We start from the raw sequence: 72,089 nt of genomic DNA, 5'->3' as shown, positions 1-72,089 counted from the left end.
ACCAACTGCCTTTTTTCTTCTCTCTAGCCTCCGAAAGCCTTTTCCAACTCCTTTTCAACCTCTGACAGCCTCAACCCAGCCCTCGCAGCCCCTCTCCTTCCTTGTCTTCACCTCGGCAGGTCTTCTTTATCCCTACTGAGGCTTTGGTTGCTGCCAACCAGACTTGGTTTTGGTCTTACGTACTTCGACTGCCTCTTTAGATGGTCCGTGGTTATTTTTTTCCCCTTTTTGTAGTGATTAGACTGATGTATTAAGCCCCATTGTCTATTCTTTTATTCTTTTGGGCTACCAGGTTTATTCGGTAGCATCTATTTAGATAAGTCGTTGAGTTTTTTCTAGCTTCTTATTCTTTTCTTGGACTGTGTTGCTATCTTTGTGTGTTTTTTAGCCTTTCTTTTTCCACCATGACTGATCCATCTTGACATATCCACCAAGCATGTTTCAATTAGTTCTGATTTTTGTCTCTCTCTTCACACTTCCTGTTCATCGTATTACGAGTGTGGTGTTGAATGGAAAACTTTTGTCGCCTAAAGCCAATCCCTTAAACCCTATTTAGGGGGTAAGGGAAAAGCTCATTGGCTTTTATTTTCCACTACCCAGCCTACTATAACAAATCCTACCCATGCACATGTGGGACCGACTTTGCTCCAGTCTTCCATTGACAAGCTGCGTTTGTTGAATATCTTCACATCAGCTTGAGGGGGAGTGTTGAATATAGAAATCAAAATATTATGTTTGAATATGGAATTTAGAATAAGAATTATTTTGATTATAGGAATCTTACCTTGTGTATATTGTTTTATAAATTGTATCATGAATATATTATATATACATGGCCTCTACCTTATTGATTGGTAAGCCAAATAATTCTTTTTATTCTTTTGGGTTTGGCATATGGGGAAGAATGAGAGAAAAAAGAGAAAAAGTGACAAGATTTGGCCCCAAAAAAAAAAGATTTTAAAGTGCTAACTTCGAATAGGCCGCTCAAGCAGTCAGAGCACCGCTCGAGCAGTGAAAGAAAGCTTCCAGAATCTTTATCCCACAAACAAACCGCTTGAGTAGTGAAAAGTTCACTTGAGCAAACTTGCATCTAACACAAATACGCAAATTTTAAATAGGGATAGCTCCCTCGTCTGGATTCCGTTTTAGGTCGTTCTTGTGTCTAAATCGAAGCCTCGGAAACAAGCTTTCCAATGGTTCTAGCTTTAAATCCAGATTCAAAGTGTGGAAAGAGAAAAAGGTCAAAGAGTGAATACTGCTCATAAGACAATTATCCGAACCAATGTTTTTGGTTCAATCCTACTTTACCATTATGATACCACCTCAATCAATACTCTAAAATCAATCAACGAGGCTCAAAGTACAAAAAGAAGAGAGTCGAGCAATCTCACTAGTCCAAGAAGTACGAAATGTTACAAATCATACTAAGCCACAAGCCCTTTTTTTTGTAAAAATGAAAAAGTAAATAAATTAAAAAATGCTAATCAAAACCATGTTTTAGGGAACAAAAAAGTAAACTAATTTCATATTAAATTTCGGAGTGGAAAACCTATTCCATAATTTGGACAACTAAGAAACCTCCTAGTTGGGTTTGCATGGGTCCATAAAGTTCGGATCTTTGCTCTCAATCCACAACTGCAACGAGTCGATTCACTCCACTTGTTTCCACCCCAGCTATTTCCTTCACTAATATTTCACAATCGCTGAAAATGGAGCTTCGTTCCCCTCTGGATTTGTTCTTCTTGTTGCTCTAATCGACGAAATCAAAGAATTTGAGGCAAAATTGAACCCTAATTGACGATCTGGGCTTTTTATATGTGGCTAAAGCAAAACGGCGCCAAAAATGGATGTCTCCGTTTCTTCATGAAACGGAGATGGACTGGGGGTTATATTGTGACATGAAAGAAACAGCGAGGTTTTAATTGCTAAAATTAAAACGCTGAAGTTTAAATTGAAAGACACGTGAAACTTTGAATTTTTTTAGTAATTTCCCCAAAATAATAATTTTTTTTATCCATATTAGAGAACACAACCAAATAGCAATTTTTTTAATGATATTGACTTTGTAAAATCTCGTGCATCGCACGAGTGACTGCGAGTAAGAGAATTGGATTCTTACTTAATTTGATAATGTGGTTCTTGTTGAAATAGATAATCAAGAAACACTTTTCTATTCCATTGTAATCCATTTCGGACACTAGAATCATAGTGATCCGGAATCACATTTCCATTTTCTCTCAAGATTATTGTTATTCAAACAGAGCCTAAGGTGGTGTTTAATAAAACAAAAAGCTGAAAATTAAAAATTAAATATTGAAAACTGAATGCTAAATTTTTAAAGTTGAAAAACTGTTTGATAGAAACTTAAATGCCAAACTAAAAATAAATTGTATGATATGTATAAAATCAAATTTAAAATTTATTTTAATATAAGATCAAATTAGATTATAGTTCCATCTTTATCGTTCCAAACCGAGTGAACCGTATTTAAATGGTTTGGTTCTGTTGAATTTTTGAAGTTGGAAAACTATTTGATAGAAATATAAATATTAAACTAAAAATAAATTGTATGATATGTATAAAATCAAATTTGAAATTTATTTTAATATAAGATCAAGTTAGATTGTAGTTCCATCTTTATAGTTTCAAACCGAGTGAATCATATTTAAATGGTTTCGTTTAGATTGGTTTTATGATTTAAATGGATTTGTTTGGTTCCAATTTTTATGCAACCATAAACAACGGATTGGTCTTGATTTTATTCCAAACTGAATCAATCCAAACCATGCTCACCCCTATAGTACAATGAAAAACGGAAATTAATAGAACATATTTTTCATGATCAACAAAAAAACAAGTCTATTTTGACATAAAAGATTTTTCACTTTTAAAAGGCAAAAAAGGATTTTCCTAAACTAAAATTTTACAAATGTCACTACACTACTATTGCTACTCTCACCTCCATCACTACACCACCATCATTATTGCCACTGCCACCATCACTATCACCATCACTATCGTCGCCACAACACCACCTCCACCTCCACTTCTAAATATAATAAATAAATAAATTTTAAAAATATTTTACGAAAGAAGTTTTCCATATTTCACTCAAACAAATCGAACGTTAAAGTAAAAAATTCAAATTAACTTACACGATTTTATATAAATTATCTATTTGTATGTCATTAAAATGTGTCTCAAATATGTTCCACATCCCTTCAAAATAGACAAGCCACAACCACTACCACTATGACAAATACAAACCATCACTAGGAGTGTAAAAATGGCCTGCCACTTGTGGGCGGCCCGAAACTAGCCCGCGGCCCGAGGTGGCCTGGCCTGATTAGGCCCGGTTAGGCCTGGGCTTGGGCCTAGGCCATCATTTTGAAGTTCAACTTAGCCCGCTCACAGCCCAGGCCAAGGCCCAGCCTACTCGAGGCTTGGTGTCATTTTTGTTAAAAAAATAGAAAAAAGTATTAAAAAAATGTTCAAGCCTTACCCAAACCTGGTCTAAGCCCGAGCCCAGACCTAGGCCCACCAACCTGGCCCACCGGTTTGCCCAAGGTTTGAATACCCCCTGAGCCTAATTTTCTGGCCCGTGGGCCGGCCTGGCCTGAATTTTGGCAGGAGCCCGCGATGCCCAACATAGGCCGGTCGGGCCAAATTTACACTCCTACCCATCACCTCCCCTAAAAAAAAAAAAACCATTTATATGCAAGTTTTAATTTATAAATTTATACTCCATTAAATCTTAATTAAGATTTTTTAGATCTTCTAGTCCTATTAAATTTTTAATAGTTAGAATTACCGTTCAAATAATGATTGTTTATCATTTATGATTATCTATAAAGGAATATGATAATTTGACATTTATTTTGATGTTTAAAACTTTAAAACATTAACATTCAAATTGAAAAAAATTTAAAAAAAATTATGTGTAAAAAATTACTTTCTTTTTTTGAAAAAATTAAATTATTTTTTGTGCAAAATTAAAAAAAATTTGTCTATAAAGGAGCATGATGATGAAACATTAATGTGCAAACTGAAAAAAATAAAAAAAAATAATAAAAACTCTAAAAATGAAAATACTGATAATATTCTTAGTTTTAAAACTGAAAAAAAAAAATTGATAATGTTATCGATTTTATTGGATAGTTGAATCAAACTAATAAATAGAAGGGCAAAAACATTTAATTTCATTCTCTGTTTTTTTTTCATCAATTAGTCAAACAATTATCTGAAACATTATTATACAAAATTGATAATATACTTAATTTTAAAAATTGGAAAAAAAACTGATAATATTCTCAGTTTTACTAAATAGGATTTATTGGTTCAAAAAATCTTAAGTAAGATCTGAGTTACCATAACATTTGTTAATATGACTTTTTAAGTAATTAACTTTAAAAAAAAAAAAAAAAAAAAACCAACTACTATAAATCTGTATAATAAGGAAAGAGGCTTTTTGAATTTATCTTAGAGACATTTGTCCTACTAGGACATTTGAACAGCTGAGATAACTTTTAATAACAACATCCAACGCTTAGAAATGTATGAACCAATCTAAGAATTTTAGATTCCCGCCCATAAACATCTTTCCCACATCCACGCTCTCTCTCTCAAAGCCATCTCTCTCTCTCTCTCAGATCGAAACCCTAGCTTTGCACAACAATTCACCCACGTTTCTCACCCACTTATATATTTATCTCTCTCCATATGTTTGTGTATATATACAAGCTTTAGTGATTCTTTACAAAAAGGGTCGATTTTTGGCGACTATTTTGGGATGCGTCACTGCTGCCGTAGTAGGTGGCATGAGCACTCTACCATGGCCCGCTGATGTAAACTTTGGGGATTCGAGCTTCCACCACCGCCGTGAGAGCCCAAACGAGGCTAGCAATGCAGAGAAAAACCCTCGCTGAAGCCATTTTCGCACAAAGAGAGAAAGTGTGGGTTTTTGATGATGATACAAATTGTGATTGATCTATAACTATATATATATATATATATATCTCTGCAAATGTGTGTGTATGTATGAGGAATTTGGGGATCCTAGACGAGAGAAAGAAGAAGAAAAATGAAAATCATGTGTCTCTGGAAATGTGTATGTCAATTGTGATTGATTTGTGTCTATATATATATATATATATCTCTGCAAATGTGTGTGTATATGTATGAGGAATTTGGAGATCCTAGAGGAGAGAAAGAAGAAGAAAAATTTGGGATTGATCTATATATATATATATATATATATATCTGCAAATGTGTGTGTATATGTATGAGGAATTTGGGGATCCTAGAGAAGAGAAAGAAGAAAAATGAAAACCATGTGTCTCTGGAAATGTGTATATATATATATATATATATGTATATGTATATATCGGTCGATCTATGTAATGGAGAGAAGTGAATTATAGAGTTGGGAAGAAAAAAGCAGACGAGATCTTGATCACAGTTGAACGTTTCAAATCTGGGACCAATTTGAAGGCTTCCCTGTGTTTCAGTTTGTGTTTGATTTCTTTTATTTTTTTATTAGTCTTGTGGAAGAAAAAAACTTCTCAATCTCATCTCTATTCTAATTCATACCCCAAAAAAATAAATAAATAAATAAATAAATTTTTACAATAATGCGGTAATATGATTATTATAAATAAATTTATTTTTTATATTATTTTATTTTGAAATAAGAAATTCACAATCAATTCTATTATTATATATAAATTTTTTTATTTGTATAACATTAGTCTTTTAAAAAAATATTTACAATATTGAATTATAGGAAAAATTTTGAAATTATGTATTTGCCATTTATTTTTGAGAAAATAACTTATGAGCGGAAATGAGGTAAAAAAAATTACTAACAAATGAATGAAAACATTTTTGGAATAACAACTCATATGAGAAAAATAAATATTAAAGAGCTGTTTGAGATATGCTTATTTATTTTTTATTTTTTTTATAAAAAAATGTGTAGAAAAATAGAAAAGGGATGAGACATAAATAAGTATACTCATCAAATAAGTGAAATTATTTAGATTATTCCTGAACAGGGGGTTTTTGAAACTTCAATATATTTTTGTCCTATTAGGACATTTGAACGACTCAAATCTGTTCAAATTACAAAACGGCTGTGATGTATCCTACGTGTACATTTTTCACTTTCCCATTTTTTTCTCTTACTTTTTCTTTTTCTCACCCACATTTCCCATGATCTCATAAATAATCCATGAATGATCCCATGATCCCACCTTCCTCATTTTCTTTTTTTTTTCTTTTTTTTATTTCCCCCTTTCCTTTTTTTCCTCCCTGTTTATTTATTTATTTATATTTTTTTATTCACTTATTTTTATTTACATCGTGCCTTCAGGCACAGACATACACTAATAAAGATACAAATTAATTGGCTTTTTGTGCATATAACACAATAGACTAATAATTACGCACAATAGACTAATAATTATGCATTTTAAAAACTTTAGTAACAAACTTCCAATTGTGCTTAGATTAAAAAATAATAAAAAACCATAAGAATTGGCTTATTGTGCATATAACCAAGCATCATAATCTAAAACGCCATAGACTAATAATTATGGAGAAACATATATACGTGTATACAACACAATACACCGTGCGGTTAACAAATTATTTGCTTAATGCTATTTGCTCGTGAGGACCCCGTTGGTTTGTCTCAAGTATTATTATTTTTTATTTTTTTGATAATTTGAATGTTTTACATTGTAACATTTGTCAAGGAGATCATCTAACAAAAATTTATATTGATTGAACATTTACAACTTCATAACTATAGCACATTTGTTTTAAAAATAAATAAATAAATAAATGATTAATATGATTTTAATAATTTTTTAAAAATATTTGAATATGATTATGGGATTACAAATATCTGATTAATTTACTTTTTTTTTTTTAATGAATGATATACTCAATTAATCTTATAATATAAATGATTCAAATTATCATACAAAAAAAACCTTGGAACAATTTCAAATACAAATAACTTGATGTTTGAAATAAAATACAAATAACTTCACAATTTCAACCTAATTACATCAACCTCCTTTTAAAGGAAAGATTAAAATTACTAAAATTAATATAAATAATATGAAAATATAAGAATAAATAAGAAATATACATTCAGTGTAAAAGTAATATTCACATTATTTTTATACATATAACTAATGAATTATTAATAAAAATAAGTTAAATAAATGTTATATAAATAAAAAAAATTTAAAATCAATATAATTATGTTAAGGTTATAAAATTTTATATATATATATTTTTTAAGAGCAATGGTGGGAATAAAAAAAAATCTTGTCAAATTTTTTATTAAACATTAAGGTCACATTTGTTTGACAGATTAGGTTAGATGAGATTGTTAGTGAGAGGATAGTTAGTGAAGAAATTGTTAATATGAGAATTGTTAGTGAGAGGATTAGGTAAAAGTGTGTTTGTTTTGATGATAATGTGGGAGATGGTTAGTGATGGGATTGTTAAATTATTTTTATATAAAATACATAAAAAATATTATTTCTATATTAAAAACAACTAAAACAAATATTAAAATAAACATGTGCACTTGATAAAATAAAATAAAATTAAAAAAATAAATTTTTTATGTACAATAGACTCAATCCACTCACTATTTTTCTAATCCTACCCAAAATAATCTCCTGACTTAAATCATTACCAAACAAAATGTAAGTGAGACCCACACCACACTAATCCAATTCAACCGTTACACCCACTAAACAAACATGGCCTAACATAAGTATGGAACTACACTTATACAAGTGTTTGAAAAAATAAGAATACTAATGTTGTATTTGGTCGGGAGATTTGAAAAGAGAAAGGAAAAATAAGAACATTAATTCTATTTATTGTCTAATGTTTTCCATCTTGTCACTAGCCACCCAAACTTAGTCTCATATCCTGTATGAGTCCTCGAGTGTAGGCGGTTTAAGGATAAGGTTTCCAGTTGGATATGAGTGAACACAAGGTACGTGAAAACATGATAAGTCTTGAAGAATTCAGCTATTTTAGGATTAGTGCATAAATCTTATAATCATGAGTCGATTATTCAGAAGTAATTCGTCAGTCAACTCTAAATCTACAGCATTAGCTCCCATACCTGATACAGTAGTAAATGAAGAAGAACATGAATTTCAAGATTTAAAAATAAATTTTGGATGGAACATACCAAAAATACCAATCAAAGAAATTTATAAAACAAGTTTTCTTAAATCCTCTTTCAATATTGATTTACAAGTAAAATTGTCGAAAAGGTTTATGCCTTAACAAAAGTACATGAAACATGTCAAATATTAACCAAAGAATCTATTAAAAATTATAGATCCTCTAGTCACAATTTTATTCATATAGGATTAGTACAAGTTGCAGTCAAACCACTATATATTAAAGGAATAAATTCATCAATATTATTATGTCTTAGGGATGCTAGATCCAGAAAATACCACACCAGTATGCTAGGTATGATGGAATCTGGTCTTCATCAAGGTCCAGTTCATTTTAATTATTTTCCTGATTTCACTTTGAGTCTTATTGATCCACATATTTTACAAGCTCTAACTTTAAATATTCAAACTTATGGTAAATTTACTGATATGTTAGATGGTGCTCATTCGATTGCTTTAATATATCGTATCTATTATAAATGCATAATAACCAATCTCAATGTACATGCTTTGGTCAAAAACCCCAAGGATAAAACATTGCTTATTCAAGGTAGTACTACTGATGTGAATATTGAAATACCAAAAACCATACTTTAGAAAGATATAACTCTTGTAAAGATCTGAAATTTTTCCCTCTGCTCGAGCAGAGGAGTTGACGCTCGAGCGAACTTGAGAGGTTCTCAGTATTTTTGCAGATGGTCCAAAATTCTAAGAGTTGTGAATTCCCGCTCGAGCGTAGGAGTGGTCGCTCGAGCGGACAGCTTTGTTGGTCCACGCGCTCGAGCGTGGAAAGCGACGCTCGAGCGTGGAAAATGAGATTGCCCTTGACATTTTTATTAGTGTATTTGGAACCTCCTTATTTTATTTTGGGGTATTGATCGAAGTGGTAGCATGATAGTAAAGTAAGAGTGAACCGAGAATTTAATTCGGATAACTTTTCCTACGAACAACCTTCACTCTTTTACCCTTTTCTTTTTCCACACTTTGAATTTAGATGTGAGGCTAGAGCCATTGGAGATATTATTTTCAGGGCTTCGATTTGGACACAAGAACGACCTAGAACGGAGTCCGGATGAGAGAGTTATATCTGTTTGAAGTTTTGGAATCTGTGCTGGAAGTAGGTCTGCTCGAGCGGGAAAAGAGGCGCTGGAGCGGACTGCACGAATTTAGCAGCTTAAAATGTGATTTTTTGGCTCATTCTTTGCATTTTCCTTTTCCTTCTTCATTCCTTTCACCCTAGGTCCGAAAACCCTAGGTTTTTGACCCCAAATACCTTCCATTCCTCTAAGATTTGGCTAAGATCCCTTGCCAAAAATTGAAGAAGGCTTGAAGCTCAACATTTTCTACCGATTAGAATTCGGATTTGTGAAGGAATCTTATCAAAGCTTTGCTTTTTGCTTGATTCTTGAGGTAGGGGTCCTAGTTCTTCTTCAATACTTGCATTAATAGATAGATTTGTGGTATCTTGATTATATAAATACAAAATCTCCATTTTTGAGCATATAGTGTTATATCATGGAATTTGGGGTTTAGGGTTTGAAATGTTGGGGGTTCAATTGTTGGGTTAATACGGTGGATTATGAACCTTAGGTGTGTAATCAGGGGAAAAATTAGAATTAAAAGTAGTGGTGAGAGAAGTTTTAATTTTTCTTGAAAGTCTTGATTTTTTCTTCAAAACCCTAGGTTGATTCATGATGATAATTAATGATTTTGCCCAAATTGAAAGTAGAATCATGAAATTGAAAGGTTGAATTGTATATATACAAATTTAATTAGATTTTGGATGTGTTTGAAAATTATGTTAAAAATTAGCAATTGAACCTTTGTTATGGATATTGTAAATTATGCTATAATGTGAAATGAAGATTGGGGAAATGACTTATTAATGATATGGATGACATGAGCATTGGGGTGAAATGATGAAATAAAGGTTTAAGAGTTCACCTTGAATTATGTTGAATAGTGTTAATTATGTTGAGTTGTGTTGAATAATGTTGAACCGAATTGTGTTGGACTATGATGAATTGTGTTTGAATCATGTTGAATTGTGTTGAGTTGAGTTGTGTTGGGTGTGTTGAGTTTGAGTTGTGTTGTGTTGGGTCATGTTGAGTTTGAGATAAGTTGTGTTGGATGGTGTTGTGTTGGTACCCGCGGGGGAGTTGAAAGATGATACAAAATTTGTGATAAGATGATGAAGTGAAGATTTAAGAATTTTATTGTGTAATTAGAAAGTGATTTTATACCTCAAAACTAAAAGCCCAACTTTATATTTAACTCTAGTTATGAAGTTTTATTTTGGAAAATGTGGATACTTCAATTAACATTAAATTTATGAAATTAAGTCTATGTTGGGTTAAGATGAGTGTGAATAATGATAAATGGGAGATTGTGAAATATGACGATATTATATGAAGGAGTTGTATCAAAGAAATTAAATGTTGGAGATTTAATTTATAAATGTGGGTAGTAATTGATAACCAATGTGTTTTAAAAATTGAATTTGAAGACTTGATAATAATATGGAAAAGTAAAGAAATAGTTTGAATCCAAGAATTGTGAACACTTTGAAGATGAATCTTTGCCTCTATGGATGTGTTGCTATATTGTTATGTGACAAAACAATGAATGGTTTAATGGAAAATGAAGAAGATCGTGGAACATATTTGTACTTGTTATGTGAATGAAATTTTAATATATGGTGGATGCATATTGAATTAATGTGTTATGGAAATAATGGAAGATGTGTTGGCATTGTCTACTAATTGTAATGATGGATGGTGATGTTATCTTGGGATCCATTTCCCGCCGTATTTTGAGCCGGCAAAGCGTGGCACTTGAGATAGGTTCCACCTTCCTTTCGGAGTAGCGCTCGGTAAAGCATGTGGTATGTTGAGGTTCTGCGTTCCTTCTGGCTTGTGATCGGTAAAGCGTGAGGTTCCGCATTCCTTCCAGCTTGTGACTGGTAAAGTGTGTGACTCATGGAGATGACTTGTTATTGGATCCGGTGTTTGATATGAAATTAATTGAAAGAATGGAAAATGAAATGGTAATTGGATTAGGGATTGGTGTTGATACACTCAATGGATTGCTTATGATTATAATGGAAGATTATGGATTTTGTTTTGTAAATAATAGAGAAATTGAATTAAAAAGGGATTGTTATTCTTGTGTTATGCTTGTATTCTATTTGGTAATGCAAACGTTAATGTGAGGTAATTGTTGGGCAAGTCGGAGTTGAGTATATGAGGGTTGTCTCTTTTTGAACATAAAGGAAATTGGATCTTGACATTATAGAGTTATAGTGATTGGAAATAGTATAAGGGAAAAATGAAAATGAAATGAGGAATATTTTGGGAATTGGTTAATAAATTTTTAAATGATGTTGTTTCTTAAACATGTTTGTTTCACAAGGATCTATGGTTTTCTAAAGTTAAGGGATGATTTTTAATGGCTGGAGGTTTTTCTTAAAAGTGTTTAAATAGTTTTGAGAAAAAGGTACTTTACTTATGATATTTTGAAATTAGAAGATGTCACCCTACTATATGGTATCACCCTGCATGCATGATCATTTCTGTCTGTGTGTAAGTTATTGATTTAAAATTATGAGATTCCTACTGGGCATTAGTGCTCACCCTTTGTTGTTTTATCTTTTTACAGGAAGAAAGTTTGGATTCTTTGATTGAAGAGTTAAGAAGTTCATGTATCTTTTATATGTAATTTCATTGTAGATGTGATAGATCATGTATTTGTATTTTATTCATTTGTAGCTTCACAGTAGGAGATTGACATGTATTGTTATCATTGTAATGTTCATTGAGAGAGAGAAAACATGTATCATTGTATTTCTATTACTCAAGGGTAATGGATGTTTGAAAGAAAAAAAAAATGGACCTAATTTTAAGGCTTTGGTAATGTTTCCGAGTAATTAAAAATGGGCCGTGACAACTCTTCCAAAAAAATGGCTTATTGTCAATGAAAACTATTCTCATAAAAATAAATATGATAACAATGATTTACATCATATCCAACAATATGACGATGGATTAGTCCAAATAAGTTTTGATCGTTTAAGTTGTAGTCAATCTTTAAGTCATAGTATATGTAGTCAACCCAATGAAGAAGATGAAATTTTTAATACACCTTTATTTATTAGAAAAGATAGAAACCTCCTAATTCATCAAAGTAAATTAAAAGGTATAGACACTTCTTCCTCCTCTCAAATTAGTAAGCCAGTTTATTCAACACAAACTCATATTTATGACAATGATAATACATCTCAAGGATCACCAACCCAAACTGATTTGAAGTCGTTTCCCCAGTTAATCCACAATTATTAACTATTAGTAAAGACTTTAAATATGATTTTAATAAATTATATAATGATTTTAAATCTAAAAAAAATAAGTCAAAAATACATGAATATAGGAATAATTACACTGAAAAAATAATAGCCAACAATACTTAAAAAATGGCATAACTTTATGAACCAAATCTGCATTAAAATTAAATTCTTTCATTATCTTGAAAATTATTACCAAAAAGTAAATACTATTACAAAAACTAAATAGAAAACATCCTCTAATACTCCAATTTCTTCAAGTCATCCTCCTCTAGAAACAATCCTGATTGAGCTTAAAGGATCAACAATTAATGTTTCTCCTTTTAAAATACCTGGTGATGAATCTAAAATAAAAAAGTTATTGAACAAAATAATTATACTAATCAATGTTTAAAAACTATAGGTAAATAGTTAGATAAAATTGAAACTGCCTTTAATGATTACTCAAATAGCCATATATCAACTAGTAAGGCTCTTGAAAAACTACTTATTAAGTGATAGGAATAAATTGAGTTTAGTCACCCAAAATACCCATACAGTTGATGTAATCGAACAAATATCTAACAAATTAATTACCAAACCTTCCAAAGAAAAAGGTATAGCAGTCATTACTCAACAACCTTCTTTAATTACTAATCACGAATTAGACACTTCCACTGATAATGAAATTAGTCACCTAGAATAATAATTCCAATCAAATAATCTTAATAGAATAGTACATCCCAAAATTAGTCCTATTACTCTTACCAAAAATTGGTACACTAAACCCACACCACCTGATCTTCAATTTGAAGAAACCAATATTAATAATCAATTTTCTATTTCTGCTAAAAAAATATATGAATGGAATATTGATGGTCTTAGTGAAAATCAAATCCTCCAAAAGTTAAATCACATGTCTATAGTAGCTAATAGCTATCTTAGTAATTATTCTGATTATACTTAGTGTAAGATAGTCTCTCTTATTACTTTTGGTTTTACTGGCATGCTTAAGTCATGGTGGGACAAATATCTCACTAATAATACGTGCGAAACCATTCAACATGCAATACAAGTTGATGAAAATGAATTTCCTATCTTCGATGAAGAAATAGGCATGAGTAAACCTGATGGAATTAATACTTTAATACTTACAATAATTAATCATTTCATAGGAACACCTACTAACGTTCATTCACGAATTTATGACCAACCTATTAATCTCACATGCCTAACACTAAGTGATTTTAGATGGTACAAAAATGTCTTTACATCTAGAGTCATGCTTCGAGATGATTGCACCAAGTCATTTTGAAAAGAAAAGTTTATTAATGGCCTACCTAATCTTGTTGCCCATAAATTTAGAGATGTCCTTAGCCAACCTATAGGAAACATCGAATATGACAATCTAACATATGGTGATATAATTAGTATCATACAAAAAGAAAGATTAAAAACGTGTATTGATATGAAACTTAGTCAAAAAATTGCTAAAGATAAACACAAAACTAAATATGAATTAGGTAATTTCTGCGAACAATATAGTCTACCTCCGATAGCACCATTGCGTCGAAAAAAATAATAAACATAGTAAAACAAAAACTTCAAATAAATCATATGGTAAATATCACAAAAAATATTCATTTAATAAAACACATGATAAATATTACAATAATCCCAAAAGGAAATATCATAAGAAATTTAAAAATAAGAACTTTAAAAAATCTACATCCACTCAAAATATCACTTGTTATAATTGTGGTAAAAAAAAGTCACTATTCTAACCAATGTAAAGTAAAAGAAAAACTTAATCAATTGCAAATCTCTGAAGAAAATCAAAGTAAAATATTTCAAATCTTTAAATTAGAAAATATTCAGGATCAACCTCATCAATCTAATAGCTCTTCTAATAACCCTTCTAGTAATTACCATAGTGATACCTCTGATTACCCTTCTCCTAGTAATGATACTGAGGATGATGAAATAGAATTAGGTTACAATGTTACTTGTTATAAACAAGTTAATATCTTTAGTAAATCACAGCAAGAAGAATATTCATTAATTGAATTAATTAATAGATTAGACAATCCAGAATTAAAAAGAAAATACACTAACAAATTAAAATCTTTATCAATCAACAAAGATAATAAACCTCATCAAGATAAACCAATTATTAGTTTATCTACCACTTTAGAAAGATTTAGAAAAGATAAACATAAAGAAGTAATTTTACAAGATTTACAAAAAGAAATTAACCAAATCAAACTAACTATTAAAGAAATAAAAAACAAAGATAAATCCTTAGAAGAAAAAATTGCAATATTAAAAATTAATAAGAATCTTAATGATTTTCAAAATAATAATGACACGTCCTCTGATAAATCTAGCACTAGTCATAATCCAAGCTGTGTCATCTTTGACAATAGATCTGATAAATCTAATAGTGAAGATGATAAGAAAGAAAGTAACCGATTAAATATAATTAACAGAATTAATATCCAAAAATGACATTCAAAAGTTTAATAATTATGAAATAGAAGTCATCGTCTTAATTGATACGGGCGCAAACCATAATTGTATTCAAGAAGGTTTGATCCCTACTAAATATTATCATAAAACTAATGAACAACTAAGTTTTGTTAATGGAAGTCAAATGCATATTAAATACAAATTACCCAAAGTTCATATTTGTCAAAACAATGTTTGTTTTAAAACATCATTTGTTCTAGTTAAAAACATGACAGACAAAGTCATTTTAGGAACTCCATTTATCTTTTTACTATACTCATTTACCACTAATCATGGCATAAAAACTCAAGCTTTTGGTCAAATAGTAACTTTCCAGTTTCTAACTCCTCTGAAATTAAAGAGTTAAATCAATTAAAATACTATTTCATATCTCAATCAATTAATAGATTAACTAACCAATTAAAATTCCTCAAAGAAGAAGTAAAATATAAAAGAATTGAATCTCAATTAACTAACCCAATTCTTATTTCAAAAATTAAAAAATTTGAAAGTCATTTAGAATAAATAGTTTGTTCTACTCTTCTTAGTGCTTTCTGGCATAGGAAAAAAATGTAGTCTCACTCCCTTATATTAAAAATTTTAGTGAACCACAAATCCCTACTAAATCTAAACCAATTCAAATGAATATTGAATTAATGGAACTGTGTAAAAAAGAAATCAATGATTTGCTTAAAAATAAAATCATTAGTAAAAGTAAATCACCAAGGTCATGTCCAGCTTTTTATGTTAACAAAGATGCTGAACTTGAATGTAGTGTTCCACGCCTAGTCATAAATTATAAACCACTAAATAAAGTTTTAAAATGGATAAGATATCCAATTGCTAATAAGAAAGATTTAATTAAAAACTTAATCAAGCAGTCATCTTTAGTAAATTCGATCTTAAAAGTGGATTTTAGCAAATCCAAATTATCCTAATGATCACTACAAAACTGCTTTCACTATACTTTTTGACCATTACAAATGGAATGTATGCCCTTTGGTTTAAAAAATGCACCTAGTGAATTCCAAAATATAACGAATGAAATATTCAATCCCCTTAGTCATTTTTCATAGTCTACATAGATGATATTCTCATTTTTTCCCAAATCAATTGAAGAACATTGGAAACATCTCCAATCATTCATCCTAACCATCCAATATAATGGCCTAGTTATCTCTACCTCCAAAATTACAGTAAGATTTTTAGGTTATAAAATTCACCAAAGTACTATTCTTCCTATAAGTCGATCTATTGAGTTTGCTTCTAAGTGTCCTGATGAAATCTTAGACAAAACCCAATTACAAAGATTTTTAGGATCCATTAATTACATTGCTGAATTTTATAAAGACTTTAGAAAAACTTGTCAACCTCTTTTTGATCGTTTAAGAGATGATCCTTGTGACGCCCCAATTTTTCTTTTGGAACATCATAAAATTTAAATAACAAATAACTTACTAAATAAAAATTTTAACAACTAATTAGGAAAATTTAGATTTTCACATAGTCAAAGCTTAACAACTAAATTACGAGTCCACATACAATATTACAACAACTTTATAACTGTCAAGCCCCCAAAATAATACAATAAAGATAACTCATATGTGGAATAAATATGAGAAACAACATACTTTCATATATCAGAGTTCATCGTTTAACAACTAGTTAAATACCATGTAGGCTTACATGTTTCCAAGTCATTGCTTGGTTACACAAATTGAGTCTCGCTCATTACATCTTAAGCCCTTGGCTTTACAAATAACAAACATACACACATAAAGCATAATTAAGAAGCTCTTGCTTCCCAAAACTCCATCCACGCTATTGCCTCGGAGGAAGCATCTCACCTGTACCTGAAAATGGTATTCCCATATAGGGTGAGCCAACAGCCTAGTAGAAATAATCTAACACAATTTATGAGGTTTAGCAAAGGTATAAATACCACGTACATAAACAATACCGATCATGAAACATCCACAAGACCTGTATATCCATATGCCACTAAGACCAACCTTAGTCCATTTTCATTTAATTTCATTTCCAGTTCATATATGTTCAATTCATGAGTTACATTCGTTATCTTTCAACAATCAAAATGAGACTACAACTCAATGATTTTCCAATTATGCAAAACTCACATAAACATTTCAAACCTGTCATTTTACGGATATTTCATCCGAAGGAATCGGCACCTATTTATATATATAATTTCGGATCTTTCACCTAAGACACTCCGACCAACTTGCTTTAAATGGAATCCATCCCCTTTATCCTCCCAAACAAATATACATATGCAATGTATTTATAAATATAATCACATATGGAGTACATCTAGGGATGGCAATTTAAACCCGGCCCGATGGGGACCCGATCCCCCGACCCCGATTGGAACGGTTTTTCCCCAAAAATTATCCTCATAGGGCCGGGGATGGTATTGAAAATTAAATCCCCGATGATTTTCAGGCCGGGGACGGGGATAGATTCCCCCAACCCCGGCCCCGGCCCGGCCCCGCCCCGTTTGATCCCCGACTGATCCCCGTATGTTATTATAATATATATATATATATATATTATATTATATGTTTAGGTACCGTATGTTGTTATAATATATATACATATATATATTATATTATATGTTTGGCTGGCCCTCACTCACATCACACAGTCACACACTCACTGTCTCTCATCTCTCTCTCTCAAACCTTCGCAGACGTCGATCGAGCTCTCTCCCTCATCCGCCGATCGCCCTTCTGTCTCTCCTCCACTGATCTCCCTCCTCTCCCTCGTCCGTCAATCGCCCTCCTCTCCCTCCTCCGTCGATCGCCCTCCTCTCCCTCCTCCGCTGATCTCCCTTCTCCGCCGATTGAGCCACCACAACTCACTACTGTTTGCGGCAGTCTTCCTCTCTCTCTCTCTCGATCGATTTGTTATATATATATATATTAGATTTGTTATATATATATATATGTTAGATCTGAATTTTTTTTTTTTGAGCTCATCAGATCTGTTGTGGTGATGAACAGATCTATTAGATCTGAAATTTTTTTTTATTTACATTTGAGCATCAGATTTCTCTCTCTATGTTGTTGTTGTTGATGATGAACGAATTTGTTGTATCTATTTTTTTTTTTTTTGGCCGGGGATTAATCGGGGTCGGGGAAACCTGATCCCTGTTAGGGGCGGGGATGGGGGCGAATATAGGTTCCCCGTCGGGGATCGGGGCCAGGGACGGGGGGATTTCCACCATCGGGGATCGGGGACGGGGACGGTGATCCCCGGCCTCGTCCCGCCCCGTTGCCATTCCTAAGTACATCCCCTTTCTCCTCCCAATAAACATACATATACAATGTATCTATAACATGGTCATATTCAATTACACCAACAATGGATTAGCATTAAATCGCCTAATTATCATGTAATTTCTACAACAATCATAGCTATCCTCCACCAATAACTCAATGCAATTATTTCTAAAGAGATGTTCAATATCAAAATACATAATTTATTCAAAACTTCCATAGGTGAGATAATACATATCCAATATCACTATTTATAATCACAACCTTCCAATTTCACGTTTTCAATGTTAATTCTAATTATTTATATGCAAAACAATAATTTAATCAAAATTAGGGCAAAATCCCCCTTTCACCAAATAGCAACCCAAACACCAAAATTAACTCTTTTGGCACAACATGATCTTATATTCAAGCATCATACTCGTTTACCTCATATTCATCAAAACCCCTTTTTTCATTTTACACCCAAATCCTAGATTTGTCCAAACCACAACCAAATCGCTTCATCTATACACAATAGTAAATAACTAAGCTAAAAACCATATTAGAGTGTAGAAAATCACTACCTCAAGTTTGAAGAAGAAATGAGTTGAAACCCTAAAATCAACGATGCCTAAACTCGATCTCCACCGCACACAACGTAGCCCTCGCCTAGATAACCAACTTTGATGAAGAACTTGGATCTAAATCCCAATGGATTTGGAGAAATCAAAGATCTTGTGAGGTTTTTGGTAGGAAATGTAAAGAGAAGAGAGAGGAAATATTTTTAGAGAGAGAGAGATATACAAAAAGTGACATTCAATCAGCCCAAAGAGAGAAGAAAAGGCAAAATTTCGGATCTACCTAACTTCCCACACCTCCAGCTGCACCTGCCTTTTTAGCAGTGTGCTTCAGCTCCCTGCCCTATTTTCCACACGTGCGGCCTCATTCCCGGCACGTGCGGCCCTCTCCCGCACTCCAGACTGACCGAGCGGATAAGCAACTTCGAATGCGTTTTTCATTTTGGTTTTGAGGGGCGTTGCCCCTCAACCCCGCCAAGGGACACTGCCCCCTAGACCCCCACGAACTGACCGGGCAGCTCAACTCTCCCCAGGGCACTGCCCTTGGACCCGCCAAGGGGAGCTGCCCCCTGGACCCCCGCAAGCTGACCGGGAAACTCAACCCCCGCCCGGGCGCTGCCCTTGGACTCGCCAAGGGAAGCTGCCCCCTGGACCCTCGCGAGCTGACTGGGCAGCTCAACCCCCGACCGGCCCAGTCGAAGTGGCAAAACATGAAAGAATGATCGAAACCGGGATCGCTACAATAACATTCGTGATTACTAATACTAAGGATAATAAAATTTTATTTCGATAAAGTCTTGACTTTTAAGTTAGCCAAGGTACAATATTAGCAGCAGCTCCAAATTCAGCCTCAATCCCTTCTTCGACATAATCTGGCATAAAACGCTAGGGCAACAAAATATATGCCATGAGTTTTGCAACACAGTAAGAAAACGTAACCAACCTACCATTCTTTTTAAGGGAAAATAATCAGATCATGACAATTAAAATAATAGTAAAATTCAATAGCATGATAATTGTAACAACCATTATAATAATTTTGACAATCTTAATAGTTTAGGTGACACTCAAAATCTCACCAAAGAGATTTTCTTACTAACCACTAAGCCATGGCCACGGTTAATTTGGAAACCCCCCTTGGTCAAATATTAAAGAATTACCAAAGATGTCCACACCCGGAGTTATATACCCAAATTCTGACATCCATGGTCTACCCCAAGGGAACGGTCTACCAGGGATATGTAACCTCCCTGCGTGCCACCCGCAAATTCACCCTTATTCCAAAAACCAAATACCGATAAGGGTTCAAATAAGTCTCATGCCATCTTAAGGTTTTGCGACACAATTTACGTAAAAATTATTAAAAACCAGGGATCATCCTGAACAACTGATATTAACCCTCAATTGTTAACTTTGTATATGTCGTTAATCACTTCAGTTAGTTTTGATATTAATCACAAATAATTCTAATTTTTAATTACAAGTAATATTATACCAACTCATTAAAATTCCCAACATAAAATATTACATTATGTCACACAATAATAAATAATTGTACAAAATTTAAATAAACAATTTATTTAAACCATGGTATGAAATAATAATTTAGATACCAATAAATCATAATTACACACATGCATGGATTTTTAATCTACAAGATTAGACTAGCACAATATTAAATTTTTTTAGTCCAAATAAACAATTGAAGAGATAATTTTTTATTCCTCCTTAAGTTGTCAAAATTTTCAGAATGCCTATCTTGCAAATAAAATTATAAATAAATTACTTATACAACTCTAAAATTCATATAAATCAACAGCATACTCAATAAACATGTTATGGTCATTTTTTAGAAAGAATTTTCCAAAAATAAATTATAAATAATTCTTAAAAACCCCAAAAAAAAATTTGACACAAATTTATCACATTTTCTTAAATTAATTCCATAATTAAATTTATAAATCAATTCTATAATCTAAAATTTTATTATGAAACTAGACTTCTCAAATTTCATTTTTTGCTTATAAATTAATAGATTTGGTTTAATATAAAATTTTTAATTATTTTTCAAACACATAGTAAAATCTACCTATAGATCCAGATTTGGTTAAAAATCTGTATAAATTCGTACAAAACTCCATAATTGTTACAAAAATGCATGAATGAAGTAGACATCATTCTAAACAACTTTGTGGAAGAAATCATCTTATTTTAGTCCAATTAAACAATTGAAGAGGTAATTTTTTTGATTCCTCCTGAATCTGCCAAAATTTTCAGAATATATATTTCCCAAATACAATTATAAATAAATTACTTATACAACTCTAAAATTCATAAAAATCTATATAATACTCAATAAACATGTTATGGTCATTTTTAAGAAATAATGTTTCAAAAATAAGTTATAAATAATTCTTAAAAATTCCAAGAAAGTTTATGACACAGATTTATCACATTTTCTTAAATTAATTCCATAATTAAATTTATAAATAAATTCCATAATCTAAAAATTTATTATGAAACTAGACTTCTCAAATTTCATATTTTAGTTAGAAATTACCAGATTTGACTTAACATAGAATTTTTAATAAATTTTCAAACATATAGTAAATCTGTCTTACAGTTTCAGATTTAATTAAAACATTTTATAAATTCTTAAAAAGCTCAATAATTGTTGCTAAAATTCCTGGATGAACTAGACATCATTATCAACAACTTTGTCGAAGAAATCATATTCAAATTTTGAGTATAAAATTATCTAAAAATTTGTACAAATTTTCTGGCAGATTTAAGGACCAAAGAAAAACTTCAATCCTATCTTTAATGGTATAAACTACACATGCAAGCCTATTTCCACAATAATACCATAACTTTAAGACTATCAATATCTTCAATATTTGATATACACATCACAAAATTTATATACATATATATAAAAATTTATATCTATAAATTAGTCATTTTATCACATGAGTATAATCTGAAAATTTCGACAACTAAAAAAAATGAGAGGGTTGAGAGGGTTTTCTTACTTAGTTGTAGGATTAAAATGGAATAGTAAAATGGTAGGAAAATATGCAACCTTAACCTCCTCCTCTTCTTCTACTAAGCTTGCTCACAGGAATTCCCTCTTCTTCTTCTTCTTCTTCTTCTTCTTCTTCTTCTTTTTTTTTTTTTTTACTCTCTCTCCGATTAGTTTCTTTGTCTGCATGTATGGATATATGTATATGTAGAGAGATTCCCTGAGGCTTCCTCTCTCTCTCTTTTAATCATTCCCTTTAGTCCTATCAAATCTTCTAGTTCCAAAGAGTATATTTGAGTTAATATGCATGCAATCCAAGTGTTGTTCTCCGCCAAAATATTCTTCTCTTTTTTTTCTTTTTTTTTTTTGTGGGGGTTTCTTAAATTTGATACACTAAGATTTTTAACTAAGCTATTTTAGTAAGAATAATTATCATGTTGGATCCTTATTAAAAAAAATTTATAAACAACAAATATTGAACACTCACAAAATTATTGTTCTTAATAATGTCTTTGTTAATGACTGAATTGGATTAATTTAAAATAACTTTTACACTAATATATATTTCAGATAAACTTTGGATAAAATTAATTAATTAATTTATTTTCTTTTAAGAATAATTAAATGTGGGTTTTCACAATCTACCCTTCTAAAAAAATTTCGTCCTCGAAATTAATTCGTACCTTTAGACTCGAAAAGCTGAGGGTAATTGGCACGTATCATGTCTTCTCGTTCCCATGTTGACTCTTCCGTCCCACGATGTCTCCAGAGAACTCGAACCAACGGTATAGTTTTACTTCATAATTTCTTCTCGCGACGATCTAAAATTTTGACAAGCTTCTCTTCAAATGTCACATCTTATCAAGATTAATTTCCTCCCAATTGATGTTGTGAGAAGGGTGTGGCTCGTATTTCCGTAGCATAGAGACGTGGAAAACATTATGCACTCCTGCCAGTTGAGGAGGTAGAGCCAAACGGTATGCCACCTCTCCTATTTTGTCCAAAATTTCGAAAGGCCCAATGAAGCGAGGTGATAACTTTCCCTTCTTTCCGAAACGAACAACTCCTCGACGAGATTGTATTTTCAGAAATACATGATCTCCAACTTGAAATGTTAAAGATCTTCTCCTTTGACCTACCTAACTTTTCTGCCTACTCTGAGCGGCCTCAAGTCTTTGTCTTATTAATTTCACCTTTTCGGTAGTTGCTTGAACCAACTCTGGCCCTAAAAGACGTGTTTCTCCGACTTCCGTCCAACATATTGGTGACCGGCAAGGCCGTCCGTACAAAGCTTCATACGGTGCCATACCAATACTTGTGTCACGACCCCATTCCGCCCCTAGTAGAATGGTGCCGTGATGGCCAGTAATCCGAGATTACCAAAGGCCAACTTACAAAAATTCACACACAATCAGAGTATACATATGGGGCTTACATGTGCGGAAGTAATAAATTGAATCTAATTAGTCCATAAAAGCTGTGCATAGATTAAATGAAATGACATACATCTTAACATGGTTTTACAGCTTGGATACAAATAAAATAAAGTACATATTACATCTTGATTAAAAGGCTTCTCAAGCCGACATATACAAAAGAAGTGGATTAAAACTAAGAAACATAATCTTCAAGATGATACAAAATATGAATCAAAACATCTTGCACATAACATCTTAGGCGTCACCGCCTTCTTGCTCGCCACCTACATATATATAAAGGGGAGGGTGAGTTTGGATGAGCTTGGATACTCAGTGAATAATATAATTAATAAAGGTTTGAATGAATGATATCCGAGATCTTTATCAAAACAATACATATCATAGCTTGTAACAAAACATGGGACGAATCAAGTTCATCAATCAAATCTTTCAAATCTTCTTGGGATGTTTAATAACATCTACATAATACATGGGGGATGACATTCCGGACAAAATAAGGGAATAATCGACCCGAAATCGATTAGACAAATCCACCCGCACAAGGCCGTCGGTGGGGTCATCCGTACAAGACAGTCAATGGCAGAAATCTCTCAAACATGGTGCTACATGGGCTTATAGTCCCCTAGCATGAAAGGACTTTCCAAGAATGTCATCAAAACAAGATAATACTTGATACAAAAATTAGAGATAATCATCCATGCTTGATCAAATATTTTTCCAAAACGAAGCAAAGCTTTATCAAAACTTTATAACATAACTTTATTAAAAATGCCACTCACTTAGCTCTTCGGGTGTAGGGATTAAGGCAAGGATCCAAGACCTACAAATACATAATAAAGTCTATTGAATGCATTTCAAGAAGACAAGAAGAGATGCTCAAAGATGGATATGAAATGTATTCTTAAAAACAAACTTTACATGAATGAAAATGATCCCGGCATTTCTTTCCAAAACCAAGTCAAGACAAAGCAAAACATGCTGGGAGTTAAATCATTGTTTTTCTTTTAGGGAAAACATGCTGGGTGTAAAAACAGTGTTTTTCATTTACGGAAAACATGTTGGGTGTAAAAACAGTGTTTTTTATCTAGGGAAAACATGCTGGGTACCAACCAGATCTTGGAATGGATGTACAGAAATGATCTAGGCAAAAATGACCTAGCTGGGTGAACTCAAGAGGTCTTGGCCGAGGTCCCACACCTCTTGGCCGAGGTGTGGTTACCTAGGCTTCCGTGTGCAGCTGCCTGCCGCGGTGTTACAAGGTGCCGGCAAGGGTGTACCATGGTCGGCCTAGGTGTGCATTGGTTAGCCTAGGTATGCAGAGGTTGGCCTAGGTGTGCATGCAAGATAGGCTAAGGTGCAAGTGATCATGCAAGGTAGGCCAAGGTGAGATACGATGCTTGGCCTAGGTGTGGGATGTAGGCAAGAGTGGTCTCGGTGATCACACCTAGGGAAGTGAGGTCTGGAAATCTAGGTTTCCCTCTTAATGAACATGAAGAACATGAAGGACATAAACATGAAGAACATGAATGCTAAAATCATAACTTCTTTATTCAAAATCTGAGATTTCATGAGATGAGTTCGAAAACATGGACTTGGGTACCCATACTTGAAGATTTCATGAAAACAAACACAAAAACATGGATCTTGATACAAACTTTCTGATCAAAACATGGTTTTCTTTCAAGAACACAAGAACATCATTTTTTCTTTTTAAAACAAGCTTTAAATCAATGCATGGCTCATGAATCATGCTAGATCATGCAATGTGATCGGATCAACATAAAGAACAACAAGAGTAGATCAAGATTCTAACCTCAAAGCACGAATCTAATGGTTCAAGGTGTGAAGATCAAGCTTGGAAATCTAGTTCTCTCTCTAAAAACTTCTTCTTCCCTCTTCCTAGAGCTTCTCTCTCTATAAAGGCAAAGATATGACAAATGATGTGGGTTTCTCTATTGCCAGCAGACTTAACCCTTTGTTGGGACACGTGGCACTACCAGATTGGGTTTCCTCAAAACGGTGACTGAATGACAAGACAAGAGCATGACAAAGGGTGTACAACAAACAAGGTGACATAGGCACTCCGGCAGGTAATGATCTCGGATTAGGACATAGGCTTCGGCAAGTAAGGCCTCAATGATCTCGGCTAGGAAGGATAACACTTGACCTAGCTGTGCCACACCTCGGCCTAGATGTGCCACACCTCGGTCTAGGTCATACAAGTCCAGGAACAAGATCACTAGGTGCAATGATCAAAGATCTAGGACACCTAGATGATAACATCTCGGCCTAGATGATACACATCTCGGCCTAGGTGATGCACACCTCGGCCTAGATGATGACATCTCAGCCAATATGCTAGGGTGAAGGTGGAGGTCAACCAAAGTGGTTCCAAGATGGTCCTAGGTGTTGGCATGACCTAGGCTTGACATGACCTAGGCTTGGCATGACCTAGGCTTAACATGACATAGGCTTGGCATGACCTAGTAAGGAACAAAGCATGCATATAACACTTAGGCAAAACATGATAGCATCAACACAAGACAAGAACCTTTACCTAGGCAAAACAAGTCTAAGTCTGCATGTACAAACTTAACAAGGCAAAATCATATAAATGCTCATGAACATGACTAAGACAAGAATGTGGGTTATTACAACTTGCTTGAAAACTGTTATTGTAAGAGAATTCGACTAGTGGTAAGTGTTTCTCCCAACTACCCTTAAAGTCCATCACACAAGCTCGAAGCATGTCTTCTAAAGTCTGAATTGTTTTTTCTGATTGACCGTCAGTTTGAGGGTGAAAAGCTGTACTAAAACACAACTCTGTACCCATAGCTTTCTGCAGACTTTGCCAGAATTGTGTCGTAAAACGAGAATCACGATCTAACACTACTGAGACTGGTACTCCATGCAACCTAATGATTTCTCGAATAAATAATCGACTTAATGATTCGAGTGTGTCTACTGGTCCTATTGGTAGGAAATGTGTCGTCTTAGTTAATCGATCAACCACCACCCAAATGGCATCATGGCTTTGTAGCGACCGGGGTAATCCCGTTACAAAATCCATTGTTATGTGTTCCCACTTCCACTCAGGTATTGGTAAAGGTTGGAGTTTCCCTGCCAGCTTCTGATGTTCTGCCTTCACTTGCTGACACGTCAAGCACTTAGATACAAATTGAGCAATGTCCTTCTTCATTCCACTCCACCAATAATGTCGCTTAAGATCCTGGTACATCTTGTTTCCTCCCGGATAAACCACAAAAACCGAATGGTGAAATTCTTTAAGTACTTCTTCTCTCAATTGTTCGTTGTGCGGCACAAAAATTCTACCTAAATACCTTAAACTACCATCTTGATAAAGCATCCAATCCGGTGAAAATTCCCCGAACACTAATTGTGCCTTGATAAAGTCGATCTCTTGATCAAGTCTTTGGGCTTCCAACACTTTAGTAAGAAGTTGGGGTGTTGTAACTATTGTAAACAACCTACCCTTTCCATTCTGAGTTTCTGATTGTAACTTAAACTCATTCACGGTGCTTACCATTTCCCATTCTTTAATTGATATGTTGGCTACAATCTCTCTTGTCTTTCGACTTGGTGCATCTGCTACAACATTAGCTTTCCCGGGATGATAAGACAAAGTGAATTGGTAATCTTCAAGGTACTCCATCCAGCGTCTCTGCCTCATGTTCAAATCTCTTTGTGTGAACAAGTACTTCAAGCTTTTGTGATCGATAAATATCTCAAACTTTTCTCCATAAAGGTAATGTCGCCAAGTCTTAAGTGCATAGACCACAGTCGCCAACTCCAGATTGTGAGTAGGATAATTTTTCTCATGATTCTTCAATTGTCTTGATCCATAGGCTACTACCTTCCCGTTTTGCATTAACACACTACCTAACCCTTCTTTAGAGGCATCACAATATACCGTGTAACCGATGTCACATTCGGGTATGATTAGTATAGGAGCGCTCGTCAGTCTCTTCTTGAGTTCTTGAAACGACTGCTCGTAAGTCTCGTTCCATTCAAACTTTACTCCTTTTTGTGTTAGGCGTGTCATTGGCTTGGCTAATTTGGAGAAATCTTGAATGAATCTTCTATAATAACCTGCTAAGCCCAAGAAATTACGAATCTCAAATGTATTCTTAGGTTGTTTCCATCCCATTACTGCTTCTACTTTAGCAGGATCCACTGATATTCCTGATTCAGACACAAGATGACCTAAGAATTTTATTTCCTTCAACCAAAATTCACATTTGCTAGCTTTAGCATACAATTGGTTCTCCCTTAGAACTTGCAAAACGGTTCTCTAATGTTGCTCGTGATCTTCCCCCGATCATGAGTATATCAAAATGTCGTCAATGAATACTACCACAAATTGGTCCAAATAAGGTGTAAAAATTTTATTCATTAAACTCATGAATACCCTGGCGCATTCGTCAAACCAAATGGCATTACCACGAACTCATAGTGGCCATAACGGGTTCGAAACGCAGTTTTGGATATATCTTCTTCTTTGACACGAAGTTGGTGATATCCCGACCTAAGGTCAATTTTGGAAAAACATTTTGAACCTCTTAATTAGTCGAACAAGTCATCGATCCTTGGTAGTGGATATCGATTTTTAATGGTGACTCGATTTAGTTGTCGATAATCGATGCACAATCTTAAAGTTCCATCTTTCTTCTTCGTGAATAATGCTGGCGCTCCCCAGGGAGACGTACTTGGTCTGATAAACTTCCTACTCAACAGTTCTTGCAACTGCTCCTTCAATTCTCGAAGTTCAACTGGCGCCATACAATGTGGTGCTATTGAAATTGGTGAAGTCTCATGTTGAAGCTCGATTGTGAAATCTACGTCTCATTTTGGGGGTAATCCCGGTAATTCATCAGGGAAAACGTCAGCGTATTCGCACACCACATGGGGTAATCCTGGATCCTTTCGATTTTCGTCTTCCAAAATTAAGCTTGCCAACCATCCAGTCAGTTGATTATGCCACCGTGACTTGTGATGCGTTAGAGTTAGCAAATCTTGTCTATCTCCTTTAAATTGAACTTTCGTGCCATTAAGGGAGGATGCTGTCACCGTCTTACAGTAACAATCAATAATGGCTCGATGAACCGACAACCAGTCCACTCTTAGGATGACGTCAAAATCAGACATCTCCATAACTCTTAGATCACAGATCACATATGAACTGGAGATTTCTAGTTCACAAGACTTACATACTGGATTTACTCGGGTTTGACCTCCTAAGGGTGAAGCAACACTTATAGCTATCTCTAACGTTTCGGGTTCCAAACCCAAACTTGACACACATTCGGTAGATAAAAAAGAATGCAAAGCTTCGGAATCAAACAATACCTTAACCTAAGAATTCATAAGGATTAACATACCTTGAATTACTAATGGGTTACCAACATCCTCTTCTCCTTGGAGAGCATACATTCTTCCTATTGCCTGTTGGTTAGTCCCTCCTGGTTTCTTTCCATTTCCAGCTCCTTGTGGTTGTGTTCTTGGTCAGCTTGCATTCCTAGAGGCTTGTGGTTGTCCCTTATTGGTCTGAGTATTTTGAGTAGGCTTAGAACCTTGCCTTGGCTGGCATTTGTTGTATTATTGTGCCCCTCGCTGATCCATAAAATACTTCCCACCTTGAGGACACTCACTTCGATGATGCATCTGCTGACCAGATCTGAAACATTTTCCTTTCCACTCATTTACAAAGTTTCCTCCCTGCTGGTTTCCTCTATTCTGCCTTTGTTGTTGCAGCAACCCTCCGGCATAAGGTGCTGGTGCAGGATGGTTTCTGGTGTTGCGAACTGGATGTCCTCCGCATGGTTGGTTGTTGTTCCTTGATCGCTGATTTCGAATGCGTTCGGAATCCGCTAACTTTCGTTCCACAATTAAAGCTAGATCAACCATTTGAGCATAGATGGAAAGCTGCACTGTAATCAATCTTTCCCTAATGTTTGTGTCCCAATCCCATTCAAATTGTCTAACTTTATCCTCTTCATTTGCTATTATAGCTGAAGCGTACCGTGAGAGGGCTTCAAAACGGTTCACATATTGAGTGACTGACATTTTTCCTTGTTTCAATTGAAGGAACTCTTGGATCATTTCTTGTCTTAGCGAGTTAGGAAAATACTTTTCCATTAATAAATCTTCGAATTGTCTCCAAGTTAATGTCTCTACTTGTCGAATACTTCTGATCATTTCCCACCAATGATCTGTTTCCCCTTCCATTTGAAATGCTACCATATTCACTTTATCTTGCTCATTTCGGATGTCAGAAGTATCTAGTAACTTCTTAATTTGTCTTAACCAAGCTTCAGCTTCATAGGGATTTGATCCACCAAGGAATTTGTGGGGATGTAGTTTTTTAAATTTTGCTATCATTTCAGATTTGCTTTCATCTTGGTTTTGGGGTGGTATATTGCCTACCCTATCAGCAATTGCTCGTATAATTCGAGCGATATCACCCTCAGACACTCCATCACCATTACCGTTGTTACTATTTCTTGTTCGTCCAGCCATTCTGCATGATGGGACTTTTAGTAATTTGTGATTTATTCATTTATTTATCATCATCATTATTATTATATTTATGTGCAAGGATAGTAAAAAAAAACTTCATTAGTTAGATTAGATAAGCTACAATCAGCAAAATACAAGTAAAACAAAGGAAAAGATAAAATAACATACTACGGGCAAAAGATAGCCCCTACAATCCAAGTTAACTCCTACACTCATAATTCTAAACTAGGCAATTTTACATGTAAGCATACAAAACAATCGGTTAGCCTAGTTTATAATTCCCTTAAGACCTCTTAAAATAGCCAAGGAAAGTCTCTCCTCACAAGGGCTTCCGGTTCCCATGTGGCTTGAAAAAGTCCCATGAATCGCGACAGCACCCTCATGATGACAGCAGTTTCATACACACAATGCCCTAGCAGCTGCACCGGCTCCTCCTGATAGGTCCTCCAGTCCTTGAAGGCCACTGACCCATCTCTTATCACAATTTTGCTTGGGTCGGGCATGATATACTGAACGCTCCAAATGTCAAAAAGGTTGCCCATCCTATCGGTGAAACCTTCCGGGAAAGGGCGTAGTTGATATAACCAGGGAGTTTCTTGCCTCAAAATTTGGATAGGTCCAATGTAGGTACCCACTCAACTCTCAAATTTCCAAGCACAACCTCCTAGGGGATAAATTCTGATATATACAAATGAGCCAATCTGCAGCCCATTTCGAGCATCCCAATTCTCAAACACGGCTCCTACCTCTCCAGTGCTCTCATCAGTATTGCCTTCTATAGACTCTTCTTCAGTGTCTGACTCAATCACAATTATCTCAATTGGGTTGTTTATTGGTGCAATCTCTTTAGGGTCAGATTCAGGCTCAGGCTCAGACTCAGGTTCAGGCTCAAGCTCAGGATCAGGTTCAGGCTCAAGCTTAGGCTCAGGTTCGTAGTCTTCTACTGGTGCAATCTCTTCAGGGTCGAACTTAGGCTCATAGTCCTCTACAAGCGACTCCAATTCCTCACTTTGGACAGATTTATAGTTTCCCATCAAACTTTCATCATTAGAGTTAATATCTAATGACCCTGGCATCCTACAATTAAAAAGGTTCTAACTTAGTTAAGTCACTAAAAATTATAAGTTAACGTAAGGCTTTCTTAAACGTGAAAAAATATAATTGCTACCCATGGCCCAAAGGTTCGAATCTAGGCTCTGATACCAAACTGTGACACCCTAATTTTTCTTTTGGAACATCATAAAATTTAAATAACAAATAACTTACTAAAAAAAAATTTAACAACTAATTAGGGAAATTTAGATTTTCACATAGTCAAAGCTTAACAACTAAATTACGAGTCCACATACAATATTACAACAACTTTATAACATTTGTGATTACTAATACTAAGGATATTAAAATTTTATTTCGATAGAGTCTTGATTTTAAGTTAGCCAAGGTTCAATATTAGCAGTAGCTCCAAATTCAGCCTCAATCCCTCCTTTGACATAATCTAGCATGAAACGTGTGATATCCCTGTTCCGTAATACGATTATTGGTTCTTAATATGAGTATGATTATGTGTTTAATATGATTTTGTATGCAATTATGTGAAAATATGTGGTTTTAAATTTTTATCTGTTCACCGTAGGAATATCTGTCTGATTATCTGCTTTGGAAATTAAATTGAAGGCCTTATCGGCCACAGAACCCGAAATTGATTGCGTCATTGTGATTGGCATAATTTTTAGAGCTTACGGTGAAGTTTAATTGAAAAATTGATTCGGACCAGATTAAGTTGATTAAATTGGTGAATTAGTGCCCAATTATTTCTTATTATTAAATTGTGGCTAGTGGGAGTTTATGTAAAAAGGCACAATACACTCAAATCCCTCTTTTATTTTCATTTGGCTGGTTTTGACTCCAAGAGATAGAGAGAGAGCCGAACTAGAGAGAGGGAGAGTGTAGGAGAATCAAAATTGGTCTTGAAGGCTTGGAAGTTTGAAGTCTAACTCAAGAATTAACCATAGATTGGGCTTCTAGGTAAGCAATTGATTCTTGAATTCATGAGTTTAATGTGTAATCTTGTGTGTTCAAGGTTTGTTTGTAACCAAGAGCATGAGTTGAGTTGGTTTTGTTGGAGTTAAAGCTTGATATGTGCATGCATGTAAAGCATACCTATGGAATCACAAAATCTAGCATGCAAATTGTAAATTATGAAAGATTGGAAGTGTAATCCCACATGTAAGCATGTTTTTGTTGAGTTTCATGGGAATGAGCACTAATTGCATCATTAGAAGTGAAAATGAAAGTCAAAATAGGCATGCATGTTGTTTATTAAAAATGGAAACCTTGAATGCATGAGTTTGAGTTAATTTGGGGCATGCATGTGATCAATTTGTGAAATTGAGCTTCATGTTGATGTATTTTAGTGTTGGTACCATGGTAGTACAAGTATATGTGAAATTGGAGCCATAGTATGCAAGGAATGTGGTTAGAATGTCGAATTTGAGCTCAAGAACATGTTCTGGATTTCCCAAAAATTTGATGTCCGCTCGAGCGGGGAAACCGCCGCTCGAGCGTGAATTTCGTGCTCCCAGTATTTTTTGCAGACCATGATGTCCGCTCGAGCGGGGAAGTTCACGCTCGAGCGGGGAGCTATGTAGGATGACCTTCCGCTCGAGCGTCCGAATTCACGCTTGAGCGTAAAAATGAAACATCCAGTACTTTTTGCAGACATGGTGTCCGCTCGAGCGGGGAAGTTCTCGAGCGGGGAGCCATGTAGAGAGGCCTTCCGCTCGAGCATCAGAATACACGCTCGAGCGTAAATTTGACATAACCAGTACTTTTGCAGGCCTTAAGGGTCTGCTCGAGCGGGGAAGTCCACGCTCGAGCGGGTACCCTGTTTTCTGAAATTTTGTTTATGCATTTTAAGATCCGTTTTCTGTTCTCTTTTACTTCCAAGTACTCTTAGGCATACATTGAGCATGGTAATTGAATTAAAGAGATAAGAATAAAGCCTAAAGAGGAAAATGTGAATTTAAGAACGGATCGAATTGTTTGTGACCTCTTTTTGTGTTCATGGAATGTGTAGGGTCAAGTTCCAGGGAAAATCCACAAGCCGATCACTGTGAGTAATATCTTAACAAGATATTTGAAATATACTGTTGTCCAATTGTTTACTTATACGTAAGTTTTGTAAGTTCATTAATCTGAATGGTGGACAACGATTGATATGAATGATTGGGCCGAAGGCCGATTGACATGAATGACTAGGCCGAAGGCCGATTGATATGAATGATTGGGCTGAAGGCCGATTGATATAAACGATTGGGCCGAAGGCCGATTGATATGAATGATTGGGCCGAGGGCCGATTGACATGAATGGTTGGGCCGAAGGCCGATTGACATGAATGACTGGGCCGAAGGCCAACTGACATAAACGTTTGAGCCAAAGGCCGATAGATATAAATGATTGGGCCAAAGGCCGATAGATATAAATGATTGGGCCAAAGGTTGTTTATTGTAACTGTTTCAATGATTGCGTATGTATCTTCCTCATTTGATATTATTCACTGGGCATTCGCTCACACTCATTCATGTACATGTAGGTGAGCCAAGGGACGTCCAAAACCAGTCCCGGTGAAATTGTGAGAAACAACCAGAGTATTGAGGAGTCAACCCAAACATCTCACGCACGAGACTGTCTTCGCTTTTGTCCTTTGTTTATAGTTTTGTTATGTTGGCGAAAGCATTGAACTACTTTTGTATATAAGTCTTGAGTTCGACTGACTTAAACTTGTATGATCTTGTATGTACAATGTTTTGTGTTAATACACATTTTGATGTGAGTTATTAATGTATAAATGTTTGGAATGTTATGGTGTGCATATAAGCACAGCTCTACGGACAAAGTTTTAATTTGTTTCCGTTTGGCCCCTTTACTCTGATGAGTTTTGTTTTAATTGATTTGAGGCCGTAGGTAATCTCGTGATTACTAGCCGCTTATGGCCTTAACCCATAGGAGCGGGTTCGAGTCGTGACAGAGTGGTATCAGAGCACGATTTACTAACTCACACACTTGTCCAAAAGAGCAATAAGCGTCTAGAAAAGATCTAGGATGCATTCATGTGATAAGTACGACCTTGGAAGCGTCGAGAATATGCTTAACTGTTCTGGTATGAATGACTATGTGTTATAAGTTTGTGAACTGCTTGCATTTCAAATTATTTGACTATGTATGCTCTTTAGTATATGCATACCTGCGTATCTTTTGTATAAAGTATAATGCAAGTTTAATCAGATGGTGAGAACAAGAGGTGATGAGATAGAGGAATCTTCTACTGCTAGACTGGATAGAATGGAAAGACTGATTCAGGAAATGGCAGAGACATTGAGGCAACAATAGGAATGGCAACAACAGTGGCAGCAACCACATCCTCCACCTCCACCTCCGGCACCTCCTGTGCCAGATAATCAGAACGATGACCGAACCATAGCTCTCACCAAAGAGTTCAAGAAAATGAAACAGCCGCAGTTCCATGGTGGCTTAGATCCGTTGAAAGCCGAAGCTTGGGTTCTCGGTATCGAGAAATTATTTGAAGTGTTCCCTTGCTCGGAGACCCAGAAGGTGCTTCTAGCCACTTTTATGCTAGAAGACGAAGCAAGAAGATGGTGGATGTTAATGCGTGAGAATTACAAAGATGCTGATTAGGCAAAATTTCTGGAAATTTTCTATGACAAGTACTTCCCACAGTGTGTCCGGGATAGGAAAGTAGCAGAGTTCATGGAACTTAAGCAAGACAGTATGACTGTAGCTGAGTATGAGGCCAAATTTACTGAATTGGCCAGGCTTGCACCACACGTGATTGATACAGACTATGAGAAGGCGAGACATTTTGAAGGCGGGCTTCGAAGCGACATTCTAGAGAGGGTGAATGTCTTAAAGCTGGAAACCTACATTGGAGTACTAAACAGGGCCATAATATCATAAGCTAATATAGCTAGACAAACTAAACCGACAACTAACTGGAAGGGTAGTAAAAGGCAGGGCTTCTTTTCAAAGAAGAAGTTTTCAAAGAAGCAAAACACGAGCTCCTCGAACACTTCTAATTCTTCCCGAGATACAACCCCGTTGTGTACCACTTGTGGTAATAGGCATCGTGGGGTTTGTTACCGTGTGACAGGAGCTTGTTTTAATTGTGGTAAACAGGGGCATATGGCCAGAGATTGCAAACAGAGCAGAGGAAAATTTGCTGCTAGTTCGACAGCATCAGTCCCAAAACCAGGAAATACTACGAGAACTACTCCTGTCGAAGATACTGTGAGACAAGGGAGAGCTTTTGCGCTTGTTCCGGGCGACACCCGGAATGCCAACGCAGTTGTCTCAGGTACCATTTCTATATGTAATCCGGATGCCTTTGTGTTAATTGACTCTGGATCAACACACTCATTTGTAACATGTGCATTTGCATCTAGACTGAGTAGACCTCTAGAATTATTGCCATATCTACTATGTGTGTCTGCTCTATCTGGGGAATCTGTATTGTGTAAAACTGTCTATCGTTTTTGTGATATGCGAATTGAAAATGCCATTCTATATGTGGACTTGTTACCCTTGACCTTTAGGCACTTTGACATAATTTTGGGCATAGACTGGTTAACTAAATATTGCGCCACCATTGACTGTGTGACCAAACGGGTTGTGTTTAGACCACCAGAACAAGAAGAAATTGTGTTTGTGGGTAACGAGGTAATACCTCCACCTTATTTGATATCTGCAATGAAAGCGTGTAAATTGATCAGGAAAGGGTGTCAGTGTTATTTGTGCTATGTGTTGTCTGAACAATCTGTAAATGCTGAATTGAATGATATCCCTATTGTTAGAGAATTTTCGGATGTGTTTCCAAATGAATTACTAGGGGAATTGGTAGATAGGGAGATAGAGTTTACTATTGAAACTGTGCCCGGCACCCAGCCCATTTCTAAAGCCCCTTACAGAATGGCCACTGCCGAAATGAAAGAATTGAAAGAACAGTTGCAAGACCTGCTTGACAAGGGGTTTATCTGACCTAACACTTCGCCTTGGGGTGCACCAATTTTGTTTGTGAAAAAGAAGGATGGAACTTTGCGTTTGTGCATCGATTATCGAGAATTGAACAAGGTAACAATAAAGAACAAATATCCCCTACCCCGTATTGATGACTTATTTGACCAGTTGCAGGAATCACAGGTGTTTTCTAAAATTGATTTGAGATCCGGGTATCATCAGTTGAAAGTTAAGGCAGAAGATATTGAGAAAACCGCATTCAGAATGAGGTATGGATATTTTGAGTTTCTTGTTATGCCATTTGGAGTGACTAATGCTCCGGCAGCATTTATGGACCTAATGAACCGAATTTTTAAAACCTACCTTGACGAATTTGTTGTGGTTTTTATTGATGATATTTTGATATATTCTAAAGATAGACTTGAACATGAACATCATTTGAGAATTGTCCTGCAAATACTTCGAGAAAGGAAATTATTTGCTAAACTAAAGAAATGTGAGTTTTGGTTAGATGAGGTTGTTTTCTTAGGGCACGTGATCAACAAGGAAGGAATTTCAGTGGACCCACAGAAAATAGAGACAATTGTGAATTGGCCTACACCGACAAATGTGATAGATGTTCGCAGTTTCATAGGCTTGGCTAGTTATTACAGAAGGTTTGTGAAAGACTTTTCGAAATTAGCTGTGCCACTTTCCCAATTGACACGAAAAGGGCAACCGTTTGAATGGAATGACGAAAGAGAAACTGCCTTTCATGAACTAAAAGCAAGATTGACCACTGCACCAATTTTGACACTACCTTCAAGTACGCAGAATTTTGTAATTTTCAGTGATGCGCCTTATAAAGGTTTGGGTTGTGTGTTAACGTAGAACGGAAAGGTTATTGCTTACGCCTCCCGACATTTGAGGCCACATGAGAAGAATTATCCAACACATGACCTAGAACTGGCCGCAGTTGTTTTTGCTTTGAAAATTTGGCGGCATTATCTGTATGGAGCAAAGTGTGAAGTCTACACGGATCACAAAAGTCTGAAATACTTCTTCACGCAGAAGGAGCTGAATATGCGACAGAGGAGATGGCTGGAACTGATAAAAGACTATGATCTAGAGATTCAGTATCACCCCGGGAAAGCTAACACAGTTGCGGATGCCTTAAGCAGAAAATCAACGGGGAGTATGGCTTGTTTGCTTACTGAACAGAAAGAGATCTTGTAAGACTTTGAGAAGTTTGAAATTGAAGTGGTAATGTGTGAACAGGGTGGATTGATAGCCGCTATTACAGCCGAACCGGCAATCATTGAAGGAATCAAGCAGAAACAGAAAGAGGATGAATTCCTCAGGAAAGTGATTGATGAATTTGAGACAAGTCCGAAAGCGGAGTTCAGTATTGAAAACGAAGTGTTGAAATTCCGAAACCGAATGTGTGTCCCTGATATCCCGAAACTAAAGAAGAGGGTTTTAGATGTAGCCCACAGATCCATATTTGCTATGCATCCGGGCAATAATAAAATGTATCGGGATTTGAAACAAACCTATTAATGGCCCAAGATGAAGAAAGAGATTGTAGAATATGTGTCCAAGTGTCTTCAGTGTCAGCAAGTCAAAGTTGAACATCAGAAACCAGGCGGTCTACTCCAACCTCTCCCTATTCCTGAATGGAAGTGGGAGCATGTGACTATGGATTTTGTTGTTGGCCTACCTCGGACTTCTCGAGGTATGGATTCTATTTGGGTTGTAGTTGATAGACTGACTAAATCTGCACATTTTCTGCCTGTCAAAACTACATTTACTGCTTATAGATTGGTTACTATTTATGTTGAAAAGTTTGCAGGAAGCTATGGGGACAGAACTAAGGTTCAGTACTGCATTCCACCCACAGACAGATGGGCAATCAGAACAAACAATACAGACTTTGGAAGATATGCTTCAGATGTGTGCTTTGGATTTTCAGGGGAGTTGGGAAGATTATCTGCCACTTGCGAAATTTGCTTATAATAATAGCTTCCACTCCAGCATCAGTATGGCACCATACGAGGCTTTGTATGGTAGAAGGTGTAGATCACCTATTTGTTGGACAGAAGTCGGGAATAGAGCTTTACTTGGGCCTGAAATTGTGCAAGACACTTCTGAGAAAATCAAGATTATTCGGCAAAGGCTCAAAACAGCTCAGGACCGACAAAAGAACTATGCAGATGTTCGGAGAAGATCTCTTGAGTATGAGGTTGGTGACCATGTGTTCATTCGTGTGTCCCCAATGAAAGGCCAAGCCAGGTTTAGAAAGAAAGGCAAGTTGTCGCCCCGTTACATCGAGCCATTTCAGATTTTGGAAAGGCTTGGTTCAGTTGCTTATAGAGTTGCTTTGCCACCGGGATTTGAGCAAATCCACAATGTATTTCATGTGTCGATGTTGAGGGGTTACCTCCGAGACCCGTTTCATGTGATTGATTATCACCGGGTAGCTGTTGACGAAAATATGGAGTACGCCGAATGGCCGAAACGAATCGTTGATCGGCAAGTGAAACAATTGAGAAGCAAGTCCATCCCCATGGTGAAAGTGGAATGGAAGGAACACTATGGGACGGATGCTACATGGGAAAAAGAGGAGGAAATGCGACTACGCTATCCACATTTGTTTCCCGACGAAGGTAAAATAAGTTTGGAGGACCAAACTTCCTAAAGGGGGGAAAACTGTGATATCCATGTTCCGTAATACGATTATTGGTCCTTAATATGAGTATGATTATGTGTTTAATATGATTTTGTATGCAATTATGTGAAAATATGTGGTTTTGAATTTCTATCTGTTCACCGTAGGAATATTTGTCTGATTATCTGCTTTGGAAATTAAATTGAAAGCCTTATCGGCCACAGAACCCGAAATTGATTGCGCCATTGTACTTGGCATAATTTTTAGAGCCTACGGTGAAGTTTAATTGAAAAATTGATTCGGACCAGATTAAGTTGATTAAATTGGTGAATTAGTGCCCAATTATTTCTTATTATTAAATTGTGGCTAGTGTGAGTTTATGCAAAAAGGCACAATACACTCAAATCCCTCTTTTATTTTCATTTGGCTGGTTTTGACTCCAAGAGATAGAGAGAGAACCGAACTAGAGAGAGGGAGAGTGTAGGAGAATCAAAATTGGTCTTGAAGGCTTGGAAGTTTGAAGTCTAACTCAAAAATTAACCATAGATTGGGCTTCTAGGTAAGCAATTGATTCTTGAATTCATGAGTTTAATGTGTAATTTTGTGTGTTCAAGGTTTGTTTGTAACCAAGAGCATGAGTTGAGTTGGTTTTGTTGGAATTAAAGCTTGATATGTGCATGCATGTAAAGAATACCTATGGAATCACAAAATCTAGCATGCAAATTGTAAATTATGAAAGATTGGAAGTGTAATCCCACATGTAAGCATGTTTTTGTTGAGTTTCATGGGAATGAGCACTAATTGCATCATTAGAAGTGAAAATGAAAGTCAAAATGGGCATGCATGTTGTTTATTAAAAATGGAAACCTTGAATGCATGAGTTTGAGTTAATTTGGGGCATGCATGTGATCAATTTGTGAAATTGAGCTCCATGTTGATGTATTTTAGTGTCGGTACCATGTTAGTACAAGTATATGTGAAATTGGAGCCATAGTATGCAAGGAATGTAGTTGGAATGTCGAATTTGAGCTCAAGAACATGTTTTGGATTTCCCAGAAATTTGATGTCCGCTCGAGCGGGGAAACCATCGCTCGAGCGTGAATTTCGTGCTCCCAATATTTTCTGCAGACCATGATGTCCGCACGAGCGGGAAAGTTCACGCTTGAGCGGGGAGCTATGTAAGATGAACTTCCGCTCGAGCGTCCGAATTCACACTCGAGCGTAAAAATGAAACATCCAGTACTTTTTGCAGACATGGTGTCCGCTCGAGCGGGGAGCCAGGTAGATAGGCCTTCCGCTCGAGTGCCAGAATGCATGCTCGAGCGTAAATTTGACATAACCAATACTTTTGCAGGCCTTAAGGGTCCGCTCGAGCAGGGAAGTCCACGCTCGAGCGGGTACCCTGTTTTCTGAAATTTTGTTTATGCATTCTGAGATCTGTTTTCTGTTCTTTTTCACTTCCAAGTACTCTTAGGCATACATTAAGCATGGTAATTGAATTAAAGAGATAAGAATAAAGCCTAAAGAGGAAAATGTGATTTTAAGAATGGATCGAATTGTTTGTGACCCCTTTTTGTGTTCATGGAATGTGTAGGGTCAAGCTCCAGGGCAAATCCACAAGCCAATCACTGTGAGTAATATCTTAACAAGATATTTGAAATATACTGTTGTCCAATTGTTTACTTATACGTAAGTTTTGTAAGTTCAATAATCTGAATGGTGGACAACGATTGATATGAATGATTGGGCTGAAGGCCGATTGATATGAATGATTGGGCCAAAGGCCGATTGACATGAATGATTGGGCCGAAGGTCGATTGATATGAATGATTAGACCGAAGGCCGATTGAAATGAATGATTGGGCCGAAGGCCGATTGATACGAATGATTGGGCCGAGGGCCGATTGACATGAATGGTTGGGCTGAAGGCCGATTGACATAAATAATTGGACCGAAGGCCGATTGATGTGAATGAATGGACTGAAGGCCGACTGACATAAACGTTTGAGCCAAAGGCCGATAGATATAAATGATTGGGCCAAAGGCCGATAGATATAAATGATTGGGCCAAAGGCCGTTTGCTGTAACTGTTTCAATAATTGCTTATGTATCTTCCTCATTTGGTATTATTCACTGGGCATTCACTCACGCTCATTCATGTACATGTAGGTGAGCCAAGGGACGTCCAAAACCAGCCTCGGTGAAATTGTGAGAAACAGTCAGAGTATTGAGGAGTCAACCCAAACGTCTCACGCACGTGACTGTCTTCGCTTTTGTCTTTTGTTTATAGTTTTGTTATGTTGGCGAAAGCATTGAACTACTTTTGTATATAAGTCTTGGGTTCGACTGACTTAAACTTGTATGATCCTGTATGTACAATGTTTTGTGTTAATGCACATTTTGATGTGAGTTATTAACGTATAAATGTTTGGAATGTTATGGTGTGCATATAAGCACAGCTCTACAGACAAAGTTTTAATTTTCTTCCGTTTGGCCCTTTTACTCTGATGAGTTTTGTTTTAATTGATTTGAGGCCGTAGGCAATCTTGCGATTACTAGCCACTTATGGCCTTAACCCATAGGGGCGGGTTCGGGTCGTGACAAAACACTAGGGCAAAAAAATATATGCCATGAGTTTTGCAACACAGTAAGAAAACGTAACCAACCTACCATTCTTTTTAAGAGAAAATAATCAAATCATGACAATTAAAATAATAGTAAAATTCAATAGCGTGATAAATGTAACAACCATTATAATAATTTTGACAATCTTAATAGTTTAGGTGACACTCAAAATCTCACCAAAGAGATTTTCTTACTAACCACTAAGCCATGGCCACAGTTAATTTGGAAACCCCCCTTAGTCAAATATTAAAGAACTACCAAAGATGCCCACACCCAGAGTTATATACCCAAACTGTGGCATCCATGGTCTGCCCCAAGGGAACGGTCTACCAGGGATATGTAACCTCCCTGCGTGCCACCCGTATATCCACCCTTATTCCAAAACCAAATACCGATAAGGGTTCAAATAAGTCCCGTGCCATCTTATGGTTTCGCGACACAATTTATGTAAAAATTATTAAAAACCAGGGCTCACCCTGAACAACCGGTATTAACCCTCAATTGTTAACTTTGTATATGTCGTTAATCACTTTAGTTAGTTTTGATATTAATCACAAATAATTCTAATTTTGAATTACAAGTAATGTTATACCAACTCATTAAAATTCCCAACATAAAATATTACATATATCACATAATAATAAATAATTGTACAAAATTTAAATAAACAATTTATTTAAACCATGGTATGAAATAATAATTTAGATACCAATAAATCATAATTATACACATGCATGGATTTTTAACCTACAAGATTAGACTAGCACAATATTTAATTTTTTAATCCAAATAAACAATTGAAGAGATAATTTTTTATTCCTCCTTAAGCTGTCAAAATTTTCAGAATGCATATCTTGCAAATAAAATTATAAATAAATTACTTATACAACTCTAAAATTTATATAAATCTACAGAATACTCAATAAACATGTTATGGTCATTTTTCAGAAAGCATTTTTCAAAAATAAATTATAAATAATTCTTAAAAATTCCAAGAATGTTTTTGACACAGATTTATCACATTTATGAAACTAGACTTCTCAAATTTCATTTTTTGCTTATAAATTAATAGATTTGGTTTAATATAAAATTTTTAATTATTTTTCAAACACATAGTAAAATCTGCCTGTAGATCCAGATTTGGTTAAAAATCTGTATAAATTCGTACAAAACTCCATAATTGTCGCAAAAATGCATGGATGAAGTAGACATCATTCTAAACAACTTTGTAGAAGAAATCATCTTATTTTAGTCCAATTAAACAATTGAAGAGGTAATTTTTTTGATTCCTCCTGAATCTGCCAAAATTTTCAGAATATATATTTCCCAAATAAAATTATAAATAAATTACTTGTACAACTCTAAAATTCATAAAAATCTACATAATACTCAATAAACATGTTATGGTCATTTTTAAGAAATCATTTTTCAAAAATAAATTATAAATAATTCTTAAAAATTCCAAGAAAGTTTATGACACAGATTTATCACATTTTCTTAAATTAATTCCATACTTAAATTTATAAATAAATTCCATAATTTAAAAATTTATTATGAAACTAGACTTCTCAAATTTCATCTTTTAGTTATAAATTACCAAATTTGACTTAATATAGAATTTTTAATAAATTTTCAAACATATAGTAAAACTGTCTTACAGTTTCAAATTTAATTAAAACATTTTATAAATTCGTACAAAGTTCAATAATTGTTGCTAAAATTCCTGGATGAACTAGACATCATTATCAACAACTTTTTAGAAGAAATCATCTTCAAATTTTGAGTATAAAATTGTCTAAAAATTCGTACAAATTTTCTGGCAGATTCAAGGACCAAAGAAAATCTTCAATCCTATCTTTAATGGTATAAACTACACATGGAAGTCTATTTCCACAATAATACCATAACTTTAAAACTATCAATATTTTCAATATTTGATATACACATCACAAAATTTATATACATATATATATAAATTTCTATCTATAAATTAGTTATTTTATCACATGACTATAATTTGAAAATTTCAACAACTAAAAAAAATGAGAGGGTTGAGAGAGTTTTCTTACTTAGTTGTAGGATTGAAATGGAATAGTGAAATGGTAGGAAAATATGCAACCTTAACCTCCTCTTCTTCTTCTACTAAGCTTGCTTACAGGAATTCCCTCGTCTTCTTCTTCTTTTTTTTTTTTTTTTTACTCTCTCTCCGATTAATTTCTTTGTCTGCATGTATGGATATATGTATATACAGAGAGATTCCCTGAGGCTCCCTCTCTCTCTTTTAATCATTCCCTTTAGTCCCATCAAATCTTCTAGTTCGAAGGAGTATATTCGAGTTAATATGCATGCAATCCAAGTGTTGTTCTCTGCCGAAATATTCTTCTCTTCTTTTTTTTTTTTTTTTTTTTTGGTGTATTTGTGTGGGTTTCTTAGATTTGATACACTAAAGATTTTTAACTAAGCTATTTTAGTAAGAATAATTATCATGTTGGATTCTTATGAAAAAAAAAATTATAAACAACAAATATTGAACACCCACAAAATTATTATTCTTAATAATGTCATTGTTAGTGACTGAATTGAGTTAATTTAAAACTAACTTTTACACTAATATATATTTCAGATAAACTCTGGATAAAATTAATTAATTAATTAATTTTCTTTTAAAAATAATTAAATGTGGGTTTTCACAATCCTCCTCCTTGTCTCCTAATCATACTACTATTGTTCAACAAGTCAAAAAATATGTCAAGAATTTACCTTGTCTTGGTATTCCTATTGAAGATTCATTCAAAATTGTTCAAATTGATGCCTCTAACATTGGTTATGGTGGGGTCCTCCTTCAGCAAGTCCATCTCAAGTCATCTGAACAAATTGTTCATTTTCACTTTGGTATCTGGAACAAAGTACAAAAAAAAATTATAGTACAATTAAAAAAAAATTATCTATTGTATTATGTATTAGTAAATTTCAAGATGATATTTTAAATCAATGATTTCTAGTACGCATTGATTGTAAAAGGGCAAAATATGTTTTAGAAAAAGATGTTCAAAACATTACTAATAAGCACATTTTTAAGCACATTTTTGCCCATTGGCAATCTATTTTAAGTATATTTGATTTCGATATTGAATATATTCCTGGTAGTCAAAACTCTATCCCTGATTTTCTTACCCTTGAATTTTTGCAAGGTGGATAGAGAAAGTCATAAGTGTATTTATATTACGAATTTCATAGTAAAAATGCCTACTCTATATTATTCTACCCACAGACTACAAATCACCCTCTATCACAAAATTATTTACCATTATAACTTTGAAATAGCCTACTTAAAGTCAATTGACCAAGATCCCTTCCTCCAATTTTACCAAATTGCTAGCTGACGCAATTTAATTGCTCATTACACAAATCTTCTCAATTTCCATACAGATAGGCTAGATGTCTTTAGTGGATGCTAATCTATTTTCTTTTTCTTAATAATAGATGTCAAGTTAAAAGCTTTCTCTAAACCACTTGCTATTATTCCAACCAGTCAACCCTTGGACTTATGATGGAAGAAGATATCTTTGTAGAAGGAAATTGACTTGTCTAGATAAGATGGAATGAAAGGCCAATTAGGAAGGAAATAGGTTTTGACTAGGTCAATTACATTATGACTGTTTTTGTGGACTGGTTTTTTGTAAGACAGTTTAGGTGATTGAGTTTTAAGAACATAATTTGTTCTTGATGTTGACCGGTATGGATAATTAGGAGGCATGGGTGTAATTGATTGGGAAGCAAAAGGGTCAGTGGCAAAAGCAAATGTGCGCACAACATTGTATCCCTTGATGAATGGGGTCTTCCTTTCTTGTTGCGAGATCTTCCTGATCATACAATACAATATAGTTATTTTGATTATATTGATACATGGTTCAAAGTCCTCTTGCATTAAAATGAAACATACAGTCACTCTTGGTTTTTCTCCCTTGATCACCAATTCAAGTCAAAAATTCCTTCATGGTTTCTGAGATGGTGGTTTCAATATAGTGCCATCCCAGAAATCATCCCTTCAAACTTTATGGATCAAGTCACTCATTTCTCCATAGTCTACAAATTGTGTTAACACAAGAGTCAGTTTCCAATATTGGTCCATTTCATGTCCAAATATAAAGTTCCTTGGATATTCAAATGGCAATATCATATTGAAGATAACATAGTCATTAGACAATATTTTGTCAAATTGTGGGATGCATTTAAAGCCCATTGCATTATTGATCAAGTTCAAAAAGAATTTCTAGTCAATATTTATGCTCCTACTCCAGTAATGGTCAAGTTCTCTCAGCAAAACCCAACTGCTTCAGTCACTCAAAGAAGCCCACTTCCTCTCACAACAGTTAGACTTAGAAGCCCAACAGCCAGCTCTGGACCTCCCAAATCCAAGTCATCCAAGTCAAAGCCCAAAACAAAGCCCAAGTTAGAAACAAACAATGAAGAACTCATCCAGATAACGAAATTATTATTGACCCAAGCCAAGTCACAAGATGAAGACAATATTTCAGATTGATTAGCCTCTTCTAAAGCCTCTACTAGTCATGATCCATATGACTCCCAATACCAAGATGCTCAGGACCCATATGCTTAACACAGTCATTAACATTGGATACCAATATATTCAAAAGCTTCAATCAATACTCTTCTTTCGAGAAAAGTTGCTTTTGAATATATTTGAATTCCCAATCAGTCACTATGAAAGTCATGCCCCTCCAACTTTTCAAAAAAAAAAAAAAGTAAAAAATGGTCTTTTCAGTCACTCACCACAAAAAGTACAAACAGAACCTGTGAACCTTCACAGCAGCAAAGTAGAGCCCATATAACTTCATAGTTCACATTTGGCTTTTTCTGGCCCATGAATTTTTTCCAAGGAGAAGAGAGAGGAATTGAAGTCACTTGCATCTCTATAAAGAAGGACCTCCTTAGTCATAAGAACTCATTCGAAATTCTGGGAGATTTCAAAAAACTCTCTCAAACTCTTTTCTTAAAATTCTCTATTTTATAATATATATTTTGAAGAACTTGTATTTTAAAGTAATGATTTCCAGTTTCCAGTAAACAATAAACAATTGTAAGTTACTCTTATTTCAGTCTATTGTAAGTTACTATTATTTCAGTTTATTTTAATCTGTATTTTGTTTTGATTAAAAATTTATTTAGTCTTTATGCTTTTCTGTTTATTTTAGTCTAGTCTTTATGCTCTTTTGTTTAAACAAAAATATTTGCTAGTTCACATTTCACCTATCTTTTCTATTTTCTTTTTCTAAATCTCTCTTCAAACCCCCCCAATCAAACACATCGTTAAGAAATTATATTTTGAAATTTAAATTCAAAGGTTGTAATGCCCCAACTTCAGGGCTGTTAATAAATCAAATTAACCTCAAATTTAAAATTTTAACTAATTAATAACCTCAAAAATACATGATTTTACAATCTATCTCTTTTAAACAAATTTTATCCTCGAAATTCATAATCTCTACTACTCCAAAATTTAATAACTACTAACTCCTTAAATGATAAGCTTTAATCTCAAATATCAATAATTTTTTTTACCTCAAATATTGAATCTAAATATTAATCACTCAACAGATCTTATGTAAGACTTAATCACTATACTCTGATACCATTCTGTAATATCGTAATCCCTATACTCTGATACCATTCTGTAATATCCTAACTTCTGAGCTGTTAGTAAATTAAATTAATCTCAAATTTAAAATTTTAACTAATTAATAACCTAAAAAATACAAGATTTCACAAAGGTAATAATTGCATATCCCTTAAAAAGAATATGAAGTTTGGAATGTTTAGCATTTTTATGTTTTTTTCAATAATACTAGGGACATTAAAGTTTTTTTAATTTTTCAATCACAACAAAAGTCAGCAATTTACTCTTGTAAATATTTGTTCTGAGATTGAGTTTAAGTTTGACTATCCTAAATAAGTACATATTTTTTATTTTTTTATCTTTTTTCTATCACATTATCTCTCTACTTTTCTACACATTTTTTTATAAAAGATAAAAAATACATTTATTTAAGTCATCTGCATGCTATGAAACATTTTTTTTTTCTTTCAAAAAAAAAAAAAAAAGAAAAGAAAAGAAAGAATAAAACTCAATGATTGCTTTACCAATATGTGTTGAAAACCTCAATTTTAACAAGGCCTCGTTTGGGAAGTGGTTATTTTAGTAGGTTATTTTAGTTTTTGGCTATTTTAAGTAGGCTAAAATTTTTGTGTTTGGGAAGATGATTGGATTTTTTTGTGGTTGGATGTGATGTTTGTGAGAGAAAAAGTGAAATGATTATGGATTTGATGTGATATTTTGTCTTATTAACTATTTTAGCCTATTTTGTTTTTTTGTGATTTTTAGCCTAAATTTGGCTATTTTTTTTCTTCCCAAACACCCCCAAGATGCCTATAAAATCCAATTTCCACATGGAATTTCCGACTAGGAAAATTGAGGGGACTTGGTGAGCGAAAATGGAGGGAAGGAGAGTGGTAGTCTCAGCTCTGCAATTCGCTTGCTCAGACGATGTTTCCACCAATGTTAACACTGCCGAAAGGTCTCTCCACTCTTCTTCTTCCTACCTTTAGTTTCATCAATTTTAGGTCACGAAACTCAAAAAACGCAACAATCAATCTCTGATTATGTTTAGGGTTTTGTCGTAATCAATACAACAGTTCACCGAAGTTCAATTACAACTTTTTTGAGCTAATTTTGATAATCTTGTTCTGTATGTATTTCTTTTATGGATCTGTGATATGTGTTAGATTGTATTTTTGTTAGACATCTTCATTTGCAATGAACCCATTCATTGTGCATATTTAAATCAGTTACTGGTTTTTTAATCAAAGATAAAATAAAAATCAGTTACTGGTTTGGTCTGACACTCCTAAAAATTATTATTTTTTGCTCACTTGCTAATAAAAAAACATAAAATCAGATTTAAGAGCAGAACATAAAATTTAAAGAAAACATGTATTTTGATGTATCCAATCCAAACAATTAGTGGGTCTGTTCGGTTACTTCGGTCTAAAATGCGTGTGTGCAAAGGCCAATTTGATTTGATGGAGAGATGAACCAGTGGCACTTTTCATTGTGGAAGCATCGCATTGAAAATAATGAATATCATGAGATTTGTCCGATGGTCCCTAGTCTAAACATATACGGGATGATATATATGGTTTGAATTTAGTCTCAATTCATGCTTTGAATTTTTATGATGTCCTTGATTCATCCCCTCGAACTTTTAGCTTCCTTCCTAGAAATGCTTAGACATTTTGTCTTCTGTTAATATGTCAAACACTATGCACACAGTATACTGGTTTCATCCCCTTTTATTATTGTTACTCTCTTCCTAGTCATTACATGTTGATTAATCAACTATTTGACCTAGTATTTTGGTCGATATATTAATCTATTTGCAATTTGGATGCTTGGAAGCTCTTCATTCATTTCTTAACTCCCACTCCCCCCACCCTGCCTTATTTTTTATTTTATTTTATTGTTATTATTATTATTATTATTATTATTGGTTTTTGGAGGGGGTCGGGCTGGTGCTCTCTGTAATCACGTAACTCTTCATTCTTTGCTTTTCAAATCTTGTAAATTGGATGCATTGAATGGAATTTAATAACTTATATATATATATAGATATACATTGTGGCATTCGATCTGGTATTCCTAAGTGATATTCTTCATGACAGGCTGGTAAGAGCTGCTCATGGGAAGGGAGCAAACATCATTCTTATTCAGGTAAATGCTCTAGATGATTTGAATGTGTAACCCTCTTGAAATTATCAAACTTGCTTGCTGTTCTTGCAGAAATATTTCTTCCGCACTTCAAATGTTTGTGCCCAATTTATCTTTATGCTATATTATGCCTTAAGATTATTTGTTTATATGAAGCTCTAGTATTTTTTTAACTTGCTGATTAATCTTAACGCCTAAAATGTTTTGTCCCTTTTGCAAATGCTGAATGATATGAATTTGAGAGTAATCAATGTTTATTTGTGCAATTGAAGACCTTGATATCCTTTTTCCTCAGCTCTAATAAGTTTAGAAATAAGCCTTACTGTTTAATCTTTTGGTTGACTACGAAGGTGTAGCATGGTGTTGCAACTTACAAGTGTCCTTTCTTCCTTGTGTTCTATAGTACAGTTTTTGTTCTTATCAGCAGTCTACTCTTCAACATTCAATATCCTCTTTGTTTCCTCTGTGAGGAGCTGATAGATGAAATAAAGGAAACTTCTATGAATAGCTCTCTACCATCTGTTGTTTATAGAATGAAATATTGGGTATCTCGGAAGAATCATGCCTGTAAATGATCCAAATTGAATTAATGATTTTTTTTCCATTGGATGATTGGTCACACAAGAAAGGATTAAAAAGCCAATGCTTATGTAAAGAAACTTGAATAGCATCAATTAAGGGGGGGGGAGTGAGGTGAAGTTAAAAATATCTCATCATGTGTGATGAAAGACCAAAAATTGCATGAGATGGAAGAAAGCTTTAAGAGGTAGGTGTTATGGGCATGGAAGACCCAATACAGAAAATGTGTCTTAATAGAAGACATGGACCTAAGAAAAGAAAGCGTCTCTAGTGGATAATTTAGAAAATATGATTGATCCATTTTTTTCTTGTAGCTCAGTTTGTATCATCTTTGAATTAGGACTCAATTAAACTTGTCTTGAATCAATCACTTGTCATTGCCATTCTCTATCATCGGTAAATTAAACTGTCAACTGCTGATAAAAGAATGGAAGTGGCTAATTTTGGGGGGAAGTTTTTATTTTCCAATTTTTGCTTGTGGACATTAAAAAATTGAATTTGTTGAAACACCAATAGTGATAAAGCATGACTTGAGGAAAATATATAAAGGCATTGTTGGATGCTCTTATGTGAGAATACAAATGAGGAAAAAGAAAGTTAAGAGCAAGCATAAAGATAAAAAAGAGATGGTTCATAGGCGTTTTGAAATGGGAAGCGCACACAGCAAGTTTGAGAAAAAAACAAGAACCGAGAATCTTTTTTCACTTAAATGGATTGAAATACAATAATTTTGGGAATAACAAGAAAGGAGAAAGGACATCATTGATAGGGTATATTTAGACACGTATATGCTTATAAATATATATATACACACATGTATATATTGTCACTTGGAAAGAAATCACTACAGTAAAGGATTACAGCTTTTGAAACAATATATGGTCCAGTTGATGCTATGTTAGCTTGGTTTCCGTTAATGCTTACAGAATTTTAATGGAAACATTTTGAAATTCTGCATAATGATGCTAATATTAAACGTAGTTTCAACATGCTTTCACTGAGTTTTTGTCACAGCTGATGGCAATGGTCTCTCTTTCTCTCTCTGATAGATTGTTATGACATGCTTTTATATGGTTCTTTATTTCTTTCTTTAATTGATGGAGAGTTAAACCTCACCTCCTCTTCCTTTCTTTAACCTGGTGATTAAGAGTTGATATTGTCTAAGCATTCATTTCTTATGCCCTTGTGGGTGCATGCAGGAACTGTTTGAAGGTTACTACTTTTGTCAAGCACAAAGGGAAGATTTCTTTCAGCGAGCTAAGCCTCATGAGGGCCACCCTACAATATTAAGGTAAATATCCCATGTTTTGGTAGGTTATAAACTTTGTTCAGCTAACTGACCCCTATGCTGTATGCTATGGAGGCCATGGGTATGGCATATCACAAGAACAAAAGAACATGCCTTGGCTTCCAACTGCATAGACATTTTAATCCAGTTGAACATTTATGATATGGCTATGTGCATGCTCTTTAGGATGCAAAAACTCGCAAAAGAGTTGGGGGTAGTGATACCAGTTAGCTTCTTTGAAGAAGCAAACAATGCCCATTACAATTCAGTAGCCATAATTGATGCTGATGGCACGGATCTTGGACTCTACAGAAAGTCCCATATTCCAGATGGACCAGGTACGTGGATCTGGCCGTGGGTTGCAACCTAACCTTTAATCTGCCATGTTTTTAAATTCAATTTGATTATGATGGATAGTTCTTCTTGTCAGGTTACCAGGAGAAGTTTTACTTTAATTCAGGAGACACTGGCTTTAAGGTATGTTTAATATTTCAATACACCAACTTTGATGGTGACTTGCTTTTATTTTATTTTATTTTTTTATGGAACTTCCATTTACCATTCTGGTATTTGTAAACAGGTTTTTCAAACTAAATTTGCAAAAATTGGAGTTGGTAAGAACTTTTTCTTTTTTGTTCCTTATTTTTTACTTTGTTTATTTAGTATTTTGAGCATGTTTGTAAATTTATTCCGATGATGCCAAATGCAGTTGGCTATATATACAAAGGATGTTTACAGAAATCATACCTTTAGATTGCTGTTTGTAATTTGGGCTTCAACTTTGCAATGTAAATATGTTACCAACAATCATGAAAAGCAGAAAAGAAGTAAAGATCTCTAATCGAACTGCTGTATATTCTTTGACAGCAATTTGCTGGGATCAGTGGTTTCCAGAGGCAGCCCGAGCTATGGTTCTCCAAGGTGCAGAAATATTATTTTATCCTACTGCTATTGGATCTGAACCTCAAGATACAGGACTTGATTCTCGTGATCACTGGACGCGAGTGATGCAAGGGCATGCTGGGGCCAATTTGGTAATTTTCATATTCTGATGACGAGAAACTCTAGTCTATTCTTAATTTTCATGTGCCTTATGTAAAGAGTTGATGATGAATAGGCTGATTTATTTTACAACCTATATTATTTATTTAGCCAATGAAAAGTAACATGGAACAAGTAAATGTGTCTCAAAGTAATATTGGTTCCCTGTTATCAATATTTGTGGTGACCAAAACCAAGGACTTGCTTTAATATTTTCATCATAATGTTGCATCATGAAATGATAAAAACAAAGTAATCAATTTAGATAAATTCAGGTACCTCTAGTTGCTTCAAACCGCATTGGGAAGGAGATCATCAAGACTGAGCATGGAAACAGTGAGATCACATTCTATGGCAACTCTTTTATAGCAGGTATTCCACCTTATTGACTTGTAGCATTTGTAGAGTTAAATGCTTGTTCATATATTGTAATTTTGGACTCGTACAGCTGACAGATATGGTTTAACATTTTTACCTTGATGAACAGGACCCACTGGAGAAATTGTTGCGTCTGCTGATGATAAAGACGAAGCTGTTCTTGTAGCCCAATTTGATCTTGACAAGATCAAATCCAAGAGACATAGTTGGGGAGTATTTCGTGATCGGCGTCCAGATTTATACAAGGTACTTCTGACATTAGATGGCAGCAATCCCAAACTTTGATCTTACATATCTTATCCTATCAGTATCTTTTTGTTGTGTTGCTGAATAGAATTACTTCTACAACACTTCCTATTCTCATGGGAAATAGGAAACATAGCACGTTGATTGTGTTCGTGTCAAATGCTACGTGTAGCATTTTAAAGATATGCCTGCTTTTGGACCGTCCAATATCAAATTTTTGTTTCCAGTAATAGATCAATATGTGGTGATCCAAAATATCAATCATTCATGTTTCCCTTTTGATATCTCAGCTATTACTTTGTTGACTCTTGGACCTTGTTCTTCTGCTGGCATGGTATTTATTAAATATATGAGGTGTTTTATTACAGTATTCACATTACTTATTTTTTTCTTTATGTTCTCCACTATATTCCTTGTTGGTTTGTTAGATATGTTTGAAATACGTATAATATTCAACTCTGATGTTAAATTGCTCAACTAAACAAATAGCACAAACACGGTATTAAGGACTTCAAAATTATCAATAGAAATCTTGTATATATGGCTGCAAATAATACTGTGGATAAACTTGGTGATGCATTTCCTTAATGTTTCACCATGTTTTTCTTGATCTTGGGCAATTGGTGCAGCTGCTTGGATGCACTTTGGCCTTATATTAAGTCTCCTTTAGTAAGCAACACACGTCTTTGTTGTTGTCCATATATTGCCCTGAGATGAAAAGGAAAAAATTGAGGTTTAGAAGACCTGGGATATATTCTGCCACGTGTCTGGTTTAGAAATTTGTTGTTGTTGTCCTTGATCGCTCTATGTTTCTTTAGTAAAAGAATCTATTTGAAAAAAGGAAAGAAAAGAGAGTATTCTTGACTAGAAAATAATTTGTTTTGTCTCTGTTCGTCTTGTTGTGCTCTCTCTTTTTATTTTAGCTTGGCGGATACCTATTCTCCAGTATGCTCACTCAAACAAAACATATAATAATGCTGGAGTGTGTTAGCAATAGGGGTGTAAAAGTCATAGGCTATTTAATCTTGGTTTGAAGTGTAACAATCAAACCAAACCAAACTAAGCTTTATGTCTCAATCAAGTGGGTCGGCTGCATGAATCATTTTTCTCCATTCAACTATGTCAAGACCTATCATTTAAATTAAATAAATTTGTATCTTTTTTCACTACCGCATCCCTGTCAACTTTGGTCTTCCCCTTCCGTTAGTTTCTCCACTTATGATGATCCTATCATTCGTTTTTACCGTTGCATCTATAGGTCTTCGTTGTACATGATTAAACCATCTTAAACTATTCTTTCTTAATTTATTTTCAATGGGTGCTGCTTCTACTATTTCACGAATATATTCATTTTTTATTATATATTTTGTAGTCTTACCACACATGCATCTAAGCATTATTTCTTAATTGTCCAACACTCTATCCCATAGAGCATCGCTTGTCTTATAGTTCTATGAAATTTTCCTTTCAATTTTGCTGATATTTACCGATCACTTAATATGCTGGACACATTCTTTCACTTAAGCCAACCTATTTTGATTATATTGATCACATCATCTCCAATCTCACCATCCTTATTAATAAACTTACGTACCGAAACTGTTCATTATTTTTTATACCCTGGTTTTCAATTTTCACTTCTCCATTATTTCCACTTCTATTGTTGTTAAATTTACATTCCATGTATTCAGTTTTATTCCTACTAATTTTAAATCCTATTTAGCAAAGGTCTTTAGTTTTTATGTTGGTTCAAGGGTGTCTAGTGAAGCTCCTAGATTAGAACTTACTTTAGGTGTTTGTATGAATTTCTATTTAGTTTTTACCCATTTAATGATTGTTAAATTGGTTTTTAGTACCTGTTTTGTGCTGGGTGATTAAGAACAGCTAGGCCAGGACCACCCTGTTCATTTCAAATCTTTACTCGTGGCAGGAAAAAAAGTCTAAACTAGGTGTGCTTTTTTTGGGGTCACATGTCATGGACCAAATGCACAATACCTACCTATGGTTCTTTGTAGTCTAAAAAGGTGCTGAATGTTTCATTTCGTATTATGATTTGTAAATTTGCATATTTTCTCATTTATCTCCAACTTTTCTGGAATCTTTTATCTCAATGTTGCAAAGAATAAAGTTTACTTTGATGTCTGTTCTTCCCACAACTTTTATTTAGGTTTTGTTTGAATTTTTTTATTTGTGAAAGGAAAAGGGGAAAAAAAAGTTTCTACCTTCGTTTATCTTTTTCCTTTTTATTTTCTTCTCTCTCCACTAATCTAAATTCAAACACAGCCTTAATGTTTTCCAGGTCTTGAGAACTTGGAAAACTATCATCATCTTTATAATCTTCATTTGACAATAATTGAGATTGATTTGCAAATCAGACCTCCATTATGCTTTTCTTCTTGTGATGCTTCTTTTGTGTGTGTGGGGCTGTAAGAAAAACTGGTGAATTTGAGTCGATTGTCTGAGATAGACAGAAATTTCGGTTTTTTGGATCGGTTTTTCCTCCGGTACAGACTGTTTTGATTCTAAATTTTTTTAATTATCAATTCCTATTGAAATATTGTGTTAAATATTCTTATATTCTGATTCTTTGATAACATTTTAGCTAGTGCTTTTTAGTAGCAGTAAGCCTGTAGGATTTCCATGCTGGGATATCTTTACTGATGAGGTGTTAATCAGCTGTCATGACTTTGAAGTTTTCACCTTTATGTTCACATGTATTGCCCATGACGTTTAATGAAAATATATGTAAAAATGTAAAAAAAAAATATATGATAATTTATAATGATTTTTTTGACTTTTTAGCTAAAATATTTAGTCTTCAAACGAGGCGGATTTATTATTTTTTATCTATAATTAATTTTTATCAATTTTGAGTCAATTTTTTTTGGATGAAACACTAGTGTGTTTGGTTTGAGTTTTCTGGATTAAGTTTTTTAAAAATTGATTTTTTTGATTTTCGTATTTTTTTGTTTTTAGTGAATATTTTTTAAATTTTAAACATTTTTTTTACTTTTTTAGATGCACCTTAATTAGATGTATCTAAAAAGTAAAAAAATTGTGAAAAAAATATTTTAAAAATTTAATAAATACATAAAATACAAAAAATGTATTGAATTTTTGTATTTTTTTTGTATTTTTGGTATTTAGTGAATTTTTAAAAGATTTTTTTTACAATTTTTTTACTTTTTAGGTGTATTTATGTTAGGTGTGTCTAAAAAGTAAAAAAAAAATTGCTTAAAATATTAAAAAAAATCAGTAAAAACAAAAAAACACGAAAAATAATAACGTAGAATTTTCTGAAAAGTGTTTTTTGAAAAGTGGAAACAAACAGTAATTATATGGATTGTTTGGTCCTTTATTTTTTTCTTATGGACTCAAATGTCCCATTCTAATATGAATTACATCAAGAGTAAGTATAAACGCGTGTATTATGTGTTGAGAGACAAATGTGAATTTTTTCATCATGTTGAAATTATTAAATATAACACTTCAAAAAAAAATTTTAATGTAACTTAAACATAACACTCTAATGTAACACACTAAATTTTTTTTGTACTTTTCTCAAACGTAACAACATAACAATCTAAAAAAATTCCTTGGTAAACGTAAAATTTCAATCAATGTAATACACAAAAATTATTTAGTGTAGTTTTATCAAATGTAACAACATAATGTATTTTTTTCAAACGTAATGTTCCAATCAATGTAACATACACTAATTTCTTAGTGTATTTTTTCTAAGCGTAACACTCCAATGTATGCTAGAAAATCACACTAATAGAAATGTAAATTTCCACGTTCGATAACTAACATTTCAGTCACCAATTCTCTCAAAAAGAATGTTCCACACTTCACATTTTCATTCTCATCTCAAAAACAAATTAGAAAATTGACAAAATGAATTACAAAAGGACATTCACTTAAATTCAAATAGTATCAAATCAAATAAATACAACTTTTTAAAACAAAAAAAACTAATTGGTTCATAAGAAAACTCTTACAATTAAATAGATTAATATTTTCCTATATATGATTTATAGGTAAATATATATTTTTTTAATATTATAAAAAGAGTAATGTTATACAATTAAAAAATTTATACATAATAATATGGTTCATTGTGAATTTTTTAGTTCAAATTAAAACATTATTGAAGATGAATTTATTTATAATAATAGTATTGTTATATTATTTTTGTTAAAATTTTTGTATGAGTTTTGTGGGAGGGGAGAATTTTTCTTGTGAAAATTTAAAAGAAGTCTACTAAAGATGAAAAGAATTCAAGTTTGTCAAAAAAGGTATAAAACGTTTGTTTATTTCCGTGCATAGTGAACCTTTTATAATTTTATTTTTAATTTTTAAAATTGTTTAGTTCAGATTAACCTAAAAAAAAATTAAATTTAAAAGAAAAATCACTAAAAAACAAAAAGAAATCGAAAAAGATAAAGACAGCTTAAAGTTAAAAGGCTGTGCTTATTGTTATCACTGGGCGTTTTTTTATAGCTGGTTGCCATTTATTGCTGAAGTCACCAGACAAAGCCATATGGTTTACCAAAGTAGGATAGGTTTGTTTTCAGAAATAAAATGGAAGGAATTTATAGTGGAGAGATTTATAGTGAAGGAATTAAGTAAAATTATATTTGTTTTGATAATAATTATTAGTATAGGAATTGTTAAATTATTTTTATATAAAATAATAAAATAAATAAAAAATGACTCTTTTTTAATAAATCCTATTTGTAACTGTTTTATTCCATAAAACTCAATATATAAAAAATTAAACATTAATATTTAAAATAGAATTCCCAATATATAAAAAATAAAAATAATAAATTTTTTATAATCTCCTCATTATTTTTCTAATACTATCTCCACCTCCTCCATCTCAATCTCCTTTCTAAGTTCTATTTATATCACTTCTTCCATCCTAATCTCTTTCACAATTTTACAAACAAACACAATATTAAATAATCATATTTTTATCTTAATCTCTTCCTATTTATTTAATCCCAAAACAGACGGGCGAGGGTGTAGCAGAGATACAGCTGTGCCAAAATTGATGTACTGCAATGTTACGGGCCGCAAAAATTTGTGTGTGAAAGACTTTTTCTTTTTTTTTTTTTTTTTTTTTGATTGTTTGGCCGGTGAATTCTAAGTTTTTTCAGTTGAGTGATGTCAAAGATTTTAAAAATTTTATTAAAATTTCTATCAAATGTCGGTGTAAGATTCATACAATGTGAGTCTCATGTGAATTTTACATTATATGAAACATTTGATAAAATTTTTAGAGTATGTAGTATTTTTATTTTTTTTTGTTCCCCGTTATTTGATAACAAATTCAAAATATTTTTATGATATACTTTTTTTTATCGTATCTAACATTTTTGATTGACATATGCAATGCTTAATCACAGAAATGAGCCATGCCGGAAAATAATTATGGAAAATATTATTTTCAATTTTTTACCAAATCAATGATCATGTGAGACATTTGGGCTCTTTTTGGTTTAGATTTCAAAACATAGTTCCATCACAGATTGGAGTGTGGTATTTGGTTACAGCTTTCAAATCATAATTCTACATCTATTTCTCAAAACTCATTTCAATCTATAATTATTACTTTTCAAAACTCATAACTAAACACACAACTCAAAACTCTTTTCAAAACTCAAAAACAACTTAATTTTTATTTAAAATATTTTTTATTTTTTTATTTTATAGGAATATTTTTAATATTTTAATTTTCATAAAAATATTTTAATATTTTGATATTTTAATTGTAAATATTTTGATTTTCGAAATATTTTTAATATTTTGATTTTCAGAATATTTTAATATTTTATTTTTCAGAATATTTTTAATATTTTAATTTTCTAAATAATTTTAAAATATTTTTAATACTTTTAATGTTTATATTGACAGAAAAATGAATTGACATAAAATAATTGACATTGAAGTTATTTGAAAAAAAAAATTATTCAAAAAAATTACTTAAAAAGAATTAATTGAAAAAAAAATCATTTTTTTATTTGAGTATTTTAAAAATAGTTTAGTTATGACTGTTGATAAAAATACGGATATCGAGTTATGAGTTGTCTCTTTGATTATCAATTATAGGTTGAATTAGGTTTTAAAAACTCATTACTAAACAGATTTTCTTATTTCAGATATCACATCAAACTTTCAAAACACAATTCCACATACAATTCAAAACTCAATTTAACACTCTATTAAAAAATCATAACCAAACAAATTTTCTATACTCAAATCATAATTACATAACTCACAAACTTAAAATACAACTCATACTCTCAAATCATATTTACGAAACTCTACCAAACGTAACCTTAATAATTCATTTGATAGAAAATTTGATATTTCTAACCTTATCTAATAATTATTGGTTACTAAAGAAAACCTGTCAGCTTATGATTGGATTTGGTTCCTCCTTTAATTTGTTGGAAAACCTTAGCATGAAAAAGAAAGGTGCAAAAATAATACAAAAAGAAAAAAAAAATCCTTAAAATACCCTGTTTGCTTGGCTTTTTTTTCTTCTTGTTTTTAGAAACAAAAGTAATGAAAAGTTTGAAATATCCAATGCTTTTGGTGTTTATAATAAAGTCGGTCACTAGTTTTTTCTTTGAAAAAAAAAATGGAACCATACAGTACGTCAAATGAGCTTCATGAATATTAAAAATAAATAAATAAAAAGCAACTAAATTTGAGTCTTATATCTGTTCAGATGTAATTTTTTCTTCTCCTATTCCACTAATTTATTTTTTTTAGCACTTATAAGAAAAAATCTCCTACTCTTAACAAAGCGCACTCTTAATTTGGGATTAAACCCTTAGGAAAGTACGGTAGCCAACTAGATTAAACTTACTTAATTTTCTATTCCACTAATTGTATATACTTATTATAGAAAAGAAAAAGAAAGAGCGAAATAGAAATAGAAATAGAAATCCACAAACTTGAAACTTGTAACAATCCCATATTTTTACTCTAGAAAAAGTAGAAACTTAAAATCACCAAAATCAAATTCATCATCCCATTTCCCACTCTACTATCATTTGTAAATTTAAAAGGGAATATATGAGAACTAAAACCTGAATACTTCTCAAGCTTACCAATGATCACCTCCATCGCTGTTACTGATCTCTGCATCATCAACTTCACCATCAAATTCATCGCTCTCATGATCATCATCGAATTCATCTACTTCTTCCTCTTCCTCTTCCTCTTCATCTTCTCCAACAATTTCATCATCAGACTTGAAAAACTGCAATTTCAATCTCCCATCTTCGCGACTCGCGTGCAAGAACTCCTGAGTAGGAATCCTTATTTCCTTCAAAACAAACCTCCCATCTTCCCGGTACGATTTGAAGCACACACATGGCTTTCCACTCTCTCCAATACAAGAAATTGGTGGGGGAAATCCACTACCACTTGTTCTTGTCTTCTTCAATTCAATATTTTCAGTCGGATTCTTCTCGATTAATCTAATTCTCTTTTCTTGATTTTCCCAATCACTAGTTTTCAAATCCTCAACATCATCAGAGCTTTCGAACCCAAGTCCCTCAGTGCATAGCTGTAAACTCTCTGAATTCATAGATGAAAAGCTTTCGCTGTTGTTGTGGTTGTACTGCTTTCCGTGACTGCTCGAGAAGTAGTCTGATGGGTTCTTTGTATTGTTGTCAGTTTTGGGTCTGGATTGTGAATTTAGATATGTGAGTGATGGGGATGATGATTCTGGGTTTTCCTTGAAATGTAATTCTCCGAAGATTTCTGTAAAAGAGGAATCTTCGATGGGTTCTGAGGATTTGATGTGATGATTCCACGAAGAGAGGGACTCGAGGAGTGTTGGGTTTTCGGGTAGTGGCTTTTCGAAGATGTGTTGGAGGCTTCCACAGGCAGCCATGGGGAGATGGGTCTCCAGTGCTCTGTTTTGAGTGAGAGTGGTGGTGGTTGGAAAGAACAGTGGAAAGGGAAAAATACAGTTGGGTTTTTAGAGAGAGAGAGAGAGAGAGAGAGGCAAAATATAGTTGGGTTGATGATAAAGTTGAGGGGGGATGAGGATACTATTTTATTAGGAAGGGTACTCTCTCTCTCTCTCTCTCTCTCTCTCTCTCAGTTGGGAAGTGGAACAGGGATGGGTGGCTATGGAGCCTGGTATCAATTTGGTGGTCATAATTCTAGAGGTCTTTTGACAACTTGCTAAAAAAATCAATTTTTTTGGCTTTTTAATGTTTTTTACATAAATAAGTTATCAAAAAAGTCAAAAAAGTTAAAAAATTATTTTTTTATCAACTTCTCAAAACACCACTATGTCAATTGTATTTTATGTATGAAAAATGTTTGAAACTTTAAAAAAATAGTCATAATTCTAACTATAATAATGTGATAAGATATGTGTTAATTTTTGATTTGTTATACATTTTTAATGATGGTCGATCTAACTCCCATGCTACATGTAAATTTGTGAGTATAAATATATAGGTCTCTAGCATTACTGTTTATGTATATATCTATTTGGACTATGCTTCCCTGTTGTGGGGGTCCGTATCGGTTAGTACAGATTTTGTTTTGATAATTTAAATCATTCATTTTGTAAGCCTTTTTATCTATATTATTTATAGAAAAAAAAATTAAATTACTATGATAATTGTAATTTGCTTATTTTATTGCATTTGTTTTAAAAAAAATTGATAATTTATTTTCAAAATTACACATCTTATTTATTTTTCAAAGATAAGTATGATAAAATGACTTATTTTTTTTATATGAATGATAGAACATAAAATAAACCATTTATATTATTTATATGGGAGCCGTAACGTAGCTCATGGGCAAAAGAGATGGCAAGTAGGATTGGAAACACAAGTTGGGGGTAACGAGCACGCTCAGTGATGGCAACAGTTCGAAGTGGGATAGGAAATGGGGGTTTGTTTGGGCTCTCTACTAAAATAAGTCTTTAAATATCCTACCCATCCATTCTCTCGTTAAGGCTATTCTTGATTTCATCACTCTTTGCCATTTCTTAAATCAATTTATGTATAATACCACCGAGGTTGGTGGCTAGTAATGAAGCCATTGTCTTTGCACAACATTAAGTCAAGTTTGACTTCTAAGGGGTGTAAAAAACTGGATTTTTCAATAATTCTTTTTTGAGATGTTGCACTGTATTTTAATCGAACCTTAACCCTGTTAGGGGGTGATTGGTGAGCTCCACTGGTACTCTGGTGGTTGGTCCCTTCTTTTAGGTTGGGTTAAATCAGACTGGCAATAGGTTATCCCGAAGTATAGGCCCATGGATACAGTGATGACATCTCAAAGCATCCTTCTTTTTCGTTCAAAAATAAAATAAAATTGTGTATAGTACTAATGCCCTCCTTGGAAAGTTACATTTGGGTTAAAATAGTTAATAACTATAAAAATAAGTTAAAAATTATCAATAAGATATATGTCACATTCAAATTATAAACATTTTACTTTCTCTCGTAACCATCAAATCAATTATCAAAAAAAATAAAAAAATCAATTATCATCACAAATATAATTTTTTTAATCAGGTTAAAATACTCAAAAGATCAACTAAAATAATTTATTTCCAAACATGGCCCAAAAATGGTGCTTTACAGCATATCCTTGATGTGATTGGTAAGCTTATATAAATCTTTATCGATCAATGGCGGGTGTTGATGTAGGTCTTCTTTAATTTGATGCAAATCTAGTTTTTCAAATCACATCTGTGAAAAAATCAATGATTTTTCTTGACTCCTAATTGATTTTTTGACGGATTTATTTTTGTCCTTTCGTAATTTGTTTGTTTGGAGGGATTAAAAGGGGGATTAGACTCCATGTTTATTAGATCATGGAATCCATTGTTGGTTGCAAATTCGTAGATCGAATTAGGAGTCCGGTTGAACTATCAATCCCACATATATTGGTCTAGAATTGATGGGATAACGATATTATGGGATTAAATGGTAAAATGACATATTTGTCCTCCAAGTATTTGATTTAATTATGTATTATATTTAGTAAAATTAAATAAAATTAAATGTCTTAATTTAAAAATAAAATAATTTTATTTAATTTTTATTGATGTTTTATTTAGGACAAATTACATATACCTCCCTCGAGGTTTAACTAAATTACAGATACCCCCTTAAGGTTTCGAAAATTACAGATACCCCCCAGAGATTTATATTTTCATAACAAATTGCCTATTGAGGCTTATATTTTCATAACAATTTGTCCCCTAATTTGTTATGCAAATAGTACCTTCAGGGGGTATCTGTAATTTTGCTAAACCTCGAGGAGGTATATGTAATTTGCCCTTTTATTTATTTATTTTTAAAATAAATCTTTATACATTTTTATTTTAAAATTTTATTGAAGTTTTATTTAATTATTATTATTTTTTAAAATAAATTTATTTCAAAAAATAACATAAATTTTTATTGATATTTTATTTATTTAATTTTAAAAAAATAAATTTATTAAAATTTTTAAAAAAATAAATAAAATAAATTTTTATTTAATCTAGCCAAAAAAAATTAAAATATTGAAGACATGTTTAATATTGCTATTACTTATTAACTAATTGAAAATGATAAAATAGTCTTTTGAGCACTTATCATTCTTCATGATATTCTAATCAAACTTTTGATTCAATAGAATAGTTATTTCCAAATATCTAATCACATGAGAAAATAAATATGAGATGCACATCATTTTCAATCAAATAGTCTAGGGACTATGTATTTTTGGATTAATAGTCTGATGAATTGTAATTCCCCTTATCCAGTTCGTCGAAACAAGAACGGACTGGATAAAGGAGGATTGGAATGCAACGGACTGTTAGTCCTGAAATAAATAATCCTTGGACTATTTGGCTAGAAATGATGTGCATAACATGTTTGTTTTTTCATGGGATTAGATGTCTAAAAATGAACAGGCTAATTTAATAACTTTTTGGCTATTTGACTAAAATATGAGCTAAAAAAAACTAATATGTTTGGGATGACTTTCGGCTTTTTACGAAAAGATGTGCAAAAAGTAGAGAGAAAAGAGAATCTTTGACTTTTTGGTATGAGTTGTTGGCTTTTTAGCTAATTTAGTAACTTTTTGACTAAAATGGAGGGTTCTCAAACCAGGCCATATTTGATTTGAAAATTATGAAAAATTATAACTTCTTAAAAGATCATTTTATCTTTTTGAATTGTTTATAATAACAATGCTAAATTTAAAATATATTTTATTTTATTTTACTAAGACTACTTTTAATTTTAATTAAATACGACATTAGAAGTATATTTTCATTAATGATTTTGTTAATAAGGAGAAGAAAAAAAAAAGAAGAAGTTATTATATATCACGGGATTAATTTGCATATGTTAATAAATAAATAAATAAATAAAAATAAAAATAAAATCAACATGTTTAAATATGTTATATATTCTTTTCCTTTTAAATATTGAAAATATATTTTCTTTTATTATTTTTCTAATACCAAAAAATAAAAAGAGAAAATAATTATATATTATGAGATTAATTTATACATGTTTTAAAAAATTCAACATGTTAAATGTTTTTTTAAAAAAAATATTATATATTTGAGGGTTTTCGGAGGTTGGCTCAATCTGTCAATTTCTATCTCACATCCCCCCAGGGGATAGAGTTATCCCATATATGGGCAGTATTAGTTCGACTAAAGTATTAGTTCGACCTTCATTTTTCTATCTAAACGTTGGATTAATTGTTCCATGTCCAGCCCAATCTAGTCCAATCTCATAATTCTATCCTGCCAAACAAACACCCTTACAGGGTCTTGTTGTTTTTCTTTTTAATCTATATGTTGTTTGTTTTCTTTTAATATAATTGCTTTTCATATTCTCAAAAAATTACCTGAAACACTTCTTGAATCACATTATAAATTTGAGCATTACTATTCAATTTCAAAAATTAGATTAACTTTTTAAGCCCAATGATGTGGCAATTAATTAAGATATGTAAAGTAACACTCACTCTCATATCTTTCTTAATAATTAACTAATCATATCACTTATACATCAACGAATCTAGAAAGTGGGAATGACTCTCCTCCATACTCTTCCGTACTTTATTTTTTGAGCTCCATTCTAGGCCCACATTGATAATTTAAATCGTTTATCTTGTAATCCCAATAATATAGATAAGTTATGCAAAAAATTAGTTTCATCAGATATCACTTAATATATGAATAAATTGCATCTTATTTTTTAAAATGGACAGTAATTGTGAGTTTAAACTTAAACATTTCATTCTATAAAATAAAAAGTGACTTGTCTATGTATTTATTGATATAAGATGAAACTGATTTTTGCACAGACAATCTTCATTGTGACATTTACAAAAATAATGGTTTAGATTATCTTTGTGGACCTAGAATGGAACCCAAAAAATGAAGTATAGCGAAGTATGGTGAAGTATGGTGGATAAGATTATGTGTAACTAATATGATATGATTGATTGATTATTAGGGAAGATATGAGAAAGAGTGTTGCATTATATATCCTAATTAATTGTCACATCTTGAAAAGTAGGTTTAATTTTTGGACTTAAATAACAATACTCAAATTTATAATGTGGTTCAAGAAGTGTTTCAGGTAATTTTTTGAGAACATGAAAAGCAGTTATATTAAAATAAAACAAACAATATACAGATTAAAAAGAAAAACAATAAAACCCTAAAGAACCAAACAAACAACCAAAGACCCTAAGCCCGGTTTGATGGCGGGGGATAAATGGTTGGATTGGAGATATTATCCGGTGTGTCCCATATATCACTTGTTTGCAATTTCTTTTCAAATGGGATATGATATGCGGATAAACTGTATATCTTCCAAAATGACAGGATATACAATACCACACCCCTCCAGTTATGTAATCTCCAATGGGATGGGATATGAATTGAAAAGGCATATATACCCCTTTCTCTATTAAATATATATGAATTAATGTATGTTAGGGGGGTAAATTTAGAATTACCTACTTATATACCACAATATTTTTTGTTAAACAAATATAAATATGATATATTCAATACTCATATCCTAAGTTAACAAACAAAAATAGTATAATATATTATCCACTACACATATCTTATCATTGCATATACTCATGTAAATTCCAAATGATATAATATATTTTATTTTATCTCTGGACAATCAAACAGAGCCTAAAGGACCAAATAAACAACCAAACAACAAAAATAAATCCGTCAAAAATTCAGTTACGAGTTAGGAAAAAGTACCAATCTTCTCATAGATCTAGATCTACATCAACCAAGCAAGATTTGCATCAACACTCGCCCTCACCGTTGACGTTGTCCCCGTCTCCGCTGTCCAACTTTGCTACCGCTGCTGTCGTATTTTGTACACTGCCAGAAGCTAGAGTTGAAGAGAAAGAACAACGTCTCTGTCTCTATGTTGGCTTTCGAGAGATAAATGAACAAATGACACAATGAGCCTATTTAGTATAGTTTATTACAAGTTAAAAGTTGATAATAAAAAACAAAAGTAAAAAAAGAACCACTTCTTAGCATTCAAACAATCAGTTTTTTTTCAATTTATTTAATGCTCTGTTTATTTGCACGGAAAACGAAAGTCAACGAAAAATATTTTTCATAATCAATGAAAAATAAGTCTATTTGGGCATAAAATGTTTTTCACTTTTAGAAGGTGGAAAATATTTTCCTGACTAAAATTTTACCACCACCACTCTCACGTCCACCCCCATACCACTATCACCATTGCCATCATTGTCATTATCGCCCCACCACCTCCACTTCCACTTTCATTCCACTATCACCACCAAACATAGAAAAATATTTTCTGTCTCAACAAACAGAACGTAAATCATTTCTACCTAATAAACTATAATAAAAGTTGTACCAACTGTTTGACGTATACAGGGGCAACGCCGACAAATGGAGGATAGGGTCCCATCACCCTACCAAAAAGCCTTAGAATTTTTTTTTATGGTAAAAATTTTATTTGATAATTAATTGATCCCATTAAAAAAAATAAATAAAGAACCCCATATTAGGAATCTAAGTCATTTTCTATTACGGTTTTCTTTTCAACACTCAAACTAAAATGAAAGATCAATGGTTGAATGCTTACATAATCATGTATACGGAGAAAATGATATTTTGGCACTATTGACAATAAAATTATCATGTAATAATCAAGAAAATGACATCTCATCAAATATGATTGCAGAAGTTTATGTATTTGTTTTTTCTTTTTTCGTTAAGATGCTAATATTTTATTAAAAGTTTATTTTACTTGCATGTCGAGAAGTTCAAATGTTAATTAGCTTAATTTTTTTAAATAAAATTTGTGGAATTTAATTTTTTTTTTGAATAATCTCATCTATGAAATTTTCTAAAATCACCAAATTAAAATAAATTATTTAATCTACACCGGACAGCTCCAATATAAATAGCTTGGAACATGGCCTAAGACGACCGAATAATCATTCTTTAACCAACCCATCTTGGCACTGGCATAAATCTACATGTTCCTTTCTCACAAGATGATTTCGCTCCGTTTGAATTTTGAATTAAAAAAAAAAAAAAATTAAGGATGAAAAAAAAAAGTTGATTTTATAATAAATTACACTTTTTTTTAAAAATTTGAAATATATATATATATTGAGATCTATAACTTTAACACAATTACACGAAGTTACTTAAATGTTTTAATTTTCATAACACTTGACTCTCTTTTTGTCAGGAATTTTTTACATATATGGATATAGAAGTGATATTATTTTTCTCTTTTACACTAAAATATATAATAATTATGTTAAATTTATTAGATTTATCATACTTTTTTGTAAATCATAAAGCATTATAAATTAACGCAGCGGATAAAAATAATTCGGATCATACCTTAATGACACAACCTCGTGGGTAAATCACGTGCTTCCAAAATCTGATCAATCAACGAACCCAGCAGTGGAGTGATACTACAAAATGAGTATCACCTACACAAGTCACAATGCAAAATGGCTTGATCGTTGTTTTTGGGAGAGAGTCAGAATATGGGAAATTTCTGTGTGTTTTAGACTTGACAGGAGGATCTCAATTTATACATGTATAGGGGAGAGAGGAAAAGCCTCCAGCCTTTATGGCTGGTCATTAATGCACCATTAACCTCTGCAATAAAGGCAGGAGTTACAAACCCCATTAATGCAGGAGTTACAGTTATAAATTCAAAGCATTGAAATGGTCATGCCACATGGGCGCCCATTTCTAACATCTCCCACTCGTACATGAGTTGGCATGACACTGCCACATCTCTTATCTCAATCTCCCCAAAAAAGAACAATCTCATACTAGCCAATGCACCGTGCGACTGCTGAGAACACCTGTATGTAGGAGTTCTATACTAAAAACTCAAAATGAGCCAGCATAGAGACATCAACCCAAAAAGAACAGAAATAGTGTCTCATATACCCCAGACCCATCTAATTACACCGGTCCAAAAAACATCTCTAATCCCTCAAAAGAGCATGTTTGACCCTCTCAATTCTTGCATATATTCACACTCAATCTGCTTCTCATACAGAGCGATGTGAGTTGCCGGCAGTGAATATACAACAGTGGTGTAATACTAGATGATCTTCCCTTTGCCCTCATGCCATTTAGTTTAGGATTGACCGCTTTCCCAGTGATGTCCCTTAAGGCCGAATCATACATGACCGCAGGCAACATACCAAAGTAGCAGAACATCAACCCCTTACCTTATGACATAGTCAAAAGTCACAAAAGGGTACATAAATGAAAGTCATATCAATAATGACATGTAAGACTCACACGGTGAGGAAATAGGGATCCATTCTCTCACCTTATTACTCAGTCGCCAAGCACATATAGTATGAATATATGTTACGGTAGAGTAACTCTTCCAAAAGAGTGACGTCACCCTCGATACACCGTACAGATATAAGTCTAGTCGTTTTCTAGCGCCTAACTCGAATTCTCTATTTGCTCGCCTTCTAGGCGCCAAATGAGATCTCGCATCTAGCTAATCATAACAGGCACAACATGAAAAGTGGGTACTAATATCCATGTTTGATCCTTAACACGACCTCATCTTGGTTGTAACCAAGGCGACATATATAGTGGATTATTTAAGCCTCTCTTGGCTCCAAATAAAAATAAACCACTAGTCTCATCCTTGTTCACTCCCAAGCGCCAAGGATGATTGCTCGTGTGAGTGAGCTAATCTTGCCTACTGACATCATCATCTGCTAATCATTATGACACTAACTATAATAGTGTCAACATCTCATCATCTTATAACAAATAAGTGATCGACTAAGAAAAATTTGACCACAGCTTGCGCAATTCTAGATTCCAAGCATAACCCTTATCAGCACCTCTTGTGATAAGCATATACAACAGAATCCACCATTTGCGCCTCATATGAAGTGGTTCAAGATCACTACCTCTTGCGCAATTACCTCTCTAAAGATATTTTGGTGACCAATTTGCATTCATTCTGGATGCGCCCAACTAGCGCATTGAATCTTACAAGAAACAAATTAATATACTACTAGTAAAGCATTTTATCCACAATCTAATGAGCATGGTCAATGTCTAAATAACTCAGTTGACCATTTACCAAATATAACACTTATCATGCCAAATACGCCCACATAGCGTACTTCAGGCTCCCACAACAAAAAAAGATCAAGGAATATAGGTCATCTGTTTCTCCCAAAGACAATCCGAGGATTCACTCAATAGCTAAGGCTCTGGCTTTTACCGATAGGTAAGTCAATGGATTTGTAATTTTGCATCTAGAATCATTCTAGGATATTCTTTATGTAAGTCATCGAAGACAAACCGAGAATTTTCCTAAAACAATCCCTAAGGATCGTACATCCGAGCATATAAATTATATCACCCATGTCCATCATATCTAAAATAGAGGACTGCCCACCCTAGGTGGCGACAACCTTATAAATTCCTGGCTCATAATGACTAAGTAAGGAAAAACTTTTTTTTGGACCAATGATCATGCCTCAGTGGTCTTCATCGATCATCGTTGGCATATCATGGCTTGGCGAAATCTAAGAACCACTATTTGGATAATTGTTTTAGGCTGTAAAAGATTTATTGGAACTAACAACCTTTTTGCGCTCCTAACTTTTCACCATAAAAACAAAAGGTAAATCCCTACGGATCTACTTATCCAATTCTTTAATAAGAAAGTTGGGTCACAATGTCCACAAATCAATGTTCTGAACTTATGTCAATCATAGCCTAAGTCAAAATAACCTCACTCCCCAGGAGGAAGTCTTCTCATAGTCTACACTTTCCTCAATGATGTGACTTTTCGGTATCTAGCGAGCCTTATGCCTCAACAATGACTATCCAAATTACGCATAACTTTATAACAGTTTTGCGTCATAATGGAAAATCAACCAAATTATAAAAATGGTTAATCCTCAAAGACTTTGTCTTAAATTGCGCAACATTGATCCACTTTATAAAAATTGGGGACTAGAGCCTTAGGCATTATCCTAGGCTCTTTATCATCTTGCGGAGCAATCATGAATGTTTCCCTCTCAATCACCCAGTGATGACGTGGAAAATTTTCACATTCGCTACCACGCAACTAAGAATGTAGGGTATTCTTCTCTAATGGAGTAATCCATTAGTAGGCACATCGCTCCCACTGTCCCTAGGATATTGAAAATTTCTTTCTATTCTCAACTAGGCTACATAAAGCGCTATGCTTAGAATTCTCTATCTTATAGAGTTCCAAAACTCTATTCACGTCACCTTTACTAAGAAAACTTTATGTGACTTAATTACACTACCACAAAGCTGCTTACCTATATACACATGACCTGGAGGGTTTACATGACCGCATACAATAATGCGCCACACGACCCTTTGTGATTACAAGACAGCATACAATAATGCGCTATAGAACCCTAGGTCTTAACTTCGCAATCTTATGAGAAGTAAAATAAAGATAAGCTGCTTAACGGTTACAGATCGTCCATAGATGGCTCTCCGCTAACCTATTACTCAAAATGGAGTGTAAAATCTGATATGGAAGGCACTTAGTTAGGGATATAGGTAACAAACTAGTGCAATTTTCAATTGGGAAACATTTTGCGTCATTATCCACCTAACATTAACAATATTTAATTCCTTATCTCTACTACACCATTGTGTTGTTGAGTACTAGGAATAATCAATTTTCTAAGCATCCATCTCTCTTCATAGAGTTTTCTAAAAAATAACTCAAATAGATACTCGCCACCTCGGTCAAAACTAAAAGCACGAAAGTTGTTATCTAATTGATCTCAACCTCATATGTGCAATGTCAAAAATCATCTCAAAACTTTTGACTTATGGGAGATCAAATAGTCTTGACTCAGATGCGTATCGTAATCTATAAATGTGTCGAGATTGAGGCTTAGCTATCATACCCTTACACATATCTAGTCACCAATATCATAGTGGACTAAATGCGCCAATACAAATAACCTTCTACGGCTTTCCTACTTACTTGTGCGCACCCATTGCGAACAAAGTTACACATTCACATGAGAGCAGGATGTCACAAGCGAGTGGGCACGAGAAGGCCTACTCAAACCATCGTGTCATCATCTCATTAATGTGATTAAGTATAATAACCCATTGGTTCATGACCAATATCATAAACTAATTCCAATCATCTTAATGTGTGAGTTCTCGAAGACAAGTTTAAAAAGGTTTAGGCCCAACTAGGTAATGACTCACGACTAATTCATATTTACTAGATCATAAAAGGATGTCATGGAGATATCAAGTGCACCTTAGTCGCAAATTTAACTAGTAAGTGCTAATCCCCTGCACCTTCAAGTCAATTTTATTCTCTATACACTTTACTGCATCTAGTTGAAAGATGACGATACTCCTTTTGCCATTTCTATTTCTCGCTTCATAGTTACTTGCAATTAATTCTACTATCCACAATAAGGAAAGAATAAGCTATTAACTATGACAGCTCCTGAAGTAACTTAAGTGCGAATTAGGCTAAAGAGTCTAATTCAACACAATGCTCTCACAGGCCATGCGTCAAATTCTTAGAGTAATAACAACCTTGTCGGCCTTGACCTTTTCATTACTATGCTGCAACGTTTGCGCTTAGTGGTAAACGTCATTCAAAAACGTTAGCCTAGCTAAGGAATCATACAAAGAAGCCCCTCCTCATGTCTCACACTCAAGTGTGAAAACAGTAATTGTCCAGACTTAGACAAGTTGGCAATGCTAATAGATTTTGCAGCCACTAAGCGCTAATCTTATCACATAGTGTTAATAGATTTTGCAGCTTCTAAGTGTTAATTTTTTCACTTAGTGTTAATAGATTTTGCAACTTCTAAGCGCTAATCTTTTAACTTCACGTGATATTTCAACGCACACTATTATAGTGCATGAAATTTTGCTCCATCCACTCTCAATAATTGGGTAGAGAGCAAAACACTGCTCATACTGGCTACTCGTCTTAC

At 33.5% G+C, this 72,089-nt stretch overlaps 4 protein-coding genes across 4 annotated transcripts; 1 reads left to right on the top strand and 3 right to left on the bottom strand.

Moving 5' to 3' along the window:
• Window positions 1-28,228: 28,228 nt before the first annotated feature.
• LOC145807189 (uncharacterized) lies at window positions 28,229-28,816 on the bottom strand. Its single transcript, XM_082905134.1, has 2 exons — window positions 28,765-28,816; window positions 28,229-28,620 (listed from the first exon to the last, which is right to left on the bottom strand). The coding sequence occupies exons 1-2, from the start codon at window positions 28,814-28,816 to the stop codon at window positions 28,229-28,231; spliced, it is 444 nt and encodes a 147-aa protein (XP_082761260.1).
• A 165-nt stretch (window positions 28,817-28,981) lies between these two features.
• LOC114287305 (uncharacterized) lies at window positions 28,982-29,902 on the bottom strand. Its single transcript, XM_028230615.2, has one exon. It carries the CDS (start codon window positions 29,900-29,902, stop codon window positions 28,982-28,984), a length of 921 nt encoding a protein of 306 aa, XP_028086416.2.
• Window positions 29,903-47,278: 17,376 nt separating this feature from the next.
• On the top strand, window positions 47,279-52,893 carry NLP1 (nitrilase-like protein 1). The gene is made up of 10 exons (XM_082906268.1): window positions 47,279-47,399; window positions 47,650-47,801; window positions 48,946-48,994; window positions 50,770-50,861; window positions 51,045-51,196; window positions 51,289-51,335; window positions 51,439-51,472; window positions 51,726-51,892; window positions 52,175-52,271; window positions 52,387-52,893. Exons 2-10 carry the CDS (start codon window positions 47,719-47,721, stop codon window positions 52,560-52,562), a joined length of 897 nt encoding a protein of 298 aa, XP_082762394.1. The 5' UTR covers window positions 47,279-47,399; window positions 47,650-47,718; the 3' UTR covers window positions 52,563-52,893.
• A 6,576-nt stretch (window positions 52,894-59,469) lies between these two features.
• LOC114261241 (FANTASTIC four-like protein (DUF3049)) lies at window positions 59,470-60,691 on the bottom strand. The gene has a single exon (XM_028201483.2). The coding sequence runs from the start codon at window positions 60,439-60,441 to the stop codon at window positions 59,647-59,649; it is 795 nt and encodes a 264-aa protein (XP_028057284.1). The 5' UTR covers window positions 60,442-60,691; the 3' UTR covers window positions 59,470-59,646.
• Window positions 60,692-72,089: the final 11,398 nt, after the last annotated feature.

This window comes from Camellia sinensis, chromosome 14 (genome assembly GCF_055761805.1).
Source record: "Camellia sinensis isolate YWXY chromosome 14, ASM5576180v1, whole genome shotgun sequence".
NCBI classification, from domain to species: Eukaryota; Viridiplantae; Streptophyta; class Magnoliopsida; order Ericales; family Theaceae; genus Camellia; species Camellia sinensis.
This window is presented reverse-complemented; position numbering and strand designations above follow the sequence as displayed.

Coding starts and splice junctions, on each gene's coding strand:
- LOC145807189 (XM_082905134.1), bottom strand. CDS start 28,816: ATGTATGCTCTCCAAGGAGAAGAGGATGTTGGTAACCCATTAGTAATT. Junction 28,621..28,764: donor TAACCCATTAGTAATTCAAG/GTATGTTAATCC, acceptor CTTCACCCTTAG/GAGGTCAAACCCGAGTAAAT.
- LOC114287305 (XM_028230615.2), bottom strand. CDS start 29,902: ATGGCTGGACGAACAAGAAATAGTAACAACGGTAATGGTGATGGAGTG.
- NLP1 (XM_082906268.1), top strand. CDS start 47,719: ATGGAGGGAAGGAGAGTGGTAGTCTCAGCTCTGCAATTCGCTTGCTCA. Junction 50,862..51,044: donor GGCCACCCTACAATATTAAG/GTAAATATCCCA, acceptor CATGCTCTTTAG/GATGCAAAAACTCGCAAAAG. Junction 51,197..51,288: donor CCATATTCCAGATGGACCAG/GTACGTGGATCT, acceptor TCTTCTTGTCAG/GTTACCAGGAGAAGTTTTAC.
- LOC114261241 (XM_028201483.2), bottom strand. CDS start 60,441: ATGGCTGCCTGTGGAAGCCTCCAACACATCTTCGAAAAGCCACTACCC.